The 59,749-nt window shown below is 33.6% G+C and overlaps 4 protein-coding genes and 1 pseudogene across 5 annotated transcripts; 4 read left to right on the forward strand and 1 right to left on the reverse strand.

Moving 5' to 3' along the window:
* Positions 1 to 8,810: 8,810 nt before the first annotated feature.
* LOC112528158 (purple acid phosphatase 22-like) lies at positions 8,811 to 10,903 on the reverse strand. The gene is made up of 5 exons (XM_025139111.1): positions 10,738 to 10,903; positions 10,327 to 10,618; positions 9,514 to 10,082; positions 9,151 to 9,239; positions 8,811 to 9,060 (listed from the first exon to the last, which is right to left on the reverse strand). The coding sequence occupies exons 1-5, from the start codon at positions 10,870 to 10,872 to the stop codon at positions 8,835 to 8,837; spliced, it is 1,311 nt and encodes a 436-aa protein (XP_024994879.1). The 5' UTR covers positions 10,873 to 10,903; the 3' UTR covers positions 8,811 to 8,834.
* Positions 10,904 to 28,529: 17,626 nt separating this feature from the next.
* LOC112522700 (solute carrier family 35 member F1-like) lies at positions 28,530 to 32,087 on the forward strand. Of its 2 annotated transcripts, none has more exons than XM_025131994.1 (11): positions 28,530 to 28,772; positions 28,868 to 28,962; positions 29,130 to 29,187; positions 29,469 to 29,660; positions 29,739 to 29,815; positions 29,913 to 29,995; positions 30,410 to 30,461; positions 30,781 to 30,849; positions 31,358 to 31,444; positions 31,525 to 31,589; positions 31,721 to 32,087. In XM_025131994.1, the coding sequence occupies exons 1-11, from the start codon at positions 28,649 to 28,651 to the stop codon at positions 31,809 to 31,811; spliced, it is 993 nt and encodes a 330-aa protein (XP_024987762.1). In that variant the 5' UTR covers positions 28,530 to 28,648; the 3' UTR covers positions 31,812 to 32,087. The 2 variants fall into 2 exon arrangements, with proteins under 2 accessions (XP_024987762.1, XP_024987769.1); XM_025132001.1 differs by having other exon boundaries at positions 29,799 to 29,815.
* A 2,453-nt stretch (positions 32,088 to 34,540) lies between these two features.
* LOC112522587 (solute carrier family 35 member F2-like) lies at positions 34,541 to 36,568 on the forward strand. Its single transcript, XM_025131815.1, has 11 exons — positions 34,541 to 34,570; positions 34,661 to 34,803; positions 34,908 to 35,074; positions 35,109 to 35,166; positions 35,353 to 35,544; positions 35,632 to 35,708; positions 35,795 to 35,877; positions 35,943 to 36,054; positions 36,131 to 36,217; positions 36,298 to 36,362; positions 36,451 to 36,568. Exons 2-11 carry the CDS (start codon positions 34,680 to 34,682, stop codon positions 36,539 to 36,541), a joined length of 1,056 nt encoding a protein of 351 aa, XP_024987583.1. The 5' UTR covers positions 34,541 to 34,570; positions 34,661 to 34,679; the 3' UTR covers positions 36,542 to 36,568.
* Positions 36,569 to 38,248: 1,680 nt separating this feature from the next.
* On the forward strand, positions 38,249 to 40,781 carry LOC112522582 (solute carrier family 35 member F1-like). Its single transcript, XM_025131801.1, has 10 exons — positions 38,249 to 38,524; positions 38,618 to 38,712; positions 38,861 to 38,918; positions 39,339 to 39,530; positions 39,620 to 39,779; positions 39,848 to 39,899; positions 39,964 to 40,032; positions 40,117 to 40,203; positions 40,275 to 40,339; positions 40,539 to 40,781. Exons 1-10 carry the CDS (start codon positions 38,389 to 38,391, stop codon positions 40,630 to 40,632), a joined length of 1,008 nt encoding a protein of 335 aa, XP_024987569.1. The 5' UTR covers positions 38,249 to 38,388; the 3' UTR covers positions 40,633 to 40,781.
* A 1,638-nt stretch (positions 40,782 to 42,419) lies between these two features.
* Positions 42,420 to 45,262, forward strand: LOC112522592 (annotated as a pseudogene).
* The last annotated feature ends 14,487 nt before the right edge of the window (positions 45,263 to 59,749 follow it).

A 59,749-nucleotide genomic window follows, 5' to 3' on the forward strand; every position in this document is an offset into this window, starting at 1 on the left:
TATATATATATATATATATATATATATATATATATATATATATATATATATATATATATATATATATATATATACGGGTACGGGGCGGGGCAGGGAGTGTGATACCCGTCCCCGTCCCCATCCCCTGTTTGAGCCAAACGGGGATCCCCGTCCCCGAGACCCGGTTTAACGGGGAATCCCCGTCCCCGACCGGGGCGGGTGGACCGGGTTTCCAGACGGGTCGGGGCCAATTCCCATGCCTAGGGGACAATGCATCGGGCCAAGTCTAGGGCACTTCTTGAAATTGAAGGTTCTTTGAGAGAACACTATGGAAAGCTATGGGATTATGAACATGAAATTATGAGGCCAATCCAGGATCTACAGTCAAGATGGACGTAAATTTAATAGCAGATGAAGGTAATGAGTTTAGGAGGTTTTATGTATGCTTCAAAGCATTCAGAGATGGGTGGATTGGTGGATGTAGGAAGATTATAGGACTAAACGGTTGTTTTTTAAAAGGGGGGTGGGATGCAAAGGAGAGTTACTATTAGCAATCGGTTGAGACAGTTGTTATTTAAGAAGCATTTTTTCAACTAGATAGGGCTTGTGAGTCTGTAAAAAATGGTATATGCGAGTAATTAAATTCAATCATTATTGATGCTAGAAAAAAAACCCATAATCATAATGTTAGAAGAGATATGAATATTTGTTGTGGAGAGGAATTACCAATGTCAAAGAAATCACAACAATGGGAATCAGTTGTATGTCTAGCCATAAGGGAAAAGTTAAAAAAGTGTGGAGAAAATCACAGGTACATATTTATCTATAATGATAATATGATTATATATGATTATGTATTCTTTTGTCTTGCATAGATATTGGTTTGTTATCTGTGGCGGTGGAAATGTGTTTGAAACAAGAAATCTTTATGAAGCAATGATGGTGGATCTAGATGCTAAAAAATGTAGTTGCAGATTATGGGACATATCATGCATTCCTTGTGTGCATTCCATAGCTACCATACACTTCATTAACAAGGATCCAGAAGATTATGTCAGTGAATGGTTTAAAAAAGATCTCCTCAAAATGGCGTACGTGCATCATATAAAACCATTGAATGGAAGCAATATGTTGTTTCCAACACCTTTCATCAAACCAAAACCCACCTAAAGGAAGGAGAATGTCTGGCAGACCATCTATCAAGAGGAAGAGATCAGAATCTGAGAGCCAAGGTACAAAAGTAACCAAGTCTGGAAAGACAATGACATGTAGAAATTGCTTGGAAAAGGGCATAATGCTAGGACTTGTAAGAATGAAAAGAAAGACTCACCACCTAACCCCGTTAAGCCAAAAGGTAGGTCGAGATTGAACATTCCAAAGCCGACTACAACAAGAAGAAGCTCGAAAGGCGAAAGAGTCAATAAAGGTGGAAGAGGGATCGAAAGTAGGAGGATACCAATGTATACATAATGCGAATGTTTCTTATAATCCAATCATCAGAGAAGCAATGGTTGGGGTAAGTCATTAGTTATTATTCATATTCAAATGACAACTATTTATATTGAACTACTACTTACACTTCATTTTTATTAGAGAAATAATTAGGTGTGCCATGACCAGCATGGCCAAATGATAACCTTCCACATTTAATTTCAAGTTTGGGGGACCAATTTGGTCATGAAGTTCAAGAAAATTCGGATGTTGGTGATGAAAGTGAGGTTGATGGTGTACATAAAAGTCAAACGGTTGATGAGACTCTTACTTTAAACTAAGCATCACTTTGTTATTGCAACTGATATAACTCTTGGTATATTCCAATTAGAGGGATAAATATATATTTTGGGGATTTTTTTGGTATGTTTGTGAAGGGATGGACATTTTTTGGTATATTTTGTAAAAGGATGGGCATTTTTTTTGTATATTTTGTGAAATGATGAGTTTTTTTTTGGTATATTCTGTGGAAGGATGGGAACTGTTAAGGTATGTTTTGTTAAGAAATGGATATAATTTCCATATGTATCTGTTTATGCTTTAGGCATAACTTTTGAATGTTTAGAATTATTAATGCAAATGATATTGTATTTGTCTATTTAATTGGTTCGGTTAATATACATTGGTTCGGATCGGGTTTTCTCGGTCGGGTTTTTTGGATAATTCGGGTAGGGTAGGGTTTTGCACAGCCCTAGCCTCAAGGCCTTGTTAGGTTTCCTTCATTGGAAACAAATTTAAGGTTATTATACAAACGGTAGTCATTCAAGTCTAATATATAGCAATTACTTACCTCTCTTCCTAAATCTTCCGGTGGTGTTATTGGTGTATTTTTTGCTCGGTATAGTTTCTTTGTAGGTAGAAAGCCAAAATCGCTGTCTTCAAGCTTTGTGGACTCTCGTTTCCTTGGAAGTCTCATATTCCAAGCAGATATGGCTGGTTTCTTATCCGAGAACTCAACACGTGTGCTAACTGTTGCGTCCACATATAGCAATTGCCATGGATACAGAGACAATCGTAAAAATATATAATTATATTTAGTTATGAATCAATACTCAAACATTTTATAGCTTGTCATGAAACATTTTTCAACAATTTTCAGCAGATATGAAACAGAATTAATTGACTGTCATCAACCCATATGAAGCAGGCATGAAATAGAATTCACCTTACTCTCTATGTGAATCAGATTTCATTGTATCATGAGAACCACTATGCAACAGACGTGAAACATATTTCACCATACCAAATGAACCCATATGCAATATATGGACCATAATGCTCAACATGATCTAAGATGCTCCATGATTTTGTACGAGTGGATCAAGAACATATCCCATCCAAGTTATACAAGTAAGTCATGATCGTTCTAAATCAACCTCTCTACGTGTTATTTAAAACTCATTTTACATCTAATCTTTTACATTTTCAAGATTAATTATTTGATACGTAAAATGATTGAATACAACAAATTATAGGTGGCATTTTATTGATTTGATATGATATATGTTAAAAAAAGTAACGAAATAATGGTAAATTTGATAGTTATAAGCATCATATGTGGGAGAGAAGACAGTGTTGGTGAGTTTGCAATGCAACAAAAGAAGAGACATGCAAGACAAAAAATTGAGTTTCAAGTGCAGATTGGAAAACAAATTAGAGGTATACGTGTTACATGTTTTGTTTAGTACTGTGGCTTGGAGCATTCAGGAGCCATCTGCCAATTGAAATGCGTGTAATCTATGCAGTTGTTATAGATCATGTAGTTATCTCTAGAAATTTATTGAATGACAATCAATTTATTTACACAGTTTTAGTCTTTACAATTAACATGGTCATTAAAGTTTAAGATCAACTGTTGGTTTGGAGTGACATTAGTTAAGAGTAAAAAAAATTTATTACATAACTTCAAGCTCATATATCTGTTTTTTAATTGTAGATTGTACATGACGAAGATTGATATCTCTCGTTTGTAGGACACAATAAGATTTTTTGTATTTGCGTAATTCTTGTTCAGTACTTAGTTTTGTCATGATACAACTTTGTGGTGGATACATAGCTTGGTAGTTGGTACTCACATAAGTATTTGTACAACTTCGAATTTTGTTCTATCAAATCAATTCGTAAAACTTTCATATATGCTTCTAAATGTAATATTACAGAAGGATTTTATAAATGGATGATGCGTCTCGCATTATAGTCATTTAGGACGCTTTTAGTGTTAATTATTATAGCCTATTAGGACACTTTTTAGTGTTACTTAAACCATTTTATAGAACTCTAAAATTTGTTTCATAATTATACAACTTATTAAGACACTGGTACTATATAATTGTTTTAGCGACATTGAATTTCGTTCTCTAAAAGCAGTTTTTGGGACGCCCATATTTGTTTTTAAATGTAAACATTTTGTGACTACATAAAGTGTCCTATATTTTAGTCTATTATGACACTTTTTAGTGTTATTTAAACCATTTTATAGGACTATGGAATTTGTATCATAATTCTAGAGTTTTTTAGGACACTCAAATTCATCCCATTAACCTAATATGACACCTTTAGATGAAAGACACATATTTTTTGTCGTATAAACTTAAAAGTCATATTAACTACCTTATTATAACACTAATTAGGGTCTTATAAACCCCTTTTTGTTGTCGTGCGGCCCATCATATTTACCCATGTCGGTATTTGATTGGAGGGACAAGAAAGGAGAAGAAGGGTAAGAGGTGAATTTTTTTTCCTAGAGTTGATAATTAGAGTGTAGAAATCCATATGTTCGTACTTATCCAGATACCAACTAATTTGTGTTCCACAAGACTTTTGCCAAACTCGTTTTTGCTATACATTTGAAGCAGTTAGTATTCCTATTTAATTATTGATGATCACTCAAGTTGTCAAGCATATTCGACCTAACGATAGCGATAACGTCAACGACAATACACAAGTTATTCTTAAACTCTCGATTTCGCCAGAACTCGTCTCGGCCTCTGCCCTCTCACCTATCCCTTTCCGTTCACTTATGGTCTCTACTCACTGCAAGTGCTAGCATCACTTCTTGGCGTCTTGGCATAGTCGACCCTACAATCCCTACTCAATCTTTTCGCCTGTTAGTTATATGAATTAAAAAGGTGAACTCATATACAATTCTAAACCCAACCTGGAAACTAAAAGCAAATTGCATCAAATTGGAATGTACTTTATTTGGAATCATATTCGAAAAACGTACTTTTAAAAGCTCAATTTTTGGAACATAACGTGTTTTTTTTTTATGCAATAAAGGTAGTGCATTATGTTTTTGATACAATTAAGAGAAAACACATTATAACTTGATGAATAAAAGATGAAGATATTATAAATTTGTGAAAAAATCATTCATACGAAAAAAGTATTAAACTTTATTGCTTAAAATGTTGTGTTGTAACAACTAATTAAAATGAAGCTTCTAAAAAGTAAGTTTCTCATAATGAAAAGACAACAAAATACCTTTCATTTTATATAATTTATCCATTTTGCATGGTTTCAGTGCCGTTTATGAGAGGGTGGGCCAGACATACGCCCAGGACTCATAAGAAATAGGAGCCCATTTTTTTTTCTCCATATATGTTATATAGTATACAGTAGTAATCCAAAAATATTAATAAATAAAAGGGACCCAAATTTTTTAGTTTCTAATAAGACCCAAAAAGAATTTAACATTATATTAAGGGTCCAAACATGTTTAATTAATTATATTGAAGAAAAAAATGTGAAAAAATAATTGGTTTTTCGTTTATTATATTCCTCGTTGTTTTCTCTAAAAAAATATCTACTATTAAAGTCTTAAACTAATTTGCTTAGAAAGCATTGATATATCCTCCATTTATCTAACACCAACTCTTTTGATTTCCCTCTTCATGAAATCTGTTTTTGTATTGAAATCTGTTTTTGTATTATAATATAGTAGATTCCTTGTTATTAACTAAGAAAAGTTCTATCTTTTAAGAAAAATCAATCATATGAAACGATTCAACTTATATCTATATTTAAGATTTGAAAATTACCCTTGTTTTTTCCATACATTATTAACTACTTATTACCTAATATTGAGTGCATTAATTTTAAATACTCTCAGATCTCTTAAATAAGATTAAGATCTCAAATTATAACAAAAATGGACTTTTGATTCTAAGATTTTGATGGTTTCTAAAAAAAATTGTTTTAACCTAAAAAAATTCAAATTTGTTAATGAAAACAGTAACATGATGTGACATGGAAACATAAATGATTTACATTGATTTATATAAAGTGTTAATTTGAATAGTCAGCAAGGTGACCTCAAACGATGTTAATTTATATACTAAAGGTATATCATATAATATGTTTGGTTGTGAAACAGATTTACGATGTTATATAAAAATTATATGGTAGATGATATTAACTTACTGATTGATTTTGTGTTATATGGATCATTAATATTTTTTGAATTCAATGTTATTTCTAATGATAAACATAATAAATTGTAAAAAAAAAATCATACTTATCGATGGCCCATTTTTATATCTTACCCAAGACCTATAAACTGTCAGGAACGGACCCACATAGTTTAGTTCGATTTAAACATGTTTTCGTTTGTTTTTGTTTTTGTTTGATTCTACGGTTTGCAAATTTTATAAGTTCCTTTTGGTTTTTAATATATGGTTTGGGTTTAAGAAAAGCATTTAATGTTGATATAATGAAATTCTAGCAACAAGTTAATGTGAAGTTAACAAGTCATAATGTCATAAGAAATACATCACCCATGTGCCATTTAATTATTTCAAGAAAACTTAATTGATAGACTCATAATCTTAGACAAAAAGTTTGGCTACTCATATATCAAATTTAAGCTTTTCTATTTTAAGTTTATTTTTTTAAACTATGCGTTTTTGGACCGGTTTGTAACATAATTCTGTTGTGTTGGTGATTTTAATGTTATCAAGTCATTTAGTATGATCGGGATTAATGTGAGACAAACTGAAATTAGACTTAGCTATAATTCGAGAGCGGAGGTGCAAAGTGCACGCTCGGATAAGTTAAGTTGATCTCAGGAACACGGGGGTCGGGTCGAGTCAGGGGCGGGGTTCCAAGGGGCATCACCCCTGGTTGTGGTTGTTTTCCAGTCAAACACCCGAACAGTCGCGTCTGTTGGGAACATACATGACTTCCCGCCAAAATAACTGGCTTAACCGTCAGTGGCTATATAAGGCTTCGTTCGATTATTGCAGATTTTCTTCTTCGCACATACTGTTATTCTGCTAGATTTTGTCTCTAAATGAACATAATTACAAGCAAGATATTTTGTGTTTGTGATCTTGGATTTTGCTTGAAATCCAGATTTGTTGTTCTTGGATTAACTCAAATATGATTTCGTGATACCCCAGGTAATAGGGTCGAAATCACAATTTTGGAAAGTATTTTATACATGATCCTCGAATTATCCAAGTAATTTTGATATTCTGTTTCCAACATCTAACATATTGGCTATTCAAGTTAATAGGTAAACGAACCTTGTGATAATCTTGAGAAACATGAACTGGGAACATCTGAACACAAATTCGAGATCTTACGAGATGAAATACCCTTAATGCTTGAGTTTAGATGTGTAGTTTTTCTTAATTATGTCGATCCATTTACCATTACTAAATGCATGGAAGACTTTTTCCTACAGACTTTTCATTAGAAAATTCGTCGCTAAAAGGGTAATTCATGATAAAACCATCACAAACATCTGAACACAAATTCGAGATCTTACGAGATGAAATACCCTTAATGCTTGAGTTTAGATGTGTAGTTTTTCTTAATTATGTCGATCCATTTACCATTACTAAATGCATGGAAGACTTTTTCCTACAGACTTTTCATTAGAAAATTCGTCGCTAAAAGGGTAATTCATGATAAAACCATCACAAACATCGGTGGATAAATTGTTGGTGAGTATTCAAAAATGAAAGATTGCCCAAATATTCTCTAGATGATCCATTGATATTTTCTCGAAAAACATCGGATGCATTTGATTGAAAAGAAATATAATCAATCTCCATTGCTTTTGACTTTTTGTTTGGATCCTATGATGTAGTTTTAAAATCAGAAGTAAATAACATTAATGGGTCATTTATAAAAAATTTACCCGATAAGTGTTTACCGGTAAGATTTAACATTTACTTACCGGGTAAGATTTTATTCCATTAAAATAACACCGTATGCAATAATTTATCCGATAAGCTTTTACCGTGATAAGAGTCGTCGCATTCACTTACCGAGTAAGACTCTTGTTCTTTGTTCATTCGATTTTAATGTTTCGTTTTTTTTTTGTTTTCTCGATGTTATAATATGGTTCTATGTTGTTTTGAGAAAGCGATAATGTTTATATTTTTTAATAAAATATAAATTTGAAGATATGTCATAAAAATTTGAAAAAAATATAAAGTTATCATTTTTTGTTGTAATTTTTTTTTAATTCAAATTTTTATTATAATTTAATTTAGTTTTAATAATGAAGTAATTTATTTTTTGGTTTAATAATGTAATTTTTTATAAAGATAATAATTAAATATTCTGTTAGAACTCAATGATTATTCTAATTATATTTTAATTTTTTATATTTAAATTGATAAATTTATCATACATTTGATTATGTTTATATATATGCAGTTAGTTACACAAATTCAAATATGAAGTTTTAATAAGTTATATTTACGAACTATTTATTTGTAATCTTGAAAGTAAAATTATTATTTAATTAATTAAAAAAAATATAATAATTACCTATTTTTATAATTGTATTTTTCATGGTAGAGATTTATGTTAAGAAAAAAGAAGTAGTTGATAATGCAAAATGAATTAAAATAACATTAAAAATTACTTAATTCTAACTTACAAGAAGCGTAATAGAAAAAGTGAAGAAAACCTCGTAAACTTATTGAAAACTTATCTAAACTCTAAAGTCGTCGTTTAAAAAAATTGGCTTATTACTTACTTTATAACTTATCTAGCAAGACTTTTTCGATAAGCTAAAAAAATCAAACATGTTATTTAACATACAATTAACATGGGAAGCCAATCAAGTTTGCTTATGACTTAATTATTAACATGAGAACAAACAGCCATATATGACTAAACAATTCAGTTCTTCATACCATTAAGCTCATTAATTAAGCTTAAACAAATTAACCATCCATAACTTACCCATGGCGTTAACATATATGAAGAAAAAAAATACTTAGTTTTTCTGGTAATATATATATATATATCTTTCAATCATGGTTAATGTGTAATAAATAATAAATCTTTACAATAAAAAGCATCATATACATCGAAATGGAAAACAATGGTATGTAATAAGGAGATCAAAGCTCATCACGTTGAGTCGATTTTAATTTTGGTTGGATCTTTTGGCTACATGAAGGCGAAGAGCTCAAGGCTTCCAACCAAACATCATCGGCAACTAGCACGGCCGAGTCATCGTTGCGGTGCCACAACCAATGAGCGTGCGTCCCGTTCATTATTCTCAATCGACCGTGTCCAAAGCTTGCTTCCCGATACAACGATATTGAAGGGCTAGGTTCTTTGTATCTGGGGTTCATTCAGATTGAAAGGGTGTCAAAATATATCATTTCATATACAGAAAACACCATAACCAAATGACGTATTTTAGAAACTTACTTCATGGCTAGGCCTTCTCGGTTCCCTCCGTCTCCAATGGTTATGTAAATCGGACCACAAGGATCAGCATTGTTGTCGTAAACCCTTGTCTGAAAAATGTGGTATATCAGGGTTGATATGCAACTAATACTGGTTAATTTTTTTCTTATAACCCTAATTTGAGTCTACTTGCTCACAACTCGATTAGTTCATGAACCCAGAAATTAACAGTCGGGAAACCTCAGATGGCACTGAAAGGACCCGAACCGATGAGTTGGTGACCAATGGGAACAAGCCCAAGTGCTCGCCAATTGTGTTCCCTACTACTTGTGGTTTTTCAAAACCTACAATGGATAAAATGAAATTGGAAGGCTAGAGACTTACAAATCGTTCGTATGCATGAACATGGCCGGCGAAAACCATATCAACACTCGAGTTATACAACATTTCTTCCATGGCTACTCGCATGCTTTCACCTTCGCCTTGATGAGCCGTATTTGAGTTGTACCATGGGGCATGGAGAAGCACGAGAACCCACGGTGTTCTTGATCGATCAATTTTAGCCAAGTCGTTAGCCAACCACTTATATTGATCTGAACCAGTTTTAAAGTCAGCATAAGAACCTAACATAATGATGTGAGTTCCAACAATATCAAACGAGTAATAAAGGTTCGAGTCGGATCCACTTTCTTCGTGTGGCATGGGCCAACGTGCATTGTAGGCTTTGAACCCTTTCGGGTAGATGAGCGGGATCATTTCTTGTTCATGGTTCCCTTGGGTCACCATCCATGGCCTACGACTAGCATATGGCTCAACTAGCCGTCCAAATGAGTCCCAGAGCGGTTGGTGGGTATCGGCATATGATAGGTCGCCAGGTAGGAGCAAAACGTCGTAGTTGCTTGCATTAATATGTTCTAAGGTCGATCTCGTCCATTCAGTCTGTCCAAGATCACCTACGCCCAGACATACTTTCGATAAATACGCGCATATATTAAACCATATGTTGCATTCTTTATACGATAAAAGTTCTCGTATAGAACTGTTCTTTTTGTAACTGTCTTTACCAGTTCAGCTTAACCCATAAAGCCATTTTGATAGTTTTGAGACACCATTCAAATGAGATTCAAATTGTACTTATAATTTGGATGAAAAGCAGTGGAAGATTAATCATGAAAGTATGTATAGGAAGGTACGAACCAACAACTACAAACTCGATTGGGAAGGTGGCAGGCGGTGTTCGAAAGTTAAACTCTGGGCCAGAACCACCACACCGGTAGTAATACGTGGTGGCTGGATCTAGTGGTCCGATTGTCACATGATGGATCTTCCCAGAACTGTAGAAGAAATAGCTATAAGTTGTGTATTCTCCGGTGGCCGATGAGTCATAAATCCCCGGAGTTTTTCCGTAGTCCACCGTAGACGGCACATCGGTTTCGTCAGTCACCCATGAAACCTTCATGTAGTTGTTTCCGACCAACGATACATGCACCTAAAATGGTTTTGTACCAGTAAAATAATGTTTTCAATCTTAATTCCACACACACACACACTCATATTATAATTATACAATATATATATATAGAGGGAGAGAGAGAGAGAGAGAGAGACCTGTTGAGGATGAGATAGGGGAGCATCATGATAGGTGTAAACAAGGGGTCGTGGTGGTTGACGGTTGAAATCCACGGAAGCATCGTGTGGTCGGAGGCGGAGGAGGAAGGAGAGGAGGAGGAGTAAGTATGGCATGGCAATTAGTAAACTCAAAGTGTTGGAGAATGTGTGTATATATTATATATATATATATATGTATATATGTATATATATATATATATATGTATAGGAAGGATTAAACGATAATGTTCTCCGTTTAAAAGTACATGAAAACGGGTAAATTATATGCAAAATCATGTGATTTTATATTAATTGTAAAAAAAGTGTCCGGGGGACTTGTGGTTGCGTCTTCAGGTCGCCGGACAAGATTGCCTGAATCACATGTGATTTTGTATGAGATGTTACTGTAAAATTACACGTAATTCGTCCGTTTCATGTTATTTTAAATAGGTAATGTTCTCATTTGATCCCCTCTCTCTCTAAATATGTACATATAGAGGGACATGGTTTAAACGAGAACACTATGTATTTAAGAAACAAGAAAAATGTCATTAATATACAAAATCATATATGATTCATAGTACAAAATCATACATGGTTCACATTTACATATTCACGTATAAAATCATACATGATTCACACACACATATATAAATATATTCACGTACAAAATCATACAGATTCAAAAGTCGTGCGCTTCCGTTAATGTGAAATCACATATGATTTTGTACATTAACTACTTTTTTCTTAAATAGTTAGTGCTATCGTTTGAACCTTCTTCTCTCCCTCTTTCTCTATGTATATATATAGAGATAGACTTGAGATCATGTGAGACTAGTTTGTTTACATGAGACCCGTGAGACCACTTTTTTCCGCTTGAAACTTTACAGCAAGACACTGTGAGTCGAATCTTCACAGTGTTTTTTGCTGTGAAACTTCAAGTAAAAAATTGTCACGGATCTCACGAAAACAGCCTCGTCTCATGTGAACTCAATAATATATATATATATATATATATATATATATATATAGAGAGAGAGAGAGAGAGAGAGAGAGAGAGATGATAAAGATTATATATGAATACAAGGCCGTGAAGGAAGATGCAAATTTGGTACTCTTTTGTCTACGGATATGCTCTCACCATTCAACTGTCCTTCGACATATTAGGCACGTAATATCCATATGTATTGATCTAGATTTATATGTCCACACATTTTGTATATCAAATACACATTCCCACATACATCAATAATAACATCAATTTGAAATAAAATAAATCACAAAAACCTTACGTATCCAATAAAACCAATTTCATATGTTAGTATTTAAGATATTAATTAACATATATATTTGTTAATCAGTATTTTTAATTCGCATTTTCGATCACAAGCTATTCAAGTTCTCGAGCCAAGCTTGAGTACGTATCAAAAAGACCCGTACGTGAAGAATTCAACAAAGCTTTTAACTTATATATATACACACGTCTCGTTTATAATTCAAAACCTACCTTTTTCCCGAAAAGTGGTATCCTTTGGATCCCAAAAGGGTTTATATATATGGAAAATATAATCGACTTGAATAAAAAAATAAAAACAAATTCAATTCAATTTAATTTGGTTGTTTTTGTGGTTTTGTAGGTATAGAGATATCCGAGGGGCATATTCCTTTGGATCCACAAATGTCGCTAAGTTATTTATGAATACACATAAAGAAAGTCGTGCATTGACTATTCATCCATTCCAAAACTAGTTAAACGTACACGTTTTGGAGTTGGCTTCTAAGTTGGATATCACATGATAAAGTAGTTAACTCAAAACTTATGTGATCTTTAGTTTAATCATCTATGTATAGTTTCTTATTTCATAACAAATATATATATATATATATATATGTGTGTGTGTGTGTGTGTGTGTGTGTTATTCGGATTAGAAAAGAATAATTCATGTCGATGAAGCAATCAAGAGAGTCAATAAGAGATGAACGATAGTGAATATTATTAAGGTTTTCTAAACAATAAGGCAAAAGAGGACCGGTAAGAATGACGAAGAAAAGGTGCTTACTTGAGATTTAATAAGAACAAACAATGAATGAGACGTAGGACCTCTTGAGCAATTAAATAAAATCTTGTGGTGTGTAGTGGAATACCAATAAAAGATGAAAAAACTAAAACAATCGATCAAAATATTTGAATTTCTTTATCTTTTTTTTTCTTATTATACAAAAATAAGATGTTAGGGTTAAAAGTTTATGGAATATGTGTAACACCCTGAAATCTAAAGAAAAAAACAAAAAAAAATTTAAATTTTTATACCACATCAAATAATGAATAAAATCATTTCGAATGATAAATACTTAATTAGCTATAGTGGAATTCTGAGATTTAACATCAATTAAAAATGAACCAAATCTTACATAAGGTCTAGATTAGGGACATGTGTTATTAAAATTTAATAACAATCACTAACTCTAAAATACTGAAGATGCTCCTGAATAGCTAAATCTTTCATGTGCCTATAACTAGCACTTAACTCTTTACAGTGACACTAGTATCATTCCCCAACATGGACCTGACGCACATGCTGACAAGGAAAAAGTACTAGGTTTAATGCCTGGTGAGCTTAAATAGTTTTCATTTTTAAGATAAAACATAAAAAATGTTATTTAATTCATAATTTCTCAAATGAAATGTACTTAATATAAAAACAATTTTTTTTTCAAACCTCATCATTTTCGTGATGAATACTCGATGATTAAAGCACCCATATTAACATGAAACCAAAGTCAATATTCATTCAAAGCGTGAATAAAATTTAATATTCATATACATAAAACATTGATAAAAGTCTATTATCCAAAAGACACAAAACATGGATAAGGTTCAATATTCGAAACCACAACTCATGGATAACATTCTCTTTATACTCGAAACATCACTGGAAACATGGATAATACTAATCACATGGTTTGTGGTGTAGTGGTTGAGGCCATAGGGGATGTGGTGGAATATCCATCTGCCTAAGGTTCGATTCAAGGCATACACAACAATTTTGACCACTGAATTTATCACGTTGATTTCTTGCAATCATAATTTACCAAGAATAATCTAAGCATAGCCTAGGAAACCCTTCAAAAAGACATGGATAATATTCAACACCAAAACAACAACACCTTTCAGTGATCGGGGAGACCCATTTCCATCAATCGTGGTGAAAGACAAAATAATCCATTTATCAGTGTTATCTAGTAGTACCCTCAGGTCACGGTCCTGACGTCTAACTCCTCAAGTTTAATTCCACCACAATACCTGAAGTCATGGAGCCCGACTCCATACGAGTTCATCTATGTAATACCCTCGACCTTAGTGCCTACTTACACACCATATAGTTACACCTACAAGTCAATGGTCATAGGGTCCGACTTCACACGAGTTCATCCCTAAAGTAGCCCCTTAGTGTGAACTCTACTAGGCCAAAGTCTCAAAACAAGGGTCCTGGTGCCCGACTCCCCATGAGTTCATCACTGTAATACCTAAGGTCCCGGAGTCCGACTCAAGACTGGAGTCTAACTCACATGAGTCCCTCTCCGCTGGAGTCCGATCCTACATTGGTTCCTCTCAATAATACCTACAATCCGGGAATCTAACTCATAAGGGTTACTTTTGGCAATATCGAGGCAATCACATAGCTTATTCAAGCACTGGGTACATGCCTATGCATCCATTGCAATACATTCTAAATTACACGACTCCAGTTGTATGACCGACCCACTCAAAACATGCAATTCTTAAATAAAGATGCATTAAATGCAAATCATGTCTGAGCTCAATATTGAGCAATTTAAATAGCAAAAATGTCTCCAAAACTCAAATGGATCAAAATCAAGCCAATAACTCCACACTTATTTTGACTACTCAATAAAGGTAAACATAAGCAATAATAACACATTTAACCATCGTTTATGCAAATACATGCTCCTAAAGTATGATTAACTCAAAAACCCATCATTTGTTGAGACAAATCATTTTCCAAATGAAATCATACTTTTTATATTCCAAATACAAAAGACGATAAGTTTTCCAAACGGTTTATAAAACCAAATACACTAAAAGTGCATTAACATAAAATAATCTTCATTTATACCTTGAATCATCAAATGAAACATGATCTTAGGATTTTTTTATCAAAATTTTCAAAAGCCCCAATCTAGACATTTCACAAGATTTATAAAATCAAATGTACCAAAGATGTAAATCTCATCAAATAATCAACACATTTGATAAATATCAAGAAAACATCTTAAGACTCCTGAATGGACATTTTTGCAATGTACACAGTTTCACAAATCAACTTGAACTCGTTTTGCTAGGTTAGGTAAAACCTAGTTTTCAAACCCAAATCTTTAGCTTCTAAAATGGAGACTTGAGATCCATAATAAAACATTGATAGAAACCTTATCTTGGTCACAATCAAGAATATAAATACAACAAATATGGTTATAAGAACTTCTCAAAACCCCCAAATGTAACTCAAAACACCCAAAAGCTTACCTCTTCAATAATCTTGAGACCACCCACTATAAACCTTCAATCTCTAAAGTTCACCTCTCCATTTGCTCCAAAAATGCCACAAAAACGTCCCGAAAGTGCTAAATCGCCAAGAGAGAGGGGAGGGAAGATGGTGGAGGAAATTGGTGAAAAACCCTAAAAATCGAGTTTAAAAGATGTTCTAGGGGCTTTCAACGACCTAAATTGCAGGCCAAGTCGCCTGTGTCCAAAATCATGCCAAACAGATGTTCCTGCGACTGATCAGGCATGGGTCAGGCAGTGCGTGCCGCGGGCCACGTTGTCCCAGATCATGTCCTGCCATGTCACCCATATCACATGAATCGATCGTTCCCCGACCGTTTCTTGGTTGTTTCCTAACAGTTTCCCAACCATTTTTCGGTCATTTCCCAAGGGAATTATGGGTATTACAATATGACAGACATAATGGAGTTAACTGAAAGTATTTAATACGGAAAATTTGATTAATCACAAACCCATCGATAGGTCATCAAACAACAATACGATATCAAGTATAAAAGCAAAAATAAGTAGCAATAGCCAGCAAAATCGATTACACTAATAACATAAGAAGATATCAATAGCCAGCAAAATCAATAATAAGTGTGTTCGCAGTGCGGTTTGAACATTTTCCCAAACTGCAAACCGCACCACATATATCTCAAACCGCAAAAAACCGTACCACATTCGGTGCGGTCTATGTGGGTTGTACCTACGTTCTTTACACCTAAACTTTATTCTAAAATCGATGATAACGTCACTATAGTCCAAAGAAATAAAAAGTTTAAATCCATTTGATTCTCAAATACATATTACATAATTAAAAATACTAAGAAAAACTAAAAATATTACATATAACTAAAACGAATCTAAAAAACTAAAAATATTACGTAAACTTTCCTAATTATATATATATATATATATATATATATATAGAGAGAGAGAGAGAGGTTGGTTATTATACAACCCTTGACATTTGTGCAATCAATACAATCCAATCTCAACCGTCCATTTCATTTGATTAATATGTGATTTCATAGAAGTTTTGATTGTTTTCTAATATAAAGTATTGATTATAATTAATAAACCATATTCATCTTCCATAAATATTCAAATCATAATAAATGAACTCTCATCATTTCCATAAATATCTCAATTTATTGGGTTGTATTGGTTGTACAAATGCGACGGGTTGTATTTGAAACAAACTCTCTCTCTCTCTCTCTCTCTCTCTATATATATATATATATATATATATATATAGGCTCATTCAAGGGAGAACTGACTAGTTTGTAGTAACCATAAGATCCAATCTCAACCACAAATCAAAAGATAAATTAGGAAATTTACAATTTTGGTAGTTTTGAATTAAAATTTTAATGCAAGGACATTTTAGGTATTTTCTCTCCTCTCTCCACTCTTCTCTCTCAATCCCCCGTCCTCCGGTGATACTACTGTGATACCTAAAAATATTGACTATGTTAAACAAAAGAAACATTGTGATGCCCAAGCACATATAAGATGCATTGTGATACCACTGTGTTACATCTCCGATCGACCACACAAACGACCTCAGTGTGTTACCCAAACACATATAAGATGCATTGCGATACCACTGTGGTATCACCGGAGGCCGTAGGAAGGAGGCTGGGGGACAGAGAGAGAAGAGAAAATACCTAAAATGTCCTTGCATTAAAATTTTAATTCAAAATTATATATTTCCTAATTTATCTATTGATTTGTAGTTGAGATTGGACCTCATACCACAATATATATATATATATATATATATATATATGTAGAGGTTCAAACGAGAACACCTCCGTTTTACGAGAATGCGAGAACACCCTTATCACATGTGATAATATACGTGAGGGGATCCTATGATGTGCGGACGACGTGTTCTACGACTTAGCCCGCACCAAAGGTTGTCTGTGTCAATGATTTAGCATCACATGTGATGGTCTTGATGGATTATAGTATCATATCAACAACACCCTTATCACATGTGAGGGGGCATAGTGGTGACTTGTCCCGCAACCAATATCGCATCAAAAATCGCTCGTGTCTTTGATTTAGTATCACATGTGTATCATATGTGATTGAATAATAGTATCACATGTGATTGTCGATAGTAAAAGGATGTTCTCGCGTTCTCGTAAAATGAAGGTGTTATCATTTGAACTCTTCCATATATATATATAATGTACGGTGTGATTTGAATCGTAGTTTGATAACTCAAAACCGCAAACCATACCATGGAAGTTCTAAACCGTGTTTTATAGTGCGAAGTGGAGGGTTTGGATGAACACCCCTAATCAGTTACCTAAACAACATAAGAAAATATCAATAGCCAATAGAAGTAGATAAAAGTATCCAGCAAATACATGAGTTTAAGCTGTTATATGTTGGATTGTTAAAGCATGGAAAAAATCAAGCAAACAGAGATAGCAACAATCAATAATATGACAGATCATTTTACCTTGATAAAAAAAAAACTTAGAGAAGTAATAACAAAACGACTGATTATTTAATCTATTCTTATATTTTCTTCTTCAATGTAATTAACTAATAAATATTTGGACCCTTAATGTTTTTCGACCCTAGACATACACCCATCCTAAGGACGACACTGACGAGATCAATCCAAACCTGATAAATATTGTTTAAAATATTTAATTTGATATATAATGTAATAAAATTATTTAATTCTCAATTAATTTCTATGAAATTAGTCAGTGAGGATAAACTAGTCCAAATATCCATAATTATAAAAGAGATTTGAATTATAGAGGTCACAAAGTCTTTCAAGTGTTAAAACGTTCTTAAATGAGATATTACATAAAGATGTACCGACATATGTAATAATAACATGTATCATACGGCGAGATAGTAAATTGAAAAGCAGATGTTGTTGAAGACTTGATGTCGATAAAATAAAACCATTACAAGTTTAAAATTGGTTTTGGGATGACATCACGATTTTATGTGATATGTTCAACCAAAGTAAAGAATAATATAATATAATATAATTATCGTTAGAGTCGCTGGGCAATTGCTACGAGATAAAAGATGAGTGAAAATGAGTTTTCTAACAGTATAATTACAGAAATTTCAATTTCTAGAGTCGGGGAAATATGTTGTTATGAAGTATAAATATTGTTATGACATTTTAATTAATGTTATATCAAGAATTATATATTAGGGTAAAAACTTGATTATTGATTCCACATAAACCTGCCTCCAAAATCACCAATATGAGAGAATACTTTTGATAAGTGTCCTATAAAACTATCTTTTTATAAGACACTTTTGTTTACAAGACACTTTTCAGATAGTATCGTATAAAATAGTTAATACGACACTTTATTTTAAAAACGTTTTAATAATTTTTTTAAAACGCCTAAAAACATCCTATAAATTTATTGTAACACTTTTGGTGATAGGACGTGTTTTGGTTTGGTCCTATAAAGTATTCTTTTAGAACGCCTTTTCATTTTAAGCGTTCTATAAAATTCAATTTTGTTGTAATGTCGAGCACGAGTTGATCTCGAACACAAACTAAAGATCATTTAAGTTAACAAGCCAAGTTTAATAACATGATGTTCGACTTGTCTCATTCAATAGCTCGATTAAATTTTCAAGTTGAACCGAGTCATTCGAGCACACACTTTTTCAAGCCAAACATAAACCGATGACGAAAACTTCACATTTTATCCTATGAATCTTTACATGCAAATAACATGAATCGAATCAATGATGATAACTTTGTGTTTTAACCTATAAATCATTACTATATATAGAACACGAAGCAAACCGATGATGGGAACACGCCAACATAAGATATTTGGTGTATAGCTTAAAACGTGCATATCGTGTTCAACCATAAACATAAAGAAACTAAAAGACACACTATACGTATTTAAGTCGTTGCCAAGACTAAATAAACATTGATATTTGGATAAAGATGAAACCGTCACGTTAATCGTACTTGATTTCAAGATGTTTTGAAAATGCTTAGAAATCAATAACGTGTTACGTAAGAAAAAGAATTGAAATTCAATTTAGAGTTGCTTAATTGATTAGATTTATATCAAATATTAATCAACAACCAAGAAATATCTATACTATATTATAAAACATTTGATAAAAACTCTTAAAAACTATTTTTTATGCATAAAATATTGTCTATTGATGCATCTTACTTAAAATTCAAGATTACAAGTAGATTATGTGTAAATACAACTTATTAAACTTCTATGTCTAAATTCGTGTAATTAACTACAGATAAACATAATCAAATACATGATAAACATCTAATTTTAAATATAATAAATCTAAAATATGATTAGGATAATCATTGAGTTCTAACGGAATACTTAATTATTATATTTATAAACAATTATATTATTAAATCAAAAATAAATTATTTTGTTATTAAACTTAAATTAAATTAAAGAAATTACAGAAAAAATGAAAACTTTTAAATAGTTAATTTATACTAACATTGATATATTTTTTCAAATTTTTATGATATCTCCAGATTTATATTTTATTCAAAAATAAAGTCGTTATCGCTTTCTTAAAACACATAAATCGTATTATAACATCGATAGCGACAAAAAATAAAATAAAACATTAAAATCGAGATGTATCTCGCTGTATTGCGCGAGTACCCTTCTAGTATAATCAAATGTTAATAATCCTATATATCTAGATAAAGTTGTCTGTGTAGATTAATCTATTTGTATAGATTAAGAAACTTTTTGTCTTATAGATATTTTTCATAGAAGGAATGAGCATATCTTTTAATTTTGAGAGACATGTTTGGAAAAAACTTTGATTTTCTGGCTTTCTGCATAATGCTCCCAGCCGCTAGAAGTTTATGATTAAGTCACTTTCTATATCATTAAGTCATTACTATACAGTTTTATATAACTGATCGAATAAGTTAAAAATCTTATTAAGCTTATTAAACGGTTAACAAAAATGTTGAGTGTTTAGATAAACGAATGAAAAGGGATATGAAAACCCATAAGCCATTTTAATTTCTTGCAAAGAAAATCAATGTAGATTTAATGCGTCATAATGTCACAAGAAAATGAAAACCCATTACCCATCTTCCGATTTAATTTCCATGAAATTTCATTTTAATATTGAAAACGAATAATACAAAAAGATTTGGAGGTTTTCGTTATCTTTTTACTGCAAGAGTTAACATGAGTAACCACAAGGGTGGTGCCTGATTGGTTGTTTGACCTTGGCTCTAAAGGTCAAAAGTACCAGGAGGTCCTAAGTTCAAATCCAAGGAGGAATAAAAGTCCCCTTGTGGCCACGGAGATTCAAATGCGGTGACTTCGAGATATCTGCAACTCAAGTGGTCATCCTGAGATTAGTCGGCTCGCATAACGGGTTGGATATCTTGGTTAATAAAAAAAAAGTTAACATGAGTACGAATATTCGTGTAGTGGGATGAAAATATGTGGTTGAATTAGAGATGGGTATTTAAAAGGGACTTAACGCATCGGACCGTGTCCTTAACCCCTAGTTTAACAAAGGGCTCAAGTAACCGAAATATCGGCTCACTAACACTGCCTTCAAACCTCTATCTCTACCTCTACAACTCTCGTATATGCTTGCTATATATAGTATAGGTATATGGTTGGTTTCTGTTGAGAAAAGAAGTTATGGTGAGAAACGTAAGAAGTGATCTCCATTCTTGGATCAATCCTAATTTAATATCAACATTAATGAGGTGCACTGAGATGCACCAGATCAAATTTTTTTCTAAAGCGCAATTCATGGTGCACAAAAGATTAAAAGTGATCAAGAGTTCATATCTCTTCTTACGCTTCTCACCATAACTTTCATTCTCACACCATTCTTTGCTTGTGTGTGTATGTATACATATGTATATATATATATATGGTCAAGTTCAAATGTTAACCAAAGTTTTTGTGTTAACTTTGTTAACCGATCTTGGCCATCCAATTTTTCAATAAACGGTTGTGATTAATCATGATAAAAACTTATTTTTAAAATTTAAAATTTTATAAAGATAAGTGAACAAAGTTGAGAAGGGTATTTAAGTAAAAAAAAATTATGTAACTCCCATATCATTAATTAATTGGGAGTTACAAAATAAAAAATTCTATGATTTTTTTGTTAATTTATTTTTGTTAATGTAAGAATCATATGAACACAACTATAAATATATGAACCATTGTGTCAAATACGAACAAAAATTTGACATATATATGAACTTTGACTGCATAGCATTTATGAACACAATATGAACATAATAAGAATAACTGCTACACGAAAGAAAAAAAAAACAGGTATGAACACTATATGAACAGCTTGTGAACAATAGTTTCTTCATTATAAACACATTCAGAAGTGATCCTTTGTCAATTGGAGTTTTATACATGCATTGCATCCATACCGTTTAAGGTTCACCCCTTGTTCATATCGTGTTCACCTCTTGTTCATATCGTGATCACCATTGTTCATATCGTATAAAATATATGAACACATAATCCCAACGCTATGAACATCGGGTGCAAACATTTACACAAATATAAAGATTTGGTATCAAGCTTAAAAAATAACATTTGTGCTCATATGATAGAAGTARCATGAACACAATGGTTCATAATTCATAAAAGTCGGTAATATGACAATACGAAAATGGGTCGTGCATGTACTTTCATTTGAACATGTGAATTAGGTACGTATTTTAATAATTAAAGAAAAAAAGCTATCAATACAAGATGAATTATAAAAAACACAACACATCGTAATGAACATAATTTCGATTAAAACGAATCTAAAAAAATAAAAAATATATTACCAAGACATTCGCTTTGGTTAATTTTTTCAATTCCCGGCCTCGAACTCCGATTGTCATCATAAACCATTTTAATCTTCTCACTGTTGTCGATTTATTTTCCATTGCGTTTATCCATATTAGCTTGATCGATACCGAAATTTTTTATTACCGTGTTTTCTATGCGAATTAAATACTGATAAAAACAATGAACATTGAAGATCAAGATTTAAAAAAATAAAAATATTAATATTATAAACGCATATTTTTTGGGATTTGATGATTTGTAACTCCCTATTAATTGTTTGGGAGTTACATATCAAATCAATTTATTGAAATACCCTTGTAATTAAAATGTGAACATGACATAAACCTACAAGAAGAATGAAATTTGATTGGTTGTCATGGTTTTCAAAGTTAACACAAAATTATTGGTTAACATTTTATCTTCCCCCTATATATATATTAATAATTTACATTATATATTATTTATTTCTATTAAATCAGTAAATGATAATTTCTATTTCAATATATTTTAGATATTACTATATGTGGTTTTGGATATGTGAGTCCACAATGTTGAATCTTCTTTTGCGGAATTTAATTTTATAATGAGTCCTTCAATCTCTTTCTTCAGTCTTACAATCTCTTGTGGATCAGAAACAGTTTTCATTAGATCATTCAACTTTTCTTGCAGAACTTTCTTCTCTTTCTTCTCTCTCTCATTACAGTCAGTTAAGCGAATTGTCCACGATATGTTCTTGTTAAGCTCTGAATTTAATTTATTGTATTTATCTTTTATCTCTTTATATTCCCTTTCATAAAAAGTTGTCATTTCAAAAAATCAGCGATAGATCAAAGAATTTTATGCAGTGAAATCAATCAAAGAAATCAAAAACCAACAAAATCTTTCAGATATAATTCGTAAGCTCAAAAAAATTCAGAAAAAACTGTTTAGAAATAAGAAAATTAGCGAAAACAGTTAAAAATCAGTAAAAACAGTCAAAAACTGTTGAAAACAATTAAAAACTGTTGAAAATAATTAAAAACTGTTAAAAACAATCAGAAATGGTTAAAACTGATTAAAAACAGTTTACGTGACACAAATTAGTTCAAAAATTTCAAAACAGTCCAAAACAGTTCAAAACCAATCAAAATAAGTTAAATCCTCAAAATTCAGTAAAAATCTTCAAACGATGAAAAACTCGGATAAAACTGATACAAAAATGAAATTTTGTTCAAAATCGGACACAAGATGAAAATTGACTAAGTACAAAATCGGATAAAGCTTTGTAAGAGGTTGAGCAAATCGAGTAACCAAGTACACGGAGAAAGAATAAATCGGTCAAGCATATGATCGAGAAACACGTAATCCGGACAAGGTGATCATGAGAACAACAAGTCGTTGGCCAAGGAAGATGCGAGCTCGGATAAGCCTGTTACCGAGGAAATGGAGTCACTTGGCCGAGGATGAATGCGAGTCCGGACAAGAGAGTGAGTGAGTTGACAAGCTCGGACAAGGGAAAGATGGTTGTTGGCTGAGGATTGCAAGCAATCCGGACAAAGGGGTGAGCGAGGAAGCTAAGTCCTTGGCCGAGGAAACTCAAACCCAGACAAAGCTGCTTCCGAGTAAAGACTAAATCGGCTAAAAGGGTTATGCGAGAAAGCCAAATCGGATGCCTTGATGTCTGAGGATGTTGAGTCCGGGTGCGAGAATGAGCTATCAAGATTACAAATCGGCTAAGACTATGAGCGATTTGCTCCCTAATCCGGTCAAGCTGATAGACGATTTAGAGAGAAAAATTTACAAGACCAAATCCGGATGAACACGACTAAAACCGTGCAAACAATCCAAATCCGGACAAGCTTATGTCCGGATTACAAGTTAAAAAAATGGCAAAGTCTAATTCGTGTAACCCTTTGAGCGATATACGAAGAATCCGTTCATCCTTGTGATCGATTTACCTTAAGTCCGGTCAAGCTATAGAGAGAATAACCAAGATGAAAATTTTGGCTAAGTCAAAAACCGGCTATAAGTTGAGAGAGGTTGGTCCGATTTAAGCTAAGTCTTGTGAGCGATTTCGATTAAGAATCCGGGTAAGACATGAATACAGGGAACTTTGAATCCGATCAAAAAGTGAACGATTTAGATCAAATTTAATTCGATCAAAACGCACAAAAACACAAAAACTTCAACTTTTTACTCAAAAAATGGATCAAAACTGACTTTTTTATGAAATATTGAAGAACATCGAAAAATTTTAAAACCACAAATTTTACCAAATCTTGAAATTTGATGATCAAATCATAAAATCGTGTAAATAACAAAGATTCACGATTCAAATACGCACACTTTGATCACGTTTTTAACACCAAAACTCAAAATTTTGAAAAATTTTCGGATTAAAATCTTTAAAAGATTAAGAACACTATGAACAAAAAGATGAATATGATGAATTCCAGAAACATTTCTTCAAACAATCTTCAAATCAGTTGATTTCTTCTCGTGATTTCTTGCATAACCTGCTCTGATACCAAATGTGAGTCCACAATGTGATCAATCTTCTTTATGTCTTCTAAGAATCCATGACAGATTAAGATAAACTTGTAAGAACACTTGAAGGAGAGTTGCGAGAATTAGTCAACACGTCAATGCTCTATTAACTCTCAAATATGTACGTATTATTACAACGAAAGCTCCCTGCTCACTATTACACTAAAGACAAATTTATATATAAGGTCAAACTAGGAACCCTTATAGTCAAAGCCAAAAATACAAGGAAAGTCAAACACGATATCTTTACAATTGTAGACAAATATTAAATTTCAAGATGAATACAATTTAACACTGAAATTCAGATCCAACAAGATATTACTTAATATGTTTTGGTACATTTGACATTAATTTTGTTAGATTCAATTTTTTTTTGTTTTCCATTTTGTTAATTATTATATAATAATGTATATTTTTTGTATTAAATTAAATTTCTTTTGATTTTAGGTTTATTAGAAAAATATGAGATTTAAACATGTATAGCGTTTCACACATTTGATTTAATTTTTTTTTACACAAACATGAAAAAAAAAATCCCCGTTCCCCATCGGGGACGGGGATGGGGATGTGATCAAATTCCCCGGTGGGGATGGGGACGGGGATGGGGATGTGATCAAATTCCCCGGTGGGGATGAGGACGGGGACGAGGACAAAGATCGGGGATCGGGGACAGGGAATGGGGTCCCCACCCCATTACCATCCCTATTGGCCCATGCTAACTCTAACCATGAACTTCTTATAAATATCCTCTTGCATATCCTTCATTTTTATATGGTCTTTCAATTAGTTCTCTAACATAATGCTTTATAATCCAGTTCGGTGTCACTAAGGATCTGAAACAATAGTTCCTATTACATATATGGCTACTACTGATGCTTTTAATCTAAAATGACCTCTCTTCTGGCATCCAAGATGCCCATAATCTAAAAGGACATGCGTGATCTTTTTGACCTTTTTCCACATGTAACAAGTAGTCTCTCTGAATCAATTTTTATATAATTTAGTTGGTAGTCATTTGCAACCGAAAAGTTTGTCAAACACTATTTCAATTGACAAGGATTCTCAGATCTCTCACTAAGTTGTGGCTTCATCAATTTCCAATGAACATTAGGATCATGTATCAACATCGGGCCGAACCTCGTCACCAACTTGATTGCAAAGCTTGTACAAAAATCGATCATCACTTGTTTTCTTTAGATTGATTATATCATCCTCGTTTTCAAAGTCTAACGATAAAGTATCTGACATATATTCACTTGAATCATCACTTACCTCATACGAAGGTTCATCATTACAATCGTCACTACAATCATATGCCATCCTATAAACAAAAATAGCAATGAGATCATCATAATTCTCACATGAAAACAAAATCGAATAAGAATGATTAAATTGTAAATTACAAGTGGATGTAAATGGAAATAATCAGGATTCATGTTCAATACTTGAGCAATTGGAAGCAAATGGAAACCAATTATAAATTACCACAGTAAATGTGTTTAAAAAGTTGAACCAAATAGAAGCAAGTCTAAGAAGCAAGTTCGTATCAAGTATGAAAAATAAATATGAAACTCAGACCATGAAAAACAAAGCCAAAAATTGAAAATTAAACCTTAACTAGGAACAAGATCGAACCTTAACTATATTCATAGAGCTTGAAATAAGAAAAATTGAACCTTAACTATATTCATAGAACCTGAAATATGAAAAATCGAACCTGAAAATCGACGATGGCTGGTGGAGACAATGACTAGTGGGCGGTAGGCTGGTGGCGACGGTGATTAGTAGGCGGTAGGCTGGTGGCGACGATGATTAGTGGGCGGTAGGCTGGTGGTGACGAAAGAAGAGGGAGGTGACGAGAAGAAGAGGGAGGCGATGGAGGGATTGGTGGTTGACGTTAGTTTTTTAGGGTATAGTTAATTAATTTTTTTTCCTTTTTTACCTTTAGAATTACCTATCAAACCGGTAACATGTAAACATGGCTGGTAGAAATGATGTATCTAATCAGTTTTAAATAGTTTAAGGATTTTATCATTTAAAAAAATAATTTAAGAACTTAACCATTCAAATTCAGATAGTTTGATGGGTTTTTTTCCAGACTTTTTTCTATTAATTATTATAATTTTGTACCTTATCTTTTTTTTTAAATAAATTATTAAAAAAATTTAATGGGAAACGCCATAATCAAGATTTAAAAAGTAATAAATACCAAATTTTATCAATTTCGCACAACGATCTCCACAATTTTGGGGGTGGGTCTTGATCGTGACATGATCCAACCAGGGCCGTCCCTGGGGAGGGTGGGCCGGGCGTACGCCTAGGACCCATAAAAATTAGGGGCCCAATTTTTTAATATATATAATAGTAGTTCAAAAAAATTAGTAAATATAAAACAAGTAAAAAATTAGTATCTAATATGACAAGAAAATATTTTTATACTACATTAACTATTAAAGACTCAAACATGTATGAATTAAATATATTGGAGAAAAAAATACATAAAGATGTTAATCTGTCGTCCATTATATAATATTGTTTAATATTTTTCTAAGTTTTTTGATCTAAAACCGACGTCTAAAACTATTTGCTTCGAAAAACTTTGATATATTCTCCATAATTTATCTCCCATCGACTCTTTTGATTGTTCCATTCTTGCGTGAATTCTATTTTTATATTAAAATATAATAGATTTTTTTGTTATTAGCTAACAAAACCCCCATCTTTTAAAAAAATTACCAACCATATAAGACGGTACAACTCATATCTATATTTAGAATAATAAAACTATAATTGTTTTTTCATAGTTGTTCTTTATTATATAATATTTAGTGTATAAATCTTATGTATTATTCTATCTCTAAAAGAAGAATAAGATCTTAAACTATTACCAACATGAGTTTTTAATTTATATAATTGATGATTCCATAAAAGTTTGTTTTAACCCTAACTCTATGTTCTTGAGTCTTCTTCTACGTAGGAAAGAGAGGAAAGTAATGGTGGAAGAAAAATATTCTGTTCTCGAGATTTTTTAGAGAAAGAGAAGAAAAAGGAAAGGAAAAAATTTATATCAAAATTTATTTTTATTTTATTATTTTTCCTTCCTCTCTCTTCTCTATTAAAAACACAAATAAAAAACTTAAATTTTCTTCTTTCCTTTTATTTTTCTTTTCTTTTCTCATTCTTTCTTTCCTTCCCAAATTCAAAAACATAATATAAAAGTTTAAAATGGTGTTAATCATCCCAAATTCGAAAACATAGTATAAAAGTTTAAAATGGTGTTAATCTTCCCAAATTCGAAAACATAATATAAAGGTTTAAAATGGTGTTAATCTTCCCAAATTCGAAAACATAATATAAAAGTTTAAAATGATGTTAAAAAACATTAACATGAGATGACATGGAAAACCAACCTATTTATATTGATTTACATAGTGTCACTCGGAAATCAGAAAAATCGACTTTGTGACTCCAAATGATATATTCTATGTACCAAAAGTATACCATAAGATGTTTTTGATGATGAAACAAATTATTGATACTACAAAAAAATGTTCTAGTAGATAATATTAATTTAGAAATGAATATTGATTGATTATGCGTCCTGGAATACTTTGAGAAACGGTTTTATATGAATTCAACGTTATTTCTGATAATAAAAACAATATATTGAAAAAATATCGTACTTATCGAGAACCCCTTTTTACATCTAGCTCAGGACCTAAAAAAAAATATCAGAAACGGACCTGGATCCAACAGTACGCATCTCGTGGGTAGGTGACATCCACCGGTCGTCGGTAGATCTTCTCTCCCGCCATTACTTTAATAATCACTGAACACAGTGACACCCCATTAAAAAAAGTCGATATCCAATGATTCTATCAACATTTATTCAAAGCATTTCGAACTAAATCTGGGTTTTGCCAATTGGGGTTTTCAAGATTTTCTCAAAATCTAACTGAACTCCACGATGAACAGTGTGGGTGTAAAATATGGGGGATTTTGCAGGGTGTTGTATGTTGTGTGTCTGGGTCAATTGACCTCTTTTTCAATGGCCCTTATGAGCTTCAATTCATCTTTATCTGCTAATCTAGGTTAAACCCCCTATTTTCCCTCCACAATTCTTGATAGGGTTATCTGGGTTTTTTTTATTTCTCCTAGTAAATGATTGTTTCTTCTGTTTTTTTAGGTGTTAATGCTCCGTTTACTCTGTCATTCTTCTCTTATTTGGCTTTGACTTTGGTCTTTGGAAGCATCTTGTTGTACCGTCGTCAAAAGCTGCAAGTAAGTTCCCCATGGACTCTGAAACTTGATCAGAAGCTATTAAAAATGCTTTTTATTTGCTTGTGTTTGTGATGAATCTTGATTGTGGTTTGCAGATTTCTTGGTCTTGATTGTGATGAATCTTCATTTTCTGCTAAAAATGAAGTGTTTTTTATGTGTTTCTACAGATATCTTGGTATTGGTATGTACTGATAGCATTTGTAGATGTCCAAGGGAATTATCTTGGTAAGTAATAGTTTTGGGTTTGCAAGATTCATTTTTGCTTCCAGAAAAAAGACACTTTCTTGAAATACCATTTTGAGGTCAAATGGGTAATTTTCAACTTCACAATTGCAATGAAATCTTTACTGTTCTTGGAACAATTTGGTAACAACATTGAACTTGATGAGATGATTTCTAGATACAGAGCTTTTGGTGTTACATTTCAAACTTGAAAACCAATTTCCTTGACCTCAAAAGTCAAACCATGGCTATAAGTAAGTAACTATTTTGGTGGTTGATCACAGTTAACAAAGCATACCAGTTTTCTTCGATCACCAGTGTGACGCTTCTCGATTGCTGGACAGTCGTTTGGGTCATAATTCTCACTTGGCTTTTTCTCGGCACAAAGTATTCCCTATGGCAGTTTTTTGGGGCAGCTCTATGTGTTACAGGACTATGTTTGGTGTTGCTTTCTGATTCCGGGGTGGGAGGTGGAGGTAAGAATACAAGCAGGAACTAAATCACGTTCCTTTAACATCTCCCACTTTCAAACGATACCTGTTTTGGTAATTCAGGTGGCTCGAATCCTATTCTGGGTGATATACTTGTGATTGCTGGAACATGTTTTTTTGCAGCAAGCAATGTTGGTGAGGTTAGTTGTAATGTTGTCAAATGTACTTACATTCTCATGGTCTAACAATTGGTGGAAAACATAGAGCTAACCTTGTACCCGTATATCCAATACGCAGGAATTTTGTGTAAAGAAGGTTGGTCGGATTGAAGTAATAACAATGTTTGGTTTATTTGGAATGCTTGTGAGCGTAGTTGAGATGTATCCTTTTTTGGTAATTTAACGGGCAACCACAAGTGTGGGGTTCAATCTCCAGGGGCTATTTACTAAACACTTATAACCTCTTACCAGGTAACTAAATATTTATTGCCTCTTACCGGGTAAGAGACGATTACCCTGTCAGAGATGATGGTCTTTACCAACAATGTTACCGTTCCATTTTTGCTGATTAAGAATCTTACCCTGCGAGGGTGCTGACTCTTACCTGGTCAGAGATGATGGTGCTTACCAACAATCTTACAATGTCATTTTGGTGATAATGAATCTTATCTGGTAAGATAAGTGAGGGCGGTGACCTTTATCCGTTCAGCACTTACCCAGTTTCTACTGGTAAACGGCCCCTTAGTTATTCTGTTGTAGAAGAACATTTGTTGGTTTTCCGTAATCATCCTTTAGGGCTCTATTTGAGAGGAAGAATCTTGAATCTGTATCCTGGTCTCCAGAAGTTGTAAGTGAATGTCTTTAAATAGGTTTGGCGTACGTCGTACCCCTAGACCTACCTCCTGGTAGTTTGGTTTGGTTTGGTTTTACAGAACTGGTTTATGAAAACGCATGTTTTAAAGCCGAGAAACACCATTTTTATCTTATTATTGTGGAATTAGTGTTACCAAATGCATTTTCACTTTGTTATCAAACAGAATTTACGACTTTGTTTACATGCTAAATCGGTAAACAGGAAATGTATGTGTTACCAAACCAGACCTAACTTTCTAAAACGATGTTGGTCTTCGCACTTCTTCTCTTTTGACCACGATCTTATCTTTCAGATTTTAACCTTTGTTGGTTACGGTATAGCGGGCTCTATGTTCTATTCTTTGACGCCTCTTGTTCTACAGGTTCGTTAAATTCTTCATCTGACATATGATACTACAACTAAATCGGGTTTATAGGATGCCAAGAATGTCGAAGTGTCCTAATAAACTATGTTATAGGACTTAAGTTTATGGGACAAGTAATTGTGCATCACTGCAGTCTATGTAAAAGTGTTGCAATAAGTTTATAGGACATTTTGTGTATCTTAACAAGTTTTTAGGTTCCTTTTGAAGTAAAACATCCCACTTAATTGTTTTTATATAACATTATTTACAAAAAGATGTGCTTATAAGACACTTTCAAAAAACTAATACGACACTTTATTTTATAGTGTTCTAAAAAACCTGTTAAGACTTGAGACGCCCAAAATATTCTATAAACTTATTGTAGCACTTTTATATAGGACGTATAATTGTTTGGTCTATAAAGCAGTCTATTAGGACTCTTAGACATTTTTGGCATCCTATAAACCCGATTCTGTTGTAAACGTTAAAACCTTACTGATTTAGTCTTATAAACGAAATTATGCAGGCGAGTGGAGCCACATTGTTCAATCTGTCATTACTCACAGCCGATATGTGGACAGTCGTCATTCGTGTGTTTTTATATCACCAGAAGGTAATTTTTCCGAGTGAACAGTCGAGACTCACTTTAACTCGTTTCCTTTTCCCATCACTTTGACAATATACTCGTTGCAGGTGGACTGGTTATACTACGTGTCCTTTTTACTCGTTGGTATCGGTCTTGTCGTATACTCAAAAACGTAAGTCCTATTCTCGTATGGCTTCTATTATTTCGTTGGTTCATTTTACTTGGTGACGATATATAGTATAAACAGATAAAAATGGATCAATAGGGAGCTTACTAGGCTAATGAAACTGTACTTGTTTACAGGGATAAGTATTCCAATGAGTTACCCAAGCTCGAGGATGGTGACACCGACCAACTGAGCCGGCTGCTACCCGAGGAAGCTGTTCGAGTCTAGAGTTGAGGCCACGATTGCATCAAATCCGTAACAATGTGTTAATTTCAGCATCTCAATACGCAATATGTCCGATGTAGAATGAATGGCTACACAGATAGAAGAGCAGATTCATCGTTGTCGCGCCAAACCCTGTTTTTATTTCAGATTTGGCGTTCGGTGTCCAATCAACCGTTAGAACTGCTTTTTATTATTTTCTAGATTTTTTTGTTATGTATTCTTTTTGTGTTTTGGACATTATTTAGTTTCCTTAGGAGCTCAGTATATATATCGAACATATGTGAAAACCATAACGCCGTTACAAATTTGACGCGACCATGGGCTCGACTCCAGATCGTAAAGGTCTCGTTTGCTCTACGGGATTGGATTGGATTGGATTAGATTAAAGGGATTTAGAATTATTTCAATTTCATGATGGGTTTGAATAATTTCTTGGCTGGGTGCTCAAAATACCAGCTAACCCAAACTTAAGAAACTTAAAAGAACGAGGTAATCTGACATATAGTTGATATAAAATTAAGTCAAATTACACATATTGGGTTGGAAATAGGTTAGGGTAATTTGAACTCAACCCAACCCATTAAACCCGATAGTCTTTCTATATTATGAATTTTATATGATTGTTAAGTTATTAAATTAATACATGTGCAGTAGACATTAGACCAACCCGTAGTTAGTTATATTCAAAATTATATTATAATTTCAACCATAATAATTTCTTATTTGCATGAAACTTCAACTTTTTTTGAGTTCGTTGGCCTTTTGTATATATTTTTATTTTACTTCTTTTAAACATAAACGATTAGCTAGATTGTAAAATGATATATCAAAGTTTCAACCCGAATAACCTACAGGGTTTGGGTTGGGTTGTAGTTTTGATTGAATTAGGTTGGATTGAGATTTTTCAAACCGCAAATGTTGGATTATTTTGTTCAAATGCTTTCAACCCGGACAACCAACTCATTGACAGCCCTATTTTTTAGATTTGAAACATGGAGATTTCATTGACATCTCACAAATATAGGATTTTAAAATCCTGTGTTTAACGAGATTCCGTAAGAAATGTGCAATCTCATCCAAACTTGATCACCACACACACGAACCGAAATTTCATCTGCTACATGATACATTACTATTGGTCAATGTTATATTTTTATTTTATATAACTTATCTGATAAAAAATGACTTTAACAAAAAAATATATATATATACCAAAATTCATGGTTTTCAATTCCCTACAAATAGAGCCTAGTATTAACATATTTTCATCACACCGATCTTTCTATTTCATTTCAATCATCTTGTTATGACAAAAATTCAGTCATGATAATTAACTACGATTATTTTTAATTTCATATATGTAATTCCATACTTATTTTTGTGACTTGTTTTATTTAATTTCTATTGTATAGTAAGTTTTCTACAAATATAATTACGTTTTAAAATATGTAATGATCTATTTATTTCATTCTTATACTAAAATTTCAGAATTAATAATTATACATAGAAAAAGTTAAATATATAATTTTTACAAAATAATATTGTAGACTAAACTGAATTGGAAGAGATTATGTTAAATGATAAAAGAAGTAACGTTGAATTGAAGTTAAACGGTTAAAGATTGAATAGATGAATAGTAAAAAAAATAATATTTTAATTGAAATTGAGCAAGGGGGTTGATATCCCCACCCCCTACATCACTTTTCACCCCCTCCTCCTCACACCAACCCTCACTCTCACCCTCACAACTTTTCCTCACTCTCACACTCACACTCACATACTCACCCCCTAGACAATCTCACCCTCCTCACATGCACCCATAGGAGGGGGTGGGGTTAGAAAAACCCATTATTAATTCTAGGGCTGTAAACGAACCGAACGAACACGAACGGAGTCTTGTTCATGTTCGTTCGTTTAACTTAACCGAACAAACGAACGAACACGAACGGTAAACGAACGGAAATCTTTGTGTTCGTGTTCGTTCGTTTAAAAATAAGGTGTGTTCGTGTTCGTTTATGTCCGTTCGTTAACATGCTAAACGAACGTAAACGAACGAACATAAACGAACGGGCTAAACGAACATAAACGAACAAGTTAAACGAACATAAATAAATATTATTTGATTTCAAAGTAAATAAATAAAAGATTATATATTAAATTTAATATATAAATGAACATAAACGAACATAAACGAACGAATATAAACGAACATAAACGAACGGTAATGAACGAACATTCACGAACATAAATGAACGAACGAGACTCTTGTTCATGTTCGTTCGTTTAACTAAACGAACAAAAAAATTTGTTCATGTTCGTTCATTTATTAAATAAACGAACATAAACGAACTTCCCGCCGAACGGTTCACGAACGGTTCACGAACGGTTCGCTGAACGTTCGGTTCGTTTACAGCCCTAATTAATTCTAAACAAAGATGATAAATATTTGTAGAATAAAAAAAAAATAAAAGAGGTATTTATGAAACAATATTTGTTTCCCAAAATATATTTATTTGAATATAATTTGTCGTATTCGAAATTCAAAGATACGAAAGTAGGCAAAGAAGTTTTCAGTTAGGCAGAATCTTGGAGTGTGTCTTGGTCGTGATGTGGTCCAACGGAAAGCAAGTGTCGAGCCGACCGGGTTGGTACATCCACCGGTCGTCGGCAGATCTTCTCTCCCGCCATTACTTTCCGAGTATTTAACAATCACTGCACAATCCTGAAACCCAGGTTGATATCCAGTTATACTATCAACGTTTGTAAGTGAAATCCTTTCATGTTGAACTGAAACTTGTTTTTTCCGATTGGGGTTTTATGGAATTTCTCAAAATCTAATTGAAATGCAGCAGACTGATCGTCAGTTCCACCATGACCAAGCTGGATGTAAACCATGGGGGTTTTTGGAGGGTTTTGTATGTTTTGTTGCTGGGTCAATTGGCGTCTTTTTCATTGGCCTTTATGAGCTTCAATTCATCTCTCTCTGCTAATCTAGGTTAAAACCACTGTTTTCTTTTGACAACTTAAACCAATTCTCTTCATAGGGTTTATCTGAGCTTCTATCACTCTGTAATTTGATTGTTTCTTTTGGTGTTCTAGGTGTTAATGCTCCATTTACTTTGGCATTTTTCTCTTATTTGGCTGTGACATCAGTGTTTGGAAGCATCTTGCTGTACCGTCGTCAAAAGCTACATGTAAGTTCTCATGGGAACTTAATCAGAATCTGTGAGGCTTCGTTATCTTTTCAAAATGATCTTTACTTCTTCGTGTTTGTGATGAATCTTGATTGTGGTTTTACAGATTTCTTGGTATTGGTATGTCCTCTTAGCAGTTGCAGATGTCCAAGGCGGTTATCTTGGTAAGTATTAGTTTTGGGCAAACATGCTTGTCTCTACCTTCTAGTCAATGTACTTCCAATTGAAATTCTCTTACAAAGTAGAGCTAACTTCTTGTATGTGAATTGATTTCAATGGAATAGTGAAACCCCATGATTGAAATCTTACAAATATTCTAAGTAAATAATTATTCTTGTGGCTCATCACAGTTAACAAAGCATACCAGTTTTCTTCCATCACCAGCGTGACAATACTCGATTGTGCAACAGTCGTTTGGGTCATAATTCTCACGTGGCTCTTTCTTGGCACAAAGTATTCCTTATGGCAGTTTCTTGGGGCAGCTCTATGTGTTACAGGACTATGTTTAGTGCTGCTTTCTGATTCCGAGGTGGGAGGTGGAGGTAAGAATACAAGTAGGAACGAAAGGAGGTAAATCACTTTCCTTTGACATCTCCCACTTTCAAACGATACCTGTTTTGGTAATTCAGGTGGCTCGAATCCTATTCTGGGTGATATACTTGTGATTGCTGGGACATGTTGTTTTGCATTGACCAATGTTAGTGAGGTTAGTCGTAATGTCTCCATTTATACTTGCATTCTACGAGTGACGGAAAACATAGAGCTAATTTGTACCATACATTGAATATGCAGGAATTTTGTGTTAAGAAGGTCGGTCGGATTGAAGTAATAACAATGCTTGGTTTATTTGGAATGCTTGTGAGCTTAATCGAGATGTATCCTTTTTTGTTCAATGTCTGGTTGAAGTTACCTTTCCTGCATAAACTACCAAAGGGGTGAGTGTATTTAGTTACTCTGAGGAAGAAGAACATGTGTCAGTTTTCCATAACCATCCCTTAGTTAATCGAGATGTATCCTTTATGTTTTGTTCTTTCGCACCTCTTGTTCTACAGGTTTGTTAAATTTCCATCTGATGAAAGAAAAACGTTAAAACCTTATTGATCGAGTCTTGTAAACAAATTTATGCAGGCAAGTGGAGCCACACTATTCAATCTATCATTACTGACAGCCGATATGTGGGCAGTGGCCATTCGTGTGCTTTTATACCGCCAGAAGGTAATCTTTCGGAATTCACAGTTGGGAATCACCATAACTCATTTCCTTTTCCCATCACTTTGACCATATACTCGTAGCAGGTTGACCGGTTGTACTATGTGTCCTTCTTACTCGTTGGTATCGGTCTCTTTATATATACGAAAATGTAAGTCCTGTTCTCTTCCGGACATCTATTATTTCGTTGGTCACGTCCTTCCTATTCTAATCTGGGTTCACAAATTTACTTGGTATAGGGAGAAGCATACCAATGAGTTACCAGAACTTGAGAATGGTGAAACTGACCAACCGTACCAGCAGCTACCAGCGGAATCCGTCCACGTCTAGATTTAAGTCCAAGGCTGCATCAAATTCGTAACAGTGTGTTAGTTTCAGCAGCATAATAGGCATATATTGCCCAACTCAAGGGCCAGACATTGTATGTATAAAAGACGACGTAAAAATTTATAAATGAACAAATTTTGCCCCTGTGGTGGTTATATTCTTAGCGGACTTGGGGAATGTTTGGTTGGTTTTTCTAACTCTTGTATGGATAAAGTTATCTGTGTGAATTAATTTGTGATTGAGAAGATTTTTATCTGTGGGAGTCTTTTTTATAGATGGAAGGAGCGGTGTGTTTTTAATTGGGCGGGATTGGAATGGAATCCAATTCGAAATCCCACCAAATCTTGCAAACCAAATGCGTTACTGTTCAACTTTACAGTTGGAATGGAATCCTTGATATTGCAAACCATGCCTTAATTCAGACGACCTGTAAATCTTACATAGATACTACCAAGTCCCTTGTTGTTGATGATGCTCAACAAGTTCGTTCTTCTGCTACACTGACAGTCTTCCTATTGTTTAGATATCATTTACCTTACTGATTGAGTATGTCGTGGACCGAGCTTCTTATGCGGCAAGGACCGAGAGTCTTACCCGGTAAGTGATTGAAATAGGTCTTACCCAATAAGCATTTATCAGGTTTAATACACTTACCAACAATCTATTTTGATGGTTGATAACGTTTACATGATAGTATAAGTGAGGATGATATTTCTTGTCGGTAAACGTATGGTAATCGGGCCCCAGGTAGAATATGACCTTTCTCAAGAGTCTTGAACCTTTACAAATATCTTGAACATGTCTGTTTGTTTGAAGGCGGAATCGGAATCAGAAGTAAAAGGAATAGATTTGGAAGAACCACGTGGACAAACCACATGGACCAAAATTGTAGTTTACTTAAATTAGAATTCAAACATGTTATAAATGCCAACAAAAGTAGTTTTCAATTTGGATGTAGTGTAAAACCATAATGGTGGTGTCTGATTGGTTTAAGCTTGGCTTCAAAGGTTAAAAGTGTCTCGATGTCTCATGTTCAGATCCAAGGAGAAATAAAAATCCTTTTGTGGCCACAAAGGTTCAAATGCAGCAACTCCGGACTACCCGTAAAGCATATAGTCGTTCTATGATTAGTCGGCTCGCATAACAAGTTGGATATCTAGGTTGATAGAAAAATGGGGGTGTCTTGTTAGAGCATCTCAACAGAATCTTCAAAATAGCAAAACACAAAGATTTTGTATAATTTTTTTATTTCAGTAGATTTTTTTAAATGAAGAAAGAATTCTCTTCAAATAATTACATGATATTTTTTTTATTTTATTTCAAAATAAAAAATCTTAAAATTAAATCAATATTTTATTAAAGGGGTTTTTGGAATTGCTTATTTGAAACAACTTATATTCTTCTACAAAAGCAGTTATTAACTTATTATAAATCATAAAGGTTTAATTTCTTCAAAAACTCTTTATTACCGGTTTGACACCGGGATAAGTTGTTTATCCAAACACACAAAAATACTTATTATCAAACTAAACAAAAATTAGTCAATAAGTTATTTTTATAAACAATCTCAAACAACCCCTAAATCTAAGAAATATTTTAATGATACAAGAGGGTTTATTATCTAAATTGAAAAAGATGTTAGAGAAATTGGTAGGAGATAGTTTATCCAACGGAATGCAACTTGTGGTTCTTCCGCCATTTACTCTACCTGTAATACTACTATCAGTTACAATCGGAACACTGACAACCCATTAAAGAGTGTACATCCAAATGATACTCTCACAATAAAAATCCTTTCATTCTGGTTTGGGGTTTTCAAGAAATCTGATTCAACTGCACTCATCGACATCATGGGTTCCAGCATAAGCAGGGTGGGTGTAAAGTACATGGGGTTGTGGAGGGTGTTTTACGCTGTGTTGCTGGGTCAATTCACATCTTTTTCAATGGCTGTCATGTGCTTCAATTCATCTCTATCTGCTAATCTAGGTTAAACATCCACCCTATTTTCCTTCCACAAATTGGGTTTATCTGGGATTTTATTTCTCCCTGTGATTTGAATGTTCCTTTTGCTTCCTGTAGGTGTTAATGCGCCATTTACTCTGTCATTCTTCGCTTATTTGGCTATGACATTGGTTTTCGGAAGCATCTTGTTGTACCGTCGTCAAAAGCCACATGTAAGTTGTCATGAACTCTGAAACTTGATGAAGCCTCTATTTCTGTTAGAAATGGTCCTTATTTGTTTCTGATGAATCTTGATTTTTGTTTACAAGATTTCTTGGTGTTGATTGTGATGAATCCTTATATTTCTTTGTGTTTTTACAGATTTCTTGGTATTGGTATGTACTATTAGCATTTGTAGACGTCCAAGGCAGTTATCTTGGTAAGTAACAGTAACATGCTAAGCAACTGTAGACAACCCAAAATGACATTACTTGTTGCAACCATATTATTTCACATGTGACAGCTGCAATGGTGTTGAATTCAGCCTCTGTGGAAGATCTAGAAACAGTAGATTGTTTCTTAGATCTCTGAGATATCAAAAGCCAATAACAGTCTAGTCTAGTATTAGGACGTTCAGCCCGATCTGAACCATTGAAAACCTTGAAGAAGATGGTGGCTTGATAGAATTAGCATCCCAGGCTGCATCACTGGAACCCCATAACTGAATAGAAAGGGTTGGTGTTACATTAGAATGCAATCAGTTGCATTTGAACATGATAAATATGTCTATTCTTGTACTTGAATTGATTAAACTCTTACAATATCATAAGTAAGTAATTATTTTTATGGCTGATCACAGTTAACACATCATACCAGTTTTCTTCAGTCACCAGCGTGACACTACTCGATTGCACTACAGTCGTTTGGGTCATACTTCTCACTTGGATCTTTCTCGGCACCAAGTATTCCATATGGCAGTTTTTTGGGGCAGCTCTATGTGTTACAGGTCTATGTTTAGTGCTGCTTTCTGATTCCGGGGTAGGAGGTGGAGGTAAGAATACAAATAGGAACGAAAGGAGGTAAATTGCTTTTCTTAACACGTCCCACTTTCAAGTGATGTTTGTTTTGGTACTACTTCAGGTGGCTCCAATCCTATTTTGGGTGATGTACTTGTGATTGCTGCGACATGTTTTTTTGCATTTAGCAATGTTGGTGAGGAATTTTGTGTTAAGAAGGTCGGTCAGATTGAAGTAATAACAATGTTTGGTTTGTTTGGAATGCTTTTGAGCGTAGTTGAGATGTATCCTTTTTTTTTGTTTAACGTTGGTTTGAAGAACATGTGTCGGTTTTCCATAACAATCCTTCTAGGGTCATATTTGAGAGGAAGAGTCTCGAATCCGTATCCTGGTCTCCACAAGTTGTAAGTGAATGTATTTCTTGAAACCAACAAAACACCATCTTTTGACCACAATCTTATCTTTCAGATTTTAACCTTTGCCGGTTATGGGATAGCAGGCTTTATGTACTATTCTTTGACCCCTCTTGTTCTACAGGTTTGTTAAATTCTCCATCTGATGAAAGAAAAACATGAAAACCTTATTGATTCAGTCTTATAAACGATGGTCGAGTTTATGCAGGCTAGTGGAGCCACACTATTCAATCTGTCATTACTGACAGCCGATATGTGGGCAGTGGTCATTCGTGTGTTTTTATACCACCAGAAGGTAATCTTTCCGAATGCACAGTCGGGACTCATTTCCTTTTCCCACGACTTTGACCATATACTCTGTTGCAGGTGGACTGGCTATACTACGTTTCTTTTTTACTCGTTGGCATCGGTCTTGTCATATATTCAAAACCGTAAGTCTAGTTCTCATGTTTCTGTTATTTCATTGGTCGCATCCTTCCTTTTACCAAACCAAAACTAAATAGAGATGGGGTCTAGGGGTAGGATGCATGCAAACGTTGCCTCTACCCGTTGGGGTGGAGAATCTATTTCCATGAAGACCCTCGGGTTGGAAGACTATTTGATTCCTATATAAAACTTGACTTGGTATAGGGACAAGCATACCTATGAGTTACCGGATGGTGAGACCGACCAACTGTACCAGGTGCTACCAGAGGAAGCCGTGCGAGTCAGAGTTGACAGTTGAGGCCACGGCGACATCAAAGTAGTAACGATGTCATTTGTATGTAAAGATTCATATTGTTTTATATTTACACCTTATTAGATTTGTTGGAAATAATACTTGCAACAAACCTTATTTTGGTAAGATATATGATACTCTATTTTTTGCTTGTGTATAGAAGACCATTTGTCTATTTTTTAATAAGAATATGAATTGTTCCTACAAATATTTAATCGATTACATATGGTAACCAAATACGATATTATGAAATTAATAATCTTAAAAAAATTAATATTACTCACTCTCACGGTGTGGTCCACCCTCTATCAAAGAAGAAAAGGAGTTCAGATAGCATGCGAGTTGGTTGAGTCTGATAGTATATTATCTTTGGCTGTGGAAACAAACGTTAGACGGCGAAACTGTTTTAAGGAAACTTGCCTCAACCATTTATGTTATTCTCATCTATTTCTGATAAAATATATAACCACCTCAATTATCTGTTACAATATGGTAGAAGTTAGTTTTATGCTTTCTGACACCTATAGAGAACTGGTATGCTTTGTTGATGATGAATCAAGTGCATTTACTTACGACATGGTAAAATTTCAATCATAAAAGTATCCCCTCCGATTTGATATTTTTTGGTTTGTTAACTATGGGTGTCCAGACCAGTTTGCACGCACATCGACTAATCCCAGTGAATCGGGAGAACATCCAAAAAAATCCATATTGCCATTTGAGCTAAACCTATCAGATTCTTAAGTTCGATATTTGAGGTAAGATACATTGATTTTCAAGTCCAAACGTCGTAGACTGCGTATTCTAGAGTTCGAACAAAAATATCAAATAAAATAAAATTTATTTTTATATTTTCGAAAAAGAAAATATAAAAACTCTCAGTTCGATTGGTTTAAGTGATCCAATATTTTCGTTTTCCTTGACAAAATTAAATTGTAACTTATTTTGTTTACATTTTATGAGGTGTTTGAGATTGCTTATATGAAGTGTTTATTAACTTATTCAGGTGTGCTACGGTAATAAGATGTTTTTAGTGTTTGGATGGAGAAAAAAGGAAAATATTTATACTGATTTGGCACTAGTAATAAATAGTTTTTGATAAGTTGTTATCTTCTGATTTATTAACTAATTCCAGTATGATATCGATAATAAAAAGTTTTTAGTGTTTAGATGGAAAAAAATATTTCATCTGTTTTATCAGCTTATCCTATATATTATAGTCGTAAACTAATCGAAAGATTTTATTAAGGGGGTGTTTGGGATTGCTTTATTTGAAACGACTTATTTTTTTCTACAAAAATATTTATCAACTTATTATAAGTGAGAAAGATTTAATTTTTTAGGGGGTGTTTGTGATTGCTTATGAAAACAACTTATTAACTTATTTCGGTTTGACACCGGTAATAAACACTTTGGAATGTTTGGATAAACAACTTATATCGGTACCAAACCGGTAATAAGAAGTTTTTGAAGAAGTTAAATACTTCTGACTTATAATAAATTGATAAGTGTTTTTGTAGAAAAAAATAAATTGTTTCAAATAAGCAATCCCAAACACCCCTTAAAAAAATTCTTATTATCAGTTTGGCACCGATATAAATTGTTTATCCAATCACTCAAAATGCTTATTATCATACTAAACCGAAATAAGTCAATAAATTGTTTTTTCTGCAAAATCCCCAACACCCCTCGAATCGTTTCTTTCTCGCAAGGATTCCCCATTTTCTAATGTAATACGGCAAAATTCGCCTAAAAATCCTTCCATTTTCAACTAATAAATCTTGTTTTTGCCAATTGGGGTTTTGAAGAAACCTAATTGAACTGCACGACTGATCGACGGAGACTGATTATGAGTTCCATCATAAGCAGGCTGGATGTAAACTATGTGGGGTTTTGGAGGGTGTTGTATGTTGTGTTACTGGGTCAATTGGCGTCTTTTTCAGTGGCCCTTATGAGCTTCAATTCATCTCTGTCTGCAAATCTAGGTTCAAAACCCCTATTTTCCCTCCACAAATTTAAGTGATGCTTTACCTGAGTTGTTATTTCTCCTTGAAATTTGATTGTTTCTTTTGGTTCTCTAGGTGTTAATGCACCATTTACTCTGGCATTCTTCTCTTATTTGGCTGTGACATTGGTCTTTGGAAGCATCTTGCTGTACCGTCGTCAATAGCTACATGTAAGTTTCCCTTCCTTGAATCCGAAACTTGATAATTCTGTATGGGTTTTGTTTTCATAGCTCTGAATCGCTTCTATTTCTGTTATAAATGAATTGAATCTTAGTTGTGGTTTACAGATCTCTTGGTCTTGGTATGCCCTGTTAGCATTTGTAGATGTCCAAGGCACATATCTTTGTAAGTAATAGTTGTGGGTGTGCTCATTGAGTTGAATATGGTGCGCCATTGGAATGAAATCTTAGGGGCCGTTTACTAAACGCCTACTTGGTAAGTGCTTACCGAATAAATTTCCTTATTGGATGAACATGACAAGGCCCAAGAATCTTACCAGGTAAGAGTGATGAGAAGAATGGAGAGTCTTACACGTGAAGTGAAGATTACGACTCTTACCCAGATAAGCGCTTAAATTGTTGCATTCAATATGTTTTGATGTACTAAAATCTTACTCATTAAAATAAATTATAGTGTTGACTCCTATAAGTAAGCATTTACCTGGTAAGCATTTGGGTAAACAGCCCCTTAGATATTGCAAACCATGCTTTAATAAACTAATTGTATAAATACACTTCATACATATCAGAGCAGTACAAGTAATGAAAGCTAATATTACAATCTAGAACCTTGTCATGAAGGTCAATTTCTATGTATTTCGTAGGTTCATGAAAAGTTGGATTGAATGCAAATTGAATAGAGGAGATATTGTCGTCGAATACCAAATTAGGAGCAACTGTAGAAATCCCAAAATCACATAAAAGCTGCTGCAATGCAACCATACTGTTTCACATATGACAGCTGCGATGACTCTTTATTCAGCCTCTGTGGAAGATCTGGAAACATTAGATTGTTTCTTAGATTTCCGGATGAAGCTCCAAAGAAAATGCAAAAGCCAATAATAGGCTGTCTAGTATGTATCAGAACTTGAAGTCCAATTCGGAACCACTGAAAAGCCTTTAAAGAAGACGGTGGCTTTATAGAACTAGTTGTGTACCTGCGCAATGCAGCATGATATGTAATTCGAGTAAATGTAAGCATGTATGCAGAGTGTGAATACGTTTTGACCAAATAAAACACAAGTTTGGTCCATCTTACGGTACGTAGAGTATGAGAACAGGTAGAAAGCAAAGTGATAGTGATGCTAAGGCTGAACACTTCCCAGATGAAGAGAACAGGCAGCTACAATCTTGATTGATTACCTACAAACCATCTGACAATTTAATTGATTGTGATTGCATAATATCATAAGTAAATAATTGTTTTTGTGGCTGATCACAGTTAACAAAGCATACCAATTTTCTTCGATCACCAGTGTGATGATACTTGATTGCTGCACAATTGTTTGGGTCATAATTCTCACTTGGATCTTTCTCGGCACCAAGTATTCCATACGCCAGTTTCTTGGGGCAGCTCTATGTGTTACGGGCCTATGTTTAGTGCTGCTTTCTGATTCCGAGGTGGGAGGTGGAGGTAAGAATACGAGTGGGAAGGAAAGGAGGTAAATTTCTTTTCTTAAAACACACCACGCTCTCAAATATATCTGTTTTGGTATTTTAGGTGGATCCAATCCTATTCTAGGTGATGTACTTGTGATTGCTGGGACATGTTTTTTTGCATTGAGCAATGTCGGTGAGGTTAGTTGTAATGTTTCCGTTTCTACTTGCACTCTCTCAGTCTACAAATGCTGGCAAACATAGAGCTAACCTTGTACCATATATACAATATACAGGAATTTTGTGTAGAGAAGGTTGGTCAGATTGAAGTAATAGCAATGTTTGGTTTATTTGGAATGCTTCTGAGCGTAGTTGAGATGTATCCTTTTTTGTTTAAAGTTGGTTTGAAGTTTCTTTTCCTTCGTAAACTACCAGAGGGTCAAATGTCGGTTTTCCATAACCATCCCTTAGGGCCGTATTTGAGAAGAAGAATCTCGAATCTGTATCCTGGTCTTCGGAAGTTGTAAGTGAATGTATTTCTTGAGATCGAACTTTAAACCAACAAAACACCATCTTTTGACCACAATCTTATCTTTCAGATTTTAACTTTTGCCGGGTATGGGATAGCAGGCTTTATGTATTATTCTTTGACGCCTCTCGTTCTACAGGTTTGTTAAATTCTCCATCTAATGAAAGAAAAACGTGAAAACCCGATTGATCGAGTCTTATAAACGATGGTCGAGTTTATGCAGGCAAGTGGAGCCACGCTATTCAATCTGTCATTACTGACGGCCGATATGTGGGCAGTGGTCATTCGTGTGTTCCTATACCACCAGAAGGTAATTTTTCCAAAGGAGCAGTTGGGACTCACTTTAACTCCTTTCCTTTTCGCGTCACTTTGACCATGTACTCGTTGCAGGTGGATGGGTTATACTACGTATCATTTTTACTCGTTGGTATCGGTCTCGTCATATATTCAAAACCGTAAGTCTAGTTTCCGAGCGCGAATTGGTGTATATATACATTTACACAGAAACAAAGCGATATGAATAAATAAATTGTTGCTATCATAATTTTATACACAAAACTCTCTTCATATTCACTAAAGTTGGTTATTTGAATCCAAGCGTTGTTAAAGCCTTAGTTTGTAGCCATCGAGGTTCACTTGCGATAACACCATGTCATTCGTGGTTGTCGTGGAGATTAGTCGGGACGCGTAAGCTGGTCTTGTAACATCCCAGACCATGCATACAGATATTGTCCGCTTGAGAGATTTAGGTTTTGATTTAGGATACCTAGACTCAAACTAGCGTTTTTCCAAGTGAATGAAAATGAGAATGTACGATTAGGCACTTTTAAGATAGGATATTTGGAGGTCGATAGAGACACTAGCATTGGAAATCATGATGATGGTAGCAAGGATCCTCATGTATGGTATGTTCATATTTGCACCTGGCCAGTATATTATTATGAATTACAGTTACATATATGTGTTTGAATCGTCCTGATTGATGATAGATGGGGGTAGCGAGTGATTTTTTTATTATAGAGCATCAACGCCTTGATGCTTTATAGCGTTGTCATCTTGTGTGACAGTTAAGTACAGTGATAATTTTAAACTAACCATTGTGGGTCAAAGAGATTGGTTAAGTTTGAACAACATGCTTGTGGAATCACCTTTGATTTGGAGAAATTGTAAAATTAATCATTATGGTTATGGATGTTCGCCTTAAGATATCTGAGCTCTTCAATGGCGGTCATGTGACTACTAGACTTGGCGAATGTGGTTCTAAAACTTTAGATCTCAACCAAATTCATGCATGAATTTTTATTTTTTTAAAATAAATTGCATAAATTATCCATGCTTTATCAAAACTCTCATAACCATCATGTTACAAATTTTGAAGATATAAATAGTATGATTTCATGGAACTAAGGTTGTCTTATAAGGGAGTGGATACCTTTTCTACCAGGCGCATTTTAAAACCGTGAGTCCTATAAGTGAACAATATCTGATACAGTTAGCCTGGGATGTTACAGATGGTATCAGAGTCGAGAATCAGACTGGGGATCAAACATCGGTTGGGAAGGGGAACTAAAGTTGCCCTATAAGGAACTGAATACCTCCTCTATTAGTCATATTTAAAATCGTGAGTCCAGTCATGGATAAAACGGACAATATTGGCCTGAGATGTTATAGGTCTGGAAACTCACGGTTGCCTAAAAAAGTTGGTTATTTTAAATATAAAGTTCTAAAAAAATATGTTTAAAGATTATAAACGTCTTACTTTTTTCATATATTTTGTTTAATTTAAAGTTTTATTATAATTAAAATATTCAAAATTTAAAAATAACGAAATAATTTATTTTAATTTTATTAATACAATTTTGGATAAAAATAACAGTAAAGTATTAATAGTAATTGATGTCTATTATTTATTTAAAAATTTCTACGAGTACTATACTAATTGGTAACCTTTAATCGTAAGATAATTGCGTTAAGGAACAATAAAGCATTTATTATAACACCCTAAACATATTATAACCTTTGGTAAACGGTTAGAATTTAGTCAATGAATTATCAGGAAACGGTTGGGAAACAGCGCGACACGAACGGGGCTTGAGTCTCGGCATGAGGCAACCCTTGTTTGGTACGTTTTTGGACCCGGGCGACCTGGCTCATGACATAGGTCGTGAGAAGGGTGCGGGAAGCCTCTGGAACATCTTTTAATCCCGATATTTAGGAGTTTTCAACCATTTCTTCCACCATCTTCTGCCCCCTCTCTCTTGACGATTTTGGCATTTTCGTAACGTTTTTGGAGCAAATGGAGAGGAGAACCTTGAAGGTTGAAGATTGAAGATCTATAATGGGAGGTTTCAAGATCTTGATGATGTAAGCGCTTGGGTGTTTCGAGCTCTATTTTGAGGATTCTTGTAGACCTAAAGATTGTTTTCATATTTGGTTTAATTCTAGTCATGGAAAGTGATCTTGAGAAGTTGTTGGGAAGATTTACTTGTGGATTCAATTCTTCGTCTTTTGGAAGCTAATGATGAGTTTGGAAACTAGGTTTAACCTAACCTAGCAAGGTGAGTTTCAAGTTGCTTTGTGAAAACTATGTACATGCCAAAAATGACCATTTTGATATATTGAAGTTTTTTCCTTGATATTTACAAATGTTTTGATTATTGATGAAGTTTGCATATTTGGTACATCTGAGAAATAAATCATAAGAGTGTGGTATTTTAGTGATTTATATTATAAATTGAGATTATTTGATGGTAATACACTTTTAGTGTATTTGATTTTGTAATTTGGTTAGAAAATGCATATTATTGTGTTACAAGCCATTTTGGAAATGTAAAGTTTATTATTTTCATTTGGAATGGTTTGACCCAATGTTGGTAGATTTTGACCTAATCATACTCTTAGAGCTGGAGTGTGCATAGACACCGGATAAATGCATTTTATTACTTATGTTGACTTTGATTGAGTAATCAAATAAGTTGAGGAGTTTATTGGTTGACTTTGGGAGTTAAATGACCTTTGGGACATTTGTCTAATTTAGAATTTTGAATGTCGAGCTTTATGAATTTCATTTATTGTATATTTATTTGAGAAATACATGTTTTGAGTGTATTGGTCATTCAATTAAAGTATATAAGTTAGACTATAATATATTGGATCTATAGGCGTGTGAGGAGTTTTGACGTCCTCACTTTGAGAATGATGCTCGAGTAAGCATGAGGGTCGTGTCGGTATTACAGAGAGGAACCCATGTGGGGCTGGACTTCAAGACCATGGGTATTATGGAGAGGGACCTGCGTAGGGTCGGAATCCAGAACTGTGGGTATTGGGGAGGGGATATCTTCTCACGTTGGACTCTAGGACCCTGGGTATTACGGTGATGAACTCGTAAGGAGTCTGGAACCGAGAACCTTGTTTTGAAGCTTTGGCCTAGTAGAGTTGACACTAAGTCATCGAGGGTGTTTTAGGGATGAACTCGTGTAGATTCGGTCCCAAATACCATTAGCTTGTAGGTATAACTCTTTGGTGTCTAAATAAGCACTAAGGGCGGGGTATTGCAGGATGAACTCGTGAAGGTTGGACTCCGGGACCTTGGGTATTATGGTGGAAACTGTAGAGAAGTTAGATACCAGGAACCATGACCTTATAGTACTACTTGATAACATTGATATATGGCTTACTTTGTGTTTCGCCGTGATCCATGGAAAAGGATCTCCCTCATCACTAAAAGGTGTTGTTTTGGATATAGAGTTTATCCATGTTTTCGGTGTTGTTTCGGGTATGGAGTGTACTCTATAACTTATGGTTTTGAATATTGAACCTTATGTTCTGGATGTTTTGGATAATAGAGTTGTATCCATATTTTTAGTTGTAACATCCGTGTTTTTGGGAACTTTAATCATAATGGGTGTAATGTGTTTTATGATGAATCAATAGATGTATTACCGATTTTAGGTGCATTTTGTCATTTAATTAAAACTTGGATGGCCAAAGTAATATAAATAAAACATGTTAAGATATTTTTGGTATAAAACCCTCAAATCCCAACACTCTTTCATTGTTGGTGGTTCTAGATTTCCAAAAAAGAGAAAAATCCATCTTCTTGCAAGTGAAAAAAATACTTGTGTAACCACAAGGGTGGTGTCTCATTGGTTTGAGCTTGGGCTCCAAAAGTCAAAGTGCGTGGAAGTCTCAAGTTCAAATCCAAGGAGGAGTAAAAATCCCCTTGTGGCCACAGAGGTTCAAATGCGGTGACTCCAGGCTACCCGCAAAGCAGGTGGTCGTCCTGGGATTAGTCTGCTCGCATAGCGGGTTGGATATCCAGGTTAATAAAAAAAATATACTTGTGATTCAAGAGAAAAATATTGGTGTTGGTGTTGGTGTTGGTGGATGAAATACTACCTTGAAGATTGGAATTCAAATTCAACGTTGAAGCTTCCATTTTAGCTCAACCAAAGTAAAACTCCAAAACTTAGGGTTTCTTCTCCTTGGTAAAAATCTTGCATTCATAATATGTTGGGAGCTCAATGTTGAAGCTACATAGGTTGTATTGTATCTATTTTGAGTAATATAAGTTTAAAGAACACATTTTCTTTCTTTAAAAGGTTTAGCCTTGTTTTTTGGGGCTTCAATGTACTTTTTTGGTTGTTGTACAGATATTGTAGAAATCATAACAAATTGCTCATAGATTGGTTTGAGGAATGTAATATGTCGCTGGAACTGTTGAGATGTCCTCTAAAAGTGTCTATTTTGAGGAAGAGTTGATTCGGACTGTAGATAGGTCAAAATTTGAGTTTAATAGCATGGTGTGTTTTACCACGTGATTGAGTAAACACTCTAAATATTCATATAAAATTGGTTTTAAATCCGTTGGGGATGATTCTTGATGAGTTGGAAAGGTCAAAGTGTTGTCTAAATATTTTTCTTAGAGTTCTTTCGTTGATTTGGTGATTATACATGATTATCTAGGTAGTGAGAATATTGCACAAGTTGGATGAAAACTAGGTTTAACATAATCTAGCAAGGTGAGTTCAAGTTGCTTTGTGAAAACTTTGTACATGTCAAAAATGTATATTTTAGAGTTTTAAAGTGTTTTCCTTGATATTTATCAAATGTGTTGATTATTTGATAAAGTTTGCTTATTTGGTACATTTTATTTAATAAATCTTGAAAAATGCATGTATGTGGGACATTTAGGTATTTTGATAAATAAATTATAAGAGTGTGTTCTTTTGATGATTTATTTCTCATATGAAATTATTTTATGTTAATACGCTTTTGTTATTTTGATTCAATAAATAGTTCGAAAAAGATACATATGGTTGAGTTGTTGGGGGCACATTTTGAGTGTCGTTGCTCATTTGTAAATGCTTCCTTGAAGTTATGGTATGTTTTGGGGATTTTTCTCAACCTTTGAATCGAAAATAAAGATATTCAGGTTAATAAAAAAAAAGATATTCACACCTTTTGGGCATAAATTGTATAAACTTTTGGATAATTGTATTTTATTGGTTTATATTGACTTTTATTGAATAATCAATTGAATTGTTGAGTTATTGGCTCAGTTGTTACTCGGATGAGTCTTGGGGACATTCATCCAATTTTATTTGCTTTATGTTAAGCTTAGGACATGATATGCATTTATTGCGTTTTTATTTGAGAATTAACGTTTTGAGTGTGTTGGCCGTCATTTGGAGTCATGTAATTTAATACTGTAATGCATTAGATTCATAGGTATATGAGTTAATCATGTTTGATAAGTGAGGAGTCTTGATGTTCTCACTTTGTGACCAATGCTCAAGTAGGCATTATGGTCGTCTCGGTATTGCCGAGGTGAATTCTTATGAATTGGCCTACAGGACCGTGAGTATTGTGGTTCAGATGCTTTAACCCTTATGCATGAGGGTCAAATCCGTCATGTATCCAAGTAAGAAGTTTGATGTTTCTATCTTGAATACTAGTGAATGGACACTAAAGGTCGAATGGGAACCTTGAGGTGGAACTCAACTAAAGAACGAATGGGCATTAGGATTCCGCATTCTTGAGGTGACATGCAAATAAGTGTGCACCAAAGGTATAGTGGTATTGAGGTGAAACTCGATGGAGTAGACACTAAAGGTATTTGAGGGCTTGAGGTGACACTTATTATAGCGTGCACTAAAGTCAAGTGAATCTGAGATGTAGTTCGATAATGTTGATACGTGGCCTACTTTTTGTTTTGCCACATTTGATGGAAACATGCCTCCTTCGTCACTGAAAAGTATTATTTTTGGATATTGCATTATCCATGTTTTAGGTGTTGTATCCATTATTTATGGTTTTGGTAAATGAAACTTACCCATGTTTTGGTGGTTGGAATAATAGAGTTTTATCCATGTTTTGGTATTTGAATATTAAGCCTTATTACATTTTGTATGAGTATTGGGTTTTGGTCTCATGTTAAATGGGTGTTTTGTTTTATGATTTTTATCACGAAAATAGTGGGTTTTGATAAATGTGTACTTTTATATTTAATACATTTCATTTTGAAAATTGTGATTTAAATAACATTTTTTCGCAAAGCAAGATACGCAGAAGTTGATGAACCTTACTTTCTTGCATTTGGGGTGACTCCTATAAGGCCTGGAGATCCCGTTGTGGCATCATACAATTTGGATATGTATTTACGTATGATTACTAATTAAATGTCTATTTAGTCGTGCTACAATTTTGTCAAGCAAATAATCTAAAACTTAGATATAAAAATAGCCAAATGCTTGGATTGCTATCTACTTCCGTTGCATTGCTTTTAGATTATCAGTTATATATGTAGGCTTTGAATAAATTAACAAACATAACAATCATTTTGACTATCATCGTCTAACTATTATCCTCTGTTTTTATTTTATGATCTCCAAAAGCCCTTTATTAGTTCTGAAGTTACAAGAAGCCTTTTGTTTAATTGATAATTGGATTTGACAGTTAAACTTGTCTTCATTGTTATAAGAATTTAGTTATTTACGGATATTTTGGTACTATGCCCTGTGTTTTTGGCCACCTAACTCTTCCCTCATTAGGTCGGTGGTGTATTTCACAAATCCCTCTTAGGCCAAAATCTTGGTCAGAAAAAGCCTAAAGTCAAAAGCTAAAATAAAACCAAAAGATGCCTAAAAGATAAAGTGGATATTGCAGGCAACAATCTGCAATAGGAGGAAACACCCGTGACACCCCCTTATGATCATGTTACTTTCAGTAGTGCTTCTGCTTTCAGAATTCAACGTCTTTCTAATGATATTCACGCACGATATTGACAACAAAAAGGTGAGACTCAAGTGAAGGTTAAGCAAGGAATTGTAGACATTTATGAGAAGATGTCATATTCGCTCAATAAATGCAGCCAGATTGTACCGAAATCGAAGGGTTTGTAGGTATGATTCACCTATCTGCATTCGAATTTAAATTTGGATTAAAATATTTTTCTAGTCTAGACATTGTTGATTGATGATGACCTGAGTTAAATATGAAATAAGAGTATTGCTGGTGTCATGTGGCAGAACCTTACAACGACTTGGGACTTGATGTTTGTAGCATTGTCAACTCGAGTGACAGTTAAGTATGGTGATTAAGTTAAGGCGACCATTGTGGGTCAGGGAGATCGGTTAAATTTGAACCATAGGCTTGTTGAATGTTTTCTCACACACCAGCGTGTAACCCATGTTCTGATATACACGAATTGTTTTTTTTTTTCTACATATAAATTGCATACAAAGTTTTATTGTGAATTTTATTTCACATTATTTCATTGCTAAGTGAGAAAATTTTGGAAGCATGTTGTTTGTATGAATTGTGATTTGAGTTCTGCGTGAACATGATTTTGTTGCATACCAATTTGATGTGTGAGTTGAGTAACTTATGAGACGTGAGCAAATTATGATGGATTACGATGGTCCTTCTTAATTTTTCATTATGTGCATTTTCGTTTGTTCTCGTCATTATTTTTAGGCAACTATAATGCATTTTTACTATTTGGTTTTATGTGGATGTCATTTGCGGCCATTCTACACAACTACTTAGCTGTGATAGTCATGATTTGTCGTGCGTGCATTTAACGAATATAATTTTATATACTTTTAAAAATGCAAGTTATATTTGTTGAGTCTTATATACTTGAAAAACATTGAACTCACTGAACCCATAGATTTAAATCTCCTTTTATGGAAGGTGTCGTATTTGAGGACTAGGAAAGTCCTTGAGAGTTGACACTGTCAGATGATCAACATGTGGTTGGTTTTGGATTTCAGGATTTCGACTTGAATATCTAGTGCACGCTTTGAATTTCGAGGTATTAGATGTATGTGTCATCACGATTAAAGTAGCAATCTTTCCGTTTTGGTAGCTACGGTTGAAGTGTTAGTTGAATACTTGCATATTGATCGTTTAGATCATATAGGATATTCTATTGACATCATGTTGTGTATTAGTGGTGTGTCATGTGGTGGATCTTCGCAAATGGAGAAGATTTTGTGATTCGTTTCACCGGAGTTGTATAGTTATAGGATTCTAGTTCCCATATTAGGTTATAATTTTGAGTCGATGTTACAGGTGTAAAATCTATTTTGTTCCATAAATCGTCCGTCTCCAACCTCCATATGATGTATAATGACATTTTTTTCAATTTTGAATATGTATCCAAATCTAATTCTTATTCTAAAAAGCCCTTTGGACAGAGAGACAATGATACAATTATCATTTAGTTTGATCCCAAGAGATACGTCAAGTTCCTTAAGGTTGCGTTTGGTACAGTTGACAAAACAGAATACTGATCATTCATCCATGTTTAGCATGACTTTTATGTGGAACAAACAGGAACAGGGTGAAACAATATTTATGTTAAATAGGGTAAAGTATTAATGAATGTGATTTTAAGTATTTTTTATTTTATGAATAAGATATAAAATAAGAAATATTTTTGTCATTTGATTTTATGAATGTGAGGTTCTTAATCAATTTTTATATTAGATATTTCTTTATTTTTAAATATTATTTGTTAATTTTCATTTAGATTGATTATTTGGTATAAAAAAAAAAACACTAAACAACTCATTAGAAGTAAATTGGTCATTTTACTAGTCATGACTTATCAAATGTTGAACAGTCGTCATGTCATGTCATGTTCTGTCAAATTTTGCTCTGTCTAGGTATCAAATGCACCTTAAGTTTGTAATCTTGATATACTTGTTATGGATCAAGTTGTACTTCTTTTCCCATGCCATTTTTGTTAATTTTCATTTACACCATGTTTGGTTAATCACCTTTTTACCTTTGTTGATATACATGTGTATACATTTTTACGGAACAATGAAGTTCATAACCTCTTTTTATGTGATGACAATCCACAATTTTAATGAGCATGTTCTTTTTAAAAAATATTACAACAATTTTATTAACTGATGCGTTATTACACATCTCAAACACTTGTTATGTTATTCAAAATGCTTCATCTACAAATGTGAGTTGTTGCCCTGCAAACTCTTGGTATGGTTTTTTGTTTCTTGTCCACCAAGGTTTTACAACTTGGCAAGGTGCGGTACTTTGCGGCCAATCTTGTGTGCAAAGAAAACGTATTTGTGTAATAGCTTTCAGGTTTGAGAAACTTATATTTAACTCTCTTTTTGTACTGCCATGAAGGTCGGTTTGCTGCCATTGAGACCTTTGCACTTCTTGAAAAAAATGATAGGCATTAAGCAAATACGACATTTAAAACAAAATGCAATGTGGGAAAACAGTAAAACTAGCAATGCCCCCTTCTTGGATTTGTGATTAATTTCATCTTGGAGATGGACACATCATATCTACTTTTTTAGACACCAAGTAGCTAACAAACTAACTTCCCTACATATCACTCGGATGTTCACATCTACACCAATGTTGAAAAATAACCGATTTATGGACTTGAACTACAGTAATTTCAATCGAATTGATGAAAACCCCATATGTTCCACTAGAATAACGCCATCTGATGGATTATATATGGTGATGAGTTTGTATACTCTTATTTGGTTTTGAGTTAGAAGTTCCTATAAGACTCTTGAGTTCCTTGTTAATAAAGTTTGGTTTGCAAAAAAAAAAAAGGATGGTGTGTGGTTGTCAAAATTGAACCACAAATACGTTCGTACTGAAGATAGTTCAAGCGTCAAAGAACCCAAGAGCAACAAGAAACCTATTTCAAGAAACGGAGAGAATGCAGTGGCAGACCTGAGCTCTGCTCATGCATGTTAGTTGCCGGTTAATTAGGTTAGTTGCACCTAATACTAGCAATGTCTATTGACTAATAGGGCATCTAAGTTATACAAGTAAAGAGATCTATTCAGTGATAAGAAAAAGGAAAAACGTGAATGTAAATTCCCATCTCTTTATTGTTAATGTAATGAGCCTATCCTTTATTCTCCGATGAATAAACAATCAATAGATTATTTGTCGTGCAGACCTACGTCCATAAAAAGGTATGCACCTGATTCCGTTTGAAGTGCAATTTATCTGTCATGTCCCGACCTACATTGCTTCTTCTAAGCTTCAATGTGGTTATAGTCTTCCACAATAATTTCATATTTCAATGATTACATAAAATTACATTTTATAAATTCTGAGTTACGTGATGAATAAGGTATAATCAAGTAATTATTATTTCACATTTGATGCAATACGTTTCCATTTAAATAATTATGTGTTCTTTTTGTAGGACATGTTAACGGAAAGACAGCTTCACGTATTTTATCATATTATGAATATATAAATATGCATTATTTCATATGATTGTAATTAGGGTTTAGGGATTTGTTCCGTCAATTTCATATTTTTTAATGACTATCAAATATATGAGTTTGGAAACTTGTTACTCCTTGAAAAAAAAAATTGTAGGACTTAAGTTTATAGGTACAAAATTTTGTATTTCCTGTCTAAAATTATTGTAATAAGCTTATATGATATTTTAGGTGTTTTTAACAAACTTTTTAAGACATTTTTGAAACAAAGTGTCATGTTAGATATTTTTAAATGAGACACACAAAAACGTCACATAAACTTATAGCAACACCTTTAGATAGAACTCACAAGCATTTGGTAATATAAACTTAAGTCATATAAAAAAGTCTATTAGGACACTCAAACCTTTTTGGTGTCCTATAAATCCGATTTTGTTGTAGTGCAAGATATTTTGTCAATAAATCATATTTTATTTCATTAGTTGATTTCCAATTAAACCATACAGACTTATAAAAACGAAATCGAGTGGGACGGAGAATATAACGAGATACGATTAATGGTTGAGTTATTGGATTCAGAATTGTGATTTGTCTACATTGCATCGCATGACTACACATGTAACATATATATATATATATATATATATATATATATAAACTAATTATTAAATACTCAGGGTTGGGTTTGAGGGGTATCTCGTTCCCACGTTAACAAATTCGGGGATTCCACATCCTCTTTCAACTCGGGTTCTCGTATCGGGTTCCTTGTCAAGTATGAGTTTTTTGCCATCTCTATATGAATAGATCAAGTTTGGAAACCTAAATATTTATCTTAATTTTAAAAAAAAATCTAATTTATCTTAAATATAAGCTAATTATTTAATCAAGCAAATTATATAAAAAAAAAAAGTATTTTAATCTCTTTAATTTGAAACAACCATATTGATTATATAGGTGAAGTTCAAATGAGAACACCTCTGTTTTATGAAAATGCGAGAATACTTATCGGCCTCAAATTAATCTACCCATAATAAATATAAGAGTAAGTAAAAATAAATTAGTATTTATCAACAATTTATAGTTATATAAGGTTTGTCTTTATCCTTTAAATATTACTAGCATAATCGAAGACTTTTTATGCTGATGCCTTCGTTGTCAATAATGATGTGATTTTATTGTGATAATGCTTTGATAAATCGAAAACGTCTTATGAAGTGATTTTGTTGTAATAATGATGTGGTTTCACAATGATTGATAATGTTGTGATAAATCAAAAACTAGTGATGATATTGTCCATAATCATTAGTTTTGTCTGTTCATTATGTGATTTGTAGCTTTTCCCCATTTTACCCCTGCACGCTTCGATTTTTCTAAAATAGGTAAGTACATATTTAATATTACTTCTCCATTAATTCTTCTAAAATTGTGACTTAAAACAGAAAGGTAGACTTACAAGTGTTCTCGCATTTGCATAAATCCACTTTCTTCTCATTTGAACTATTTTGTATACACACAGACACACACATATATCTATACTTATAATAAATAAGTAACTGGGGTGCCACGTTTCATCTTCTGATGAGACGATTTAAGTGTTTTCCCGCCTAAACACGTATCTAGACACAATTTACATTAGCAGTTCAATTAGACTCATTAGAACTTATGTAAACACAATTTACATTAGCAGTCCAATTAGACGCATTTGAACTTATTTAGACACAATTACATTAACAGTCTAATTAGACTCATTGGAACGTATCTAAACACAATTTACATTAGCAGTCAATTAGACTCATTTGATTGACATGTCTCCTCTCATTCAATCAATTCCACTCATTTAGGATGCTATTGATTTTATTCTTGGGTTAATTAATTCGTGTGGTAACTGATTCCCGAAAAAATGGTGTTTATTTCTAAATTTAAATTCAATTTACTGATATAGTTTCATTTCTAAATTCAATTTTATTCTAGGATTAACTTCATTTTAACTAATTATTGATATAGTTTCATTTCTAAACTCAAGCCTGAAGAGTCATTCTTCACAGTAATTGAGAGATTAAAGAAAAAGATTATGAAGTAGGAAACTGGATCCTACTCTGAAGTCTTTTTTTTCAATATTAACTCACTCGAACTCTGAAGCCTGAACTCTGAAGTCTTCTTTTTTAGACTTAGAAGTCTGAACTCTGAAGTCTTTTGATTTCAGACATAGCTCACTTGAACTCTGAAGTATTCTTTGGTTGATCGTGTGGTAATTGATTTTATTACTTTGTTTAATCGTTTATTTTGAGTACATTTAGGAAGTTTTCATTTCCAGACAGAGCACCATGCAGAGCCTCTGCATAGTACATTAAGAGTTTCTGGCTTGTCTATACAGAGCTCTGAAAGCTGAAGAGTTTTACTTCAGAGTTATTTCAAGAGAACAAGTCTGAAGTCACTCTTTAGAGTTAGCTCACTCAAACTTTGAAGTTTGTTTTTTCAAACTTAGTTCACCTGAACTCTAGAGTCTGAACTCTAAAGTTTTCTTTTTCAGACTTAGAAGTCTGAACTCTGAAGTTTTCTACAAGTGTGAGGTCATTGTTCAGAGTTTTATTTCAAAGTTATTTCAAAGTTATTTCAAGAGTACAAGTCTGAAGAGTCATTCTTTAGAGTTAGCTCACCCGAATTCTAAAGTCTTCTTTTTCAGACTTAGCTCACCCAAACTCTAAAGTCTTTCTTTTCAGACTTAGAAGTCTGAACTCTGATTTAGTGAGATTGATTTTATACTTCAGAGTTATTTCAAGAGTACAAGTCTAAAGAGTCATTCTTCAGAATTTTACTTCAGAGTTATTTCCAGAGTATAAGTCTAAATAGTCACTCTTCAGAGTTAGTTCACCCGAACTCTGAAGTCTTCTTTTTCAGATGGAGCACCATGCAGAGCCTCTGCATAGTGCATGTAGAGCTTTTGGCTTGCCTATACAGAGCTCTGAAGTCTGAAGAGTTTTACTTCAGAGTTATTTCTAGAGAGTAAGTCTGAAGTCATTCTTCAAAGTTAACTCGCCCGAACTCTGAAGTCTGCTTTTTTCAGATTTAGCTCACCCGAACTCTAGAGTGTGATAACCAGATCCTGGTTATCACCTAAGGTAAATAATATGTGATTATCTGATTAAATGATTACATGATAGCATGATAAAATTTATATGTTTGATACATGCCGGTATGAGAAATTGTGCATTAATTATATATATATATATATATGAGCACATGCATGTTATGCATGCATGAAGTATGTATGCATGTATGTGTGTGCATGTGTGCATGAGTGGGTTTAAGCATGAGGTGGAAAGGGAAGGAGGCTGTTTAGCCGACCTTCCTTATTTGGAAGGTATAAAAAGGGGCTTAGCCTCTTCATTTGTTCTTCTTGCCATTTTGAGTAAAATTGAGTAATTTAAAGAGAAGAGTTGACCGGATTTCAAAAGAGGAATTTCAAGTATTTGGAGATTCAAGTTGATTTCAAGCGTTTTGTTTTAAAAAGCTTATTAAGGTGAGTGGTTTCTAAACTTTTGCATAATATTTATACTGGTTTTTAGTTGAATGTTGTTTATTATTTAGATTGAAACCATATCTTATGTTTAAAGTTTTATCCGGACAAAGAGTGACCAGATAAGTGTTAAACCGGACAAAGCTTGCCCGAATTGTTCTTAAATCGGACAAGCCTTGATCGGTGTACTGTCCGGATATTATTAAATCGGTCAAGGGTTGTGTGAAGTGTTGTTCGGACTTGTATCCGGACAAGTTGTTGAGATTATTCTAAGTCTTAAATCGATTAAGTTTTGATTGAGGTGTTGACCGGACTTGTATCCGGATAAAGTTGAAATATATTTTAAGTGTTAAATCGGGCAAAGCTTTGGATAAGGTATTGACCGGATTTGTTATCCGGACAAACTTGGAATTATTTCTATGTATTAAACCGGACAAAGTTTATACGATTTGTTAATCGGATTGTTGACCGGAGACGAAATCCGGTTAAGTTATAGTTGACCGGATTTGAAGTCCGGCTAAGTCAAAGTTGACCGGATTTGAAGTCCGGCTAAGTCAAAGTTGACCGGATTTGAAGTCCGGCTAAGTCAAAGTTAACCGGATTTGATGATAATTGTTAGTCCCGAAGGGTAAGGCAATAAGCAGAAAGTAATTGTAGAAGGGGGGGTTGAATACAATTACAMAGATTTTTTCAACTTTTTAATTCTTATTGATTTATATCAAGAATTAATACACACAGAA

Source organism: Cynara cardunculus, assembly GCF_001531365.2.
Source record: "Cynara cardunculus var. scolymus isolate 2C chromosome LG 1, CcrdV1, whole genome shotgun sequence".
NCBI classification, from domain to species: Eukaryota; Viridiplantae; Streptophyta; class Magnoliopsida; order Asterales; family Asteraceae; genus Cynara; species Cynara cardunculus.

Excerpts from the sequence above, each read along its gene's own strand:
- LOC112528158 (XM_025139111.1), bottom strand. The coding sequence starts at position 10,872 with ATGCCATACTTACTCCTCCTCCTCTCCTTCCTCCTCCGCCTCCGACCA. Across the intron at positions 10,619-10,737 it reads CCCTATCTCATCCTCAACAG|GTGCATGTATCGTTGGTCGG; the intron begins GTCTCTCTCTCT and ends AAACCATTTTAG. Across the intron at positions 9,061-9,150 it reads CGAGAAGGCCTAGCCATGAA|ATACAAAGAACCTAGCCCTT; the intron begins GTAAGTTTCTAA and ends AATGAACCCCAG.
- LOC112522700 (XM_025131994.1), top strand. The coding sequence starts at position 28,649 with ATGAACAGTGTGGGTGTAAAATATGGGGGATTTTGCAGGGTGTTGTAT. Across the intron at positions 30,850-31,357 it reads TGACGCCTCTTGTTCTACAG|GCGAGTGGAGCCACATTGTT; the intron begins GTTCGTTAAATT and ends GAAATTATGCAG. Across the intron at positions 31,590-31,720 it reads CTTGTCGTATACTCAAAAAC|GGATAAGTATTCCAATGAGT; the intron begins GTAAGTCCTATT and ends ACTTGTTTACAG.
- LOC112522587 (XM_025131815.1), top strand. The coding sequence starts at position 34,680 with ATGACCAAGCTGGATGTAAACCATGGGGGTTTTTGGAGGGTTTTGTAT. Across the intron at positions 35,075-35,108 it reads AAAATGATCTTTACTTCTTC|ATTTCTTGGTATTGGTATGT; the intron begins GTGTTTGTGATG and ends GTGGTTTTACAG. Across the intron at positions 36,055-36,130 it reads TCGCACCTCTTGTTCTACAG|GCAAGTGGAGCCACACTATT; the intron begins GTTTGTTAAATT and ends AAATTTATGCAG.
- LOC112522582 (XM_025131801.1), top strand. The coding sequence starts at position 38,389 with ATGGGTTCCAGCATAAGCAGGGTGGGTGTAAAGTACATGGGGTTGTGG. Across the intron at positions 38,525-38,617 it reads ATCTCTATCTGCTAATCTAG|GTGTTAATGCGCCATTTACT; the intron begins GTTAAACATCCA and ends TGCTTCCTGTAG. Across the intron at positions 39,780-39,847 it reads CTTTTGAGCGTAGTTGAGAT|GGTCATATTTGAGAGGAAGA; the intron begins GTATCCTTTTTT and ends CAATCCTTCTAG.